The 72,089-nt window shown below is 48.1% G+C and overlaps 1 protein-coding gene across 1 annotated transcript; it reads right to left on the reverse strand.

Annotated features, from left to right (window-relative positions):
- Positions 1 to 4,448: 4,448 nt before the first annotated feature.
- On the reverse strand, positions 4,449 to 41,395 carry LOC122393265. The gene is made up of 3 exons (XM_043389146.1): positions 40,908 to 41,395; positions 11,505 to 11,665; positions 4,449 to 7,878 (listed from the first exon to the last, which is right to left on the reverse strand). Exons 1-3 carry the CDS (start codon positions 41,197 to 41,199, stop codon positions 7,822 to 7,824), a joined length of 510 nt encoding a protein of 169 aa, XP_043245081.1. The 5' UTR covers positions 41,200 to 41,395; the 3' UTR covers positions 4,449 to 7,821.
- Positions 41,396 to 72,089: the final 30,694 nt, after the last annotated feature.

Below are 72,089 nucleotides of genomic sequence, written 5' to 3' on the forward strand. Positions count from 1 at the left end.
AAAAACCCTCTCCATATCTAGCGCCGCCATTTTGACTTTTTCGACCCCTGTGACGTCATCTTTGACCTGACCTGAAAATGACCTTAGTAAAAATTGTAGACCTTGTCCGTGCGTATCCGATGCCGTTTACCGCTTGTCGCTATCTTGCTTCGTTCTCGAGATCTCAGGGGGGGCGGTCATCCGCCCCCCCCCCCGTCGGTACTAAGTTGGCGCAGACCCCCGTCGCACTATGGTTGGAAACGGCCTCACGGATGGCCTTGGGCAATTTCGGAATATATGTACATTTGGGGTGTCATTCTGTTGGAAATTGATGAAATGTTTTGAATTGGGCAGAAAAAAATATTTAGTTGCGCATTTAGTCTTCATTATCGTACGTGTAATCGGGAGTTTCTGATAGTGGCTTTTTTGGTGCGCCGTCAAAGGTTTAAACAACCTCGCTGGTGATAGCATGTGGAGTACCTCAATGACGTTGTAAAACTGGATTATTATATATCAAAATAATCCTTGTTATCTTGGCTATCGAGTGGAGTGACTCTTTTCCCCATGCGTGTTCAAAATCAGGAACGGCATTGCATTCTGTTTGCAGTGTCACTACAGCAACATTTGCAAAATTACGTTTATGTTTCATTGGACATACAAAAAGTTCTCCATCGACCTCCATTGAGCTTTTTGGCAGAATAAATCTCTGTTCAATTCTGCGTAAGGGGAACCTAAAAGCAAACTGCGCACTTCTGCGCAAAATCTTCTGTGAAGCTTCATCTCCCGAGGCGTACCTACCCGTCGCTTCGTTAGCAGCAGGTCGGTTCGTCAGTCGTGCAATGGCTTATCCTAATAAGTGATGGTAAGAATCAGGATTGCGGAGTCGTGGTGGCACCAACTCCGACTCCTACTCCGACTCCGACTCCTGGCTCGTTGACATGACTCCGGGCGACTCCGTATCCGACTCCGGACCCCTGCCAATGTTTCGGAGTCGTGATGGAGCTGTTCCGATTCCTACCGACTCCGACTTCCACTGCGGGCTCCTGACCGACTGTGACTCCGACTCCGACTCCTGGCTCGTTACTTCGACTCTGGGTGACTCTGACTCCGACTCCGACTCTGACTCCGACTCTGACTTCGACTCCGCACCCCTCGTAAGAAGTAACTGCTCGCCCCTGCACCTGGAGTATGGATATCGTGCAAACGTGTATGGATATCCTGGAGTATAGATATGGATATCCACTGACAGAACAGACATACAGACATGCTCTAAAAGCCATTACACTGCCAATACCATGGCAAATCCAATGGCTGTCTATGATTTTTGATCATCGTTCTACATTTTCCAAAATCTTGAACTGAATCTTGGCCATTCCTTATTCACTTCTTCTGACTTCTTCACGACCATGATGCATGCATTTCTGAAATTGATCTTTTTTCAACTAAATACGTACTTGTATGATAAAATGAATGTCACCATCGTGTTCTACGCCCAAAAGTACCCATAAAACATGTGTCGTGGGCTGCGAATAGGTACCAGTTTTAATTTTCGGCGTTATGTGCTTACCTGATTGACCTGACTTTGACCCTGGCCTATGTTTGACTGGCCCCTACATGGATCTGACACTCTCTTAGCACTTATATGAAGGGTTGTGCACAGTTGTGACAGAGTTTATGACGAGAGGCACCGATTGCGAGGTTCTAAAGTCCATGCTACTGAAAGCCTGATTTCAAGTGTTTGACCTGACCTTGACCCGACCGGTGACCTCGAAATTCAACTTTCAAGTATTCATCTGAATCGTCTCGTCGCGTTCTTTCGTTTGCCGCCTCGTGCGTTTCGCTGCGCCTATTGGTTCTCGAGTTATCGGCTGGGGGCGTTGAACGCCCCCCCCGGCAAACAGTGGGTGGGGAAATACCCCAACAACTGCCGGGTTAATCAGACGCATTTTTTTGTCATTTTGATCGTCATTTTATTTCTTACTTTTGCCCAATCTAAAAAAAATCATTAATATTTTTTCTCCAATTTTTTACCCTTTATGACAAATAGTAGGACACTGTGCGTCACTACGTTGAAATTTCTCGCCCTAAAGCATAACAACAATATCCATTCAGTGTAGCAGTATTCAAAACATGTTCAAAATGCCTCGCGATATCGATAACATTACGAAAGACATAGGCGACTTATAACATGCTTGCAATGATGACGTCACACACGCGTCACGTGACGTGACCTCGTCGTTTCTGAGTTACTGCATGATGCACGAAAGACACTGGTATACCTATGCAAAGTTTCATCGCAGTCGGTCTACGCATTAACAAGTTATGGGCAAAACATTTTTTCGCGTTGACCCCCGGCCATCCGTAAAGCCGTTTCCAACCATAGTGCGTCGGTGCGCGGGTTAAAGCCTACCTAACGGCTGGATTTAAATATTTGGCGGTCGTAAACGAGCTCCGGAACCTCGTGCGGCGCCGGAACTGCTTCTCCACTAACGCAACAACGCCGCCAACGGAAGGAAACCGAATGGCCCCGTGAGGTCACGCTGGTCGGTGCTCACTGCTCAGTCTCCAGCTGATTTAACATAGGGGCGTAAATCGTAATATCGGCTGGTGCAATTTAGTTTACCCTTTTAGTTGTATTTTACGTCCAACCGGTTTCATAAAGTAATTTCGGATGTATCCATATGCTTTTATTCATTATGAAGTAGTAGATATAGTAAAACACTGTCCAAAACAAACAAAACTAACTATACAACCGGTGCATAAAACTCCCTCCAATCGTGATAAAGCCACCCATTTCTTGCGTGAGTGGCTGTGGATGGCGTAAAATGCACCTCAGATGTAAAATGCTACCACGCCTTATCAAAATCGATCACTGGATGCACCCAATATGCTTATACGTGGGCCTGTTCAGAGACTCGTCTTTATGCTAACTCGGATTCAATGGCCCTCGGCAGAACGGACTATCCCATCAGTAGCCGGGTTTCCCCTTATTCCCGTTATAACTAATAAATTAACTAAAATTTAGCTTTGGTTGCGGATATCAACCTTCGCCCTGCCACAAGTGCTTGTGAGCAGGGGGACAGGGGAGCACGGCTCCCCTTAGCTCCAGAACACTTATAATATACAACATCAATTATTATCTACAAGTGGATACTCTAAGCTGAGATTTTGCTAGTGAGACGTGAAGTTTTCAAGACGCCCAGCCGTCTTTTATCTCGAATTTGTCCTCTTCGGCGTTTTAGTCGTGCCGTTTGCACACCTTTGACGAAGGACATCACCAGCGTTGCCAATGGGTACCCATGGCGTCTCCACTCACCCCTAAGACATAACCCAGTATAATGTCTATCAGACGACAAGGCGCGCTCAGACATGCTCTAATGTATTTATTATGAGGTACTCAAATGTCCACCCCACTTTTCCACGCGTTCCGGTGAACTTGCGGAAAGAAGAAATAAAACTTTTATGGTCTACCGGGCCTAGCAGGTAATGTATGTCGCATCCGTGTGCATTACTGTCAGCAATTGATCTACACAACTGCACTCGTAAAGAGTTTTAAATAATATACGTTTTACATTATATTGAAAATAGCATTCAAAGTATTATCAAATGTCCAATCTGGCTACCCTTATAAAAATACGTTTACTAGGGATATTGAGAAAGTAAATGCAGCGATGACTTTTTGTAATATGCTACTCTAAAATTGTTATAAAATCATGAACCGTAAATTATTATCGTTAGAGAATAATGTGTGACTGGGTGAACGCGTCGGTGGGTGAGCGAATGAGTGAATGAGTGAATGAATGAGTGAGTGAATGAATGAGTGAGTGAGTGAGAGAGTGAGTGAGTGAGTGAGTGAGTGAGTGAGTGAGTGAGTGGGTGAGTGATTGCGTGCGTGCGCGCGTGCATGCATGCATGCGTGGGTGTGTTCGTGCGTGAGTGCGTGCATTAGTGAACATGTGAGTGTATGCGTCCGTCGTGTTTTGGATTGCTATTCAGGTGGTTGTTATGTTGGTGGTTTAATGGTTGGGTGATGTATAGGGAAGCATAATGGATTATCCAAAACTTATGGGTTATATCTTATCGTGCATCTTCCTGACCGCGTGGATAATAACGCCCTTGAGGTACTGTTGTTTATGGTAGAATATCACCCACACCTCCCCTGGCCGGGACACGCAGGCGCTCGTCACAAATGCAGGTGATATCAAATGTGCGGCACGCCCCCAACCAGTTAACCACCGGCCGCCCACGCCAGCGGCGATCGATGCCGGCCGGCTGTTGAGTCGATGCATGTTCCATGCCGGTCGTCGATTAGTGTTACTGGCGCTCACCATGCGCCGCGCGCGCGAGTCACGAGGACGCGGCCGTCCGTGAGCAGTCGTTACAGGCCATGATGAACCACCGGTGGCCGTACGCCGCGCGTGTGGTCCCCCAACTAGTTGGCACTTTATGGCAAAACAGCACACAAGACAGTCCAGAAAGAAAAATATATTATATATTCATGTGATACGGTTGCACGCCATATTACAGCACAGACAACTCGCTCAAACAGCTCCTTGGTATGCCTCCGACCGGAATGAAAATAGTAGGAAGAGATGAACGCTTTTTTTGACGGCGTCCAGTTCTGACTCCAGCGCTAGGTATTGATCATAGATTCACAGGCGTCGATGAGCCAATGCATTTCTAAATGTGGATAATAGATCCAAACGACTGAGTGTCATTCAGTTTTCAGCAACAACACGTGTATATAAATAAACACGGCACGTGACCAATCTCATAAATCGCCGCCAGCCACGCAGTTGGGCAACGCGGCTCACTTTATAACAGCTAAACATCAGACAACTGCGCTCGGCACCATACTATATAAATATACGTTCACAGGAACAGGTTACAGGCGACAAAGTAGAGCGGGTCGCTGTTGGGGCGCGCTGGCGGGCCCGGCCCCGGCCGCCGGCCGTGCACCTGTCTACCGGAGTAGAGGCGCAGCGCTGCCGGCAGAGCTGCCGTCCACCGACCGGCCAGACGGCTAATCCTCTCATTTGCCCAAGTGGCATCGACAAAGGTACCGCCCGGGGCCGGCCGCTGGGCGCAGTGGTGGCGTGCTTGCGGTCCCAGCTGTGGCGTGCTAGCCGCTCAGCGGTCGGCGGCGAACGGCCGGGGCCGGGGCGCGGGCGCGGGCGGGGGCGGGGGCGGCGCCGCGGGGCGCGCCGCGACGGGGCACAGTCGTCGTGGCGCGGTGTCGTGCCGCCGCCAGCGCCGGCTGCCTGCCGGGCGGGCGCCGCGTGCCGGGCGCCGGGCGGCCCGGGGCGCAGGTCGAGACGACCCCACTGGTCACGTGGGCGCCGTGTCTCGGGCGCCCGCGCTATCCGTTCGTGTCGAGCTGTGCCCTCGTGTGGAGCTGGGCCGGTCGGCGGCAGGCGGCACGAGCCCGCCGGCGTGCGGCGAGCGACCCTCAGTACAGCGGCAGCGAGATCCGAACGGGACCATCGCTAGCGACCACCAGACACTGCGCCAACTTAGGGCTGCCGCGGCGACCGAACGACAGACGTACAGACGGACCGAACAGCAGCAAATGAAGATGAAAGAGAGACAGAGAATTATATACAAAGACGATGTCACAAATGTACACAAATGACGGTACATCAGCCGAGATGAACATCACATTTCAACGTGAACAATCCATGAAATGAGACACAAACTGAGATCGCTGAAACAAACCTCCATGGCGAAGGAGAATTCGATCATTTCATTTTCAACAAACGGAAAATGCGTGCCATAGTCCTTCTAACCTCAAGCTTTAGTGGTTCGCGCAAACTACATGGACCAAAATAGAAACCAAAGGCGATGAATAGCAAGACTTGCAGCAATGCAATTACAATTATTACTGAATGCCTCAGGTACTATTAGCGTGATTTATTTATCCACAATAATATCCTGCCCAAATTGCACACAGAATTAATTCTAAACAGTGAAATCGGCAAACAAATGCGGTATGACGGCCGCAGAGACTCGCGCTGGACAGCACGAGTCATTGCAGAACGCACTCGACCCAGCAGATTCACGCCACTTTCAGAACGATCTCACTGAGAAGCTCACACAAGCACGAGCCGACACCCGACTCAGACTCAGCTCAGACTGTGACTCGGTTCAACTAGATTCAGCCTTCAACACCCGCAACCAGAGGGCGCCAAGCGGCGTTCAACAACAGTTGAAACAGAGTTTTTTTTGGGGGGGGGAATAAGAAATCCTGAGACAGTCGCAGTCGGTCATAATGACAATAATAGCTGATGCTTTGACGGGACAAAGTGTCGCTACCATGAGCTGGAGTATTTCATCGATTTAGCATACTGATACAAGCGTATATAACCCCATTGTTCATATTCAATGTGTTAATTACTTCGTCTACAGTGATATTAGCGAGCAAAGGCCATTTTTAGCACTCGACATAGCATAGCTACAGCAGTGTTTCGTGGTAGCGGTGGCTTTTATAGCGTCATTAACGTAGAATACGTCCTAATGCTGTGTGTCCGATTATATTTTTCTGATGATAGTCCTGAGTGCTAGTTTAAAGTGTACGGACATAGTTAAACATCGTTCAATGAATCTTGTTAGCTCGAAATAGCTTTTTCGCGAAAAACCTATTACACGCAACGTCGTAAAAGCACCTTGTTATCAGCATCAAAGAGGGTGGTGAGTTGAGCGAACAGATGTTGGTGGCATTATTGCACTAATAATGAATAAATTTTCATCGCATACATTAGAGACACGAGCAAAGAAGACGCACATTTGTCTATAGATTATAATCATGTGTGCTCGTTCGATAGAGGTTGTATCTAATTATAGATAATACCTGGCAGTTAAGCATATGAATCGAAAAAGTGCAGTGGAGTAATTTAGGGTACCCAAGCACACATATCTGCCTCCTGTCAGGAGGAATAGGTTTTTGATCAGACTTGGGTTTGGTCACCAGTTATATCTGCAAGCTGTAGATGCAAGTTCATACAGAGCAAACAAGGCTGGATCCACCAGAGCGATCCCTACGTCTCCATATGACCCCTTCTTGCCCGAGTATTGCTTTGTTGAGTCTTGAAACGCTCACATTGAATGAATAACCATTTTTCGAAGGAAACAGTAACAGATATTTCCCAGTTCCCACACAGGTGAACTGGCCGTCTTGGTTATGCCAGTGATCAGACAGGGCCCGCATAGGAGGTGCATCAGACCCGCCCAACGCGCCCCCTTCTCGCGGGAGGAGGTGATAACCTCTTCCCATTACACCTGGCACTGAAGAGAGTGAGAGAATGCCTGCGGGCATGCGTATGCCGATTTGACGCTCCTCTGGCGGCGACCCGGAGAGGCGAGGGCGGCCGACAGACAACAGGCGCGAGAAGGCTGACCCACGGAGCTGAACCGGCGCTGAGCCTCACAGACGCGGCCCAACAGCAGGGCCACCAAGGCAGGCGACATGGTGGCCTCATTGGCTAACAGGTTGTTGATAGAACTACATACATGTAGAGCAGATAAGCGTTGATAGGCTGTTGAAACGCGACCTGATTGGGGACACTCCACGTCCGCTAAGCCAGAACTGCATCCCAGTCAGGCCCATATCGCCCTTGAGGTTGGACCGTTTCGACCTCTAGCGGCTGGACGTTCTGACGAAGAGTATGCTGATCTCGCGACGCCAGTGCTTCCGAGGCCTGACGACCGAGAGCGGCGGCAGCGGCAGCGGCGACGGGTACCAGAAGACGAGACGATTTCGGCGGCGATGCGGAGCTGGCTAACCTAGGTCCGGGGGCTCAGCAGGGAGAAGAGAGACGTTGGTCTTCCTGAGCGCTGCTCCAGGTCTCAGCCTCTGATGACCCGGAGAAGCGCGTCCGCCAGCACATTCAGATGTGACTTGGTCTGCAAAGGAGAGAAAGATCCAGTCAGAGAAACGCAGCGAGACAACTTCTGGGACACGTTTCGCAGAAGCAGCAGGACAGGTTTCGTTTATTGGTAGGTATACTGGGGTGCTGTTATGTGATGGATGAGCAACTGCTGACTGGGGGCCTGAAGCTGGCCGGGACTGCGACTGTTTGACATTTGGCTTCCTACAACCTGGTCCAATTTCTTCACTATTCACCCTGGGGCTGTTGGCTAGTGAAGCTAAACAGACCCATGGTGTGTCAAAAGTGGAAATAGCCGCCCGGCTTTAGTTCGCCAGCCTTGTCAATAGATGGCAGTACTACAATATGGGCAGCGGATCGTGCAATTGACGTCAAATTTTCGTTACCTGCTAAGAATTGAATGGCGGATCTTTTCATGCAAGATTCAAGTAAATCGGTCCACAACTTTTCTAGCAACAGAGATATAAAGTCAAACACCCTGCCAGAGCGGCGGCGCGGCGGCCGGCGGCGCCGCGCCGCCGCCGGCCGCCGAATGGCGGCGCTGAACGGTTCCGAATTGGCACTGCACTAAAACCTGTTAACTGCTGGGAATAGTTATTACAGCAAAATTTTCATTCAAGTCAGGAATAACCAAGGGCAGGAAGTATGTGTGCTTGTGTGCGTACTGTGTAAGCCAAGAAACTGCATTAGCAGATACTCGCTAATATTAGATCCAGCCAAGTCCAAACGCATTCCAGGGGATGTGTTTCTAATGGGCCAACAATATTTATCGTTCGAGGGCGGATACAGTTTTAAAAATACAAAAAATATTTTTGCACAGCTCTATTCCTTGAACAATTCTCTTCAACGCCTCATTCCTAGTTAAGCAAATTAGCCCACCCTGGTTGAATAAATAAGGCGATTTCGCCACAAGGTCGCGGAAAACCGACCGAAAACGGCCGCGCTCAACGTTAATTTGGGCATGCAGACTCTTAAAAACTCGCATTGGGCGGATAGGGTTCCCCAGGTATTGGCTCCAAAACACCGCATTCGGCTCCCGAATACGTCCAAGTGACCCGCCTCGTTCCTAGTTAACCCTCGCCCGCACATGGGGGGGGTGGTTGCCACCCCCCCCAGGCAGTCTTTCTGCTCTGCATTCAACATTTTTAGAGCTAGAAAGCTGATTTTTCGTATAGCTGCTCGTCTATCCTTTCTCGATGTCCACTGAAAATTTCAAGTTTCTGTGATTTTTGGTTTCGGAGATATGACCTTGTTTTTCAGGTCATGTCATGACCCAAATGGCCAATTCTCAACATCTTGCGTTTGCCATGGGCCTTGTGAGCTTTTGACACCCTGATTTCGGCCTTTTTTGCCAGTCTTACCTCCCACCTATCATGGAACATGTTGTTCGACGATGTACAGGGGTCAAGGTCAGGGTCAAGGTCAACCTAGGTCATCTAAGATAATTGCGTTTTAGGCAAGCTGAATTTACTTTTTGTGAAGTTTTTTGACTGCATTTTTGGTAAAAGCTTCTCAGATCATGATTTCATGTGATATGGACCCAAAAACAATCGGTGCACACATCAGTATACACACAGACACACACAGACATACAAACACATATAATTGACCTTGACCTAACTTGACCTGAAATGACCTCAGCAGCAAAATTCTGGTCGGATAGTGTGACAAAGAGGTTCTAGCTGGCTTGGCACCAGAAAACAGCATCGTCATCGGTATTTGATAAGCAGCGCACTTGATATCCAACGGTGACCCAAAACAGCAACATTTTTTAGTTTGACCTGACCTGGAAGGTCAATGACTGACCTGAGAAGGTAAAACTGGGTATCATTGGATTCGTCTCTTCCCAAAGAATCTTTTTGGTCTTTACTGCTAAGCTCTATCTCCAACAGGAACGAAATGGCGCGGGGGGGGGGTGGCAACCACCCCCCCCATGTGCGTTCTAGGATGGCAAAATGGCATGTGCGGGCGAGGGTTAAGCTCTAATTAGATCAAGTGACTCATAAGGAGCGAAAAAGCGACAAAAAGCATGAATTTCCCTATGGCGGCGGGCTGCCGGGTTGCCAGACGGCGCACCGGCTATTTCCACTTTTGACACACCATGCAAATAATTCAATTGCTTGTGTAAAAGTGTGTTGCAATTGAAACGGTAGACTGTAGGTATATAAGTACACACCTACTTAGTGCATCAACAGCGTATGCTATTCAAAAAACAGGGAAGGTATTGCACCACAGCTCATGCAATAACTACGCACTTACCTAGTGACCAACTGCTAATTGCTATCTACGTATGGCAATTTTCTATGCACTTAGAGCATGCATAAAAGCTCCGTATAATTTACCTAATCGTGGAATATTTTATGACCGTTTAGGGCCGCACGCCTGTCCAGCGATTATCATATGCCGCTTATAAAGACGGCACCGTATGCGGGCCACATATGGGAAACGGACTAGCCTAGCGGCGAGCATATTGCTGGGCGAATTTCTGGTCTGGAGATACCGCATTCCCTCCGGACTCCCCGGTGCCCGCGGCAGCTGGGATACGGACAGCCGCCTCCCAGTGGACGCGGAGAAGGCGAGGACCAATGCCGCAGGGTGTCACGGACTGACGAAAACTCCCCCGAGGGCATGACAGCGGAGGATAGCACCGCTTACGGATTCTCTCCGCATACGGATTTACGGACGGGCCCGTCCAATGTCCTCGGGCTGTCCCTCTAAATCGCGCCTGCCCACTCTGATAAATGTGCGTTTGTGTGGGTGTGTTTTTGCAGCTGCGTCCAGAAATGCCACTTCATCATTGATGGCCGCCAAAGGAATCCTGAGTGCCAGGTCGCTCCTCGGAGTCCACCATTTTCGCCTGTTCTGCTTTTTGTTCGACGGACGAACTACGCGGGAATGAAAACAGACACCGAAATGGAGCCACACTAGGGACAGTCATTACATTAGTTCAGCTGGGAGGGTCTGGAAAAGTTGCGAGCCTCGAAAAAAGCGTGACTCTGAGTGAGTCCCAGTCAACATCGCTCCTTTTTCTGAGCGTTGTCGAGGTGACCAGGTGCCGCGAAACGACGGGCTGCCTACTTCCACAGGAAGGGGGACCAGTGGCGTTGGTAGATGTGTGTGTGTGGGGGGGGGGGCTGGACCGTCACTCGACCCAGGCTATAGGTCGGCGCTATTGATCGGACAATCTTGTGCGTGTGCGTCCAATCATGTGAAATGACTGAAAGACACTGTCCACCGGCTATAAACACACGCCACAGTTTGCCTACAAACACGTCGTCCTGGCCACAGAGTGCGGTGTTTGTACCGACGGTGTCGTCTTTAGTGTGGGTGCCGGTGTCAGTGTTAGTTTCTGCTTCTGCGTCTGCGTCAGTGTCAGTGTCAAAGTCGGTGTCGGTATCACTAGCAGTGCCTGTATCCCAGTCTGCTCTAGAAACTTGAAAATGCGTCTGTGTTTTTCTCTCTAGTTCCCGTGTCGGGATCTGTGTCTCAATGTCAGTGTCAGTGTCAGACTCGGTGTCAGTGTTGGCGTCGGAATTACTGTTTGTGCCGCTGTCAGTATCAGTTTCAGTGTCAGTGTCGGGGTCATTATCATTTCGGTATCGGTGTCAGTGTCTCCCCCGCTGATACAGTTCAAACACTCACCGTTTTATAGAAGAGGCAGTTGCGACGATCCTCGTCCTCGCCCCCCGGACACGAGTTATAACCGTCGCAGAGTAAGTGATCGTCTATACAGAGATAGCGATCGTATATGTTGGGCGTTGGACACGCGAACCGGTCCATCCCCTCCTCCGTCGGGGGACACTCTGAAACAGACACAAAAAAGGAGCTCAGTGAACAGTGAACATAACTTAGGTTGCAGAAGAGGATCAGTCTTACCCGGTCGAGCTGTGATACTGAAAATAAACACGGAAGGGGATGAGATACGAACAACGGTATCAGTGCTTGGTGGCGACATTTTGTGTTGTTCAGTGTCAAGATACAACATCTGCTTTATCTGTAACGTGCGATGTTTCTTTTTCTTACATTATCTACAAATGTTTGTTGGTAAGCGGTAAACTTTAACAACAGAGACATGCTCTTTACGCTGGCGCTTTTCTTTCAAAGTCCTATCCGTTGCTGATAAGGCACTCATCAGCCGAACTCCGATCCTGTATCCACCTAAGTATACAAATGCATAATTTGCTATTTTTCGGTCTGAGCTAAGTCAGCACAAACTACTTAAGCAGCTCGGAGCCGGGCAGAAGCAACCAATCAAAGACGCCCAAAGTTGGCCACGGCCGGCACAATGGCAGACAGCGCTAACTTCGGTCGGCCAATCGAGCCGCCGGCCGGTGACTGAACGTGGTGCAACAGCGCCGCTCCTACGTATGTAGTCGATGGTAGGGCTACGCCGGTCGCGTGAGCACGGGCCTCTTCACTGGGCGGCACGGCGGTAGCTGAGAGCGATTCAGCATCCACGTCCGTGGTTCCAGCAACCACGTTCGTGGCTTCAGCAACCACGTGGCTTCACGTCCGTTCTACGTAGAAAAGTACGACCAGTCTCAAAAGCGGGCGGGACGACGTCCAATGGCATCCTATTGATGTGCGTACATCTTATCGTAATATAATCCGTCCCAGTGGTATACACTATACAGCCAATGCACAAAGGCAAACGGCCTATCCTAGTAGAGGAGGACCTGTCTTAGCAGCGTTCGGTCCGTCGTGGTAGGTTATGATCCGTTCCTGTGGCGTACGGCCCGGGCCAGTTACCGAGCATGAGCCTTCGATCGATGGCGTCCCGTGAGCCGGAAGACGCGCTTAGCGGGAGCCAGCTACTACTGATGGGACCGGGCACACAAGGTCCAAGTACAATCGCAGTATATTGACCATTGTAGGGACTGGATTTTCCCACATATGGCTTCAGCTATTGTATATAATATTAGAATGTATAGTGACTTACAATACACTCATGAACACGGAGATGAGCTTTTCTCTTTCGATGTCGTATCTGTTTCTTTATTTCCACATTTGGTGTACATAAGTAAACCATTCTATTTATCATTTCCATCTTTCCTTTCCTTATTTTTCTCTCCCAGCCAGCAGGGTGACTGCGCAGTTGCACCAGGGCTGCTACCGGCACCATTCGAGTTTGTTCGAATCAACTTTAATGCCAATGAATCAAATTGCCCTTTCGTGTCTTCTGATTTGTTAAAACTCCATCTCATTTGCTCAGCAACTCACTCGATTTAGCTCGCGCTGCCGGTAGCGGGGTCGCTATCTTTAAAATCTGGCGCCACCAGACGAGGCCGTCGGGCGATCAGCCGCCCACAGGCTGGCCAGATGAGCCAGTTCATGTTCCTGACACGAAGCGCTGGCCTGGATGGCAGCCGCGGGCAGGAGGAGCAGACGGCTGCCGCAGGGCCGACGTCACAGCGCCGCATGATGAAACACTGTGCTCGCAAACTGCTGTATCTCCTAGGCAAAAGGTCAAAGAAACAACAAACACCGTCTAATAAAAACAACAGAGTCTGAAGTAATGTAATGTTAAAATGCAGTACTGAGGATCATGACTTATAAAACTGCAAAGCCAATTATTACGACTCATTCTATAGCCACCTCTGCTTATACTGCAGAATCCGTTTATTTGGCCACGTTCCCGAGGCGGTAGCCATCTCGCTCTGCTCTCAGCTCTCGCGAACCCAAACTGACAGTGGCAGGGCACAGGGTACTGTCAGGGCACATCAGGGCACATTCAGCCCCACTCAGCGACCGATTTCAGGCAGGGGTTCTTCTGCATTGCAATATATGGAGGACAATGGTTACCAGTCGGACATGGCCCGGCTCACCGAGTCAAGTGTGGGCGTTTGTTTCAGGGTCATTGCTCCGGTGATAAAATTAACCCGCGCCGTGCTGGTGGCCTGAACTTTCCGCCGAGTGCTGGGGGGGGGGGGGCGTTTTCACGCCCCCCCCCCCCGTCTAACTCGGCTCCTGGGCCACGTAGCGACACGCGGTAAGCGGCAATCGAAAGAGCGTCAAAAATAAGGACGACAACACTTCGGTCATTTTTTGGGTCAGGTCAAAGGTCAGGTCACCAGAGGTCACCAAAGGTAAAATGTTGACTATTTCAACATTTTGGAAACTGCCAACGGCTATCTCGGGAACCGATAGAGCTACAGCGCCGCGGAAAAGCGCATTCGATAGCCCTTTTACAGACCTTTCTGAGTAATGTTCTCAGATTTGACCTCAGGTCAACGGTTTAGCCTCCAGAGGGCAAAAACTCCAAAAATAGCCGTTTTTACGAAAAACGTTTTTTCGTCAATAACTTTTGACTCATAAGAGCCATGACATTACTTTTGCCAGCATCGTGTTCCTCTCGTCGAGACGCGTCGAATGAACTATTCGTTGACCTTGAAAGGTCATTTTGAAAATTTGACCTCAGGTCAAGGTCATGACCTGACCGAAAAGGGTCATGTTGCATATCAGTCGATCCGTATCGTCGAGCTGAACACATCTGACGTGTTTTCACCGCTCTAACACGTCTCTATCAAAAGTTATAGCCAAAAAACTGCTGGCGACCGTTCATGACCTGAGATGACCTCAGGGGCACACAGAGGGGTCACAGGTGCATTTTTCCTATTCAGTGTGTCATGTTTACCTATGAACCGATGTTTGAGAGCGTTTTGAACGATATTCGTCCAAAAGAGGCGCATTTCAATTTTCTCCCATTGACTTATAATGGAGAGGTCGCAAAATTGACCTGACCTTAGGTCACAGATATCAAAAATCCGAGATATACATTTTATACATACTGTTACTCATATCAATCGCTGAAAGTTTCAAAGTGATCGTTCAGTCGGTGTAGCTATAGCGAGCCTTTGAACTTTTTCTGAGGTAAGGTCACTTGACGTGACCTGGTGACCTGACCTTGAACGGCCTAGGTCTGAAATTTTCACAACATGTGCGGAAATGATGTAGGAACACGTGTACCAAAAACGGCGGCGCTGCGCGCCGCCGTTTTTGAGATATTCGCGAAAAACCTGAGGGGGGGGGCGTAAAAACGCCCCCCCCCCAGCACGGCGCGGGTTAACCCGCGCCCTGATTGGGGGCCATTTTGCCCCCACCCCCCTGTGGTTTTTCTTGAATAGCGAAAAAACAACGGTGTGCAGCGACGCTAACTTTTCAGTACCTTTTGAGACATTAACCCTCGCCCTGGCAGGGGGGGGGGGGTCGATGCGACCCCCCCCCCTAAGGTTTTTCGAAGATCGCTAAATTTGGCACAGCCTATGGGGCAACCTTTTTACATATGACCTGAAAATTTCAGGTCCGGGTGACCTTGGGTCAGGTCACCAGGTCAGAAAAAAACGGTACAAGGTCATGGTCAAATTTCAATTTTCTTTTTGCACCTGTCCAACTCACAGTTTTGGACTGATTTCCTTCAAACTTTCAGGATGTGCTAAATTCACCGAGTTGTATAACATATAGCTCGTTTTTTTTAGGTCACGGACCTGAGGTCAGTTAGAGGTCATTACGTCGTAATGTTAAGCCTATGGGAAAATACTAAATTCCGAAAATACTGGAGATATCTACTTCTTTCTATCACTTTTGTGCTTTGAATCCATAGTAATTAACAGCAGGTCACTTGGTGCTTCGTTGTTTGGTGTACTTATCCATGGGTCAGGTCAAATGAGGTCAACTGAGGTCAAATGACGTTTTTGCCAATAACTTGGCACATAATGACGCTAGAGCTTAAAAAGTGGTATCATTGTGTTCCTGGTGATCAGCCGAATCGAATGATATGCGATATGATGCAATTTGATTAACTTGAACTTAATTTATAATTTTAAAGGGAGATTATGACCTTTTCCCACAAAATCTGAGTTAGGACCATTTTCTGACAAAACACAACAAGTTATAATGTAAATTAAAACCATTTTGCTCAATTCGGTACCTTGCCGCAAATATCTCAACTTGAAGTCACGTTAGCGGGGAGCGCTGAAAATGACCGTTGAATAAGTACTTACATCACTTTTTGGTACTTGCATGTAATTTTGTAAAATGAGCGTATTCATTACATTTGATCTTCATCACATCTAGTTAGTTAATGGTCGTCTATAGTGCCTTCAAAAGATATTCATGGTTTGGGGGTGGTTTATATCTAAATTTACGCAACTATTTTTCCTGTTCATCATCTGTCGCCATATGCTGCTATTTTAGTAGCAACGACTCAATTTTGAATCGGTCCCGCCGACTGCACAATAAAAGAAGATAGATACAACACTTTTGCGGCATCACTGAAAAACTTATGCAGTACTGTTATCGAAATTCTCATAACACCGTTCGACAAACCTGAAGTCTTTTTGAAATAAATATGCTTGTATTTTTCGCTTCAGGCTCTGAGGCCAAAATAATGAATTTCGTAGTCGCAATCGCAAGATTTGGCTGCGTTTCTGGCGCTTGCCGTTCATTTGTGGCGCAAAATAATACTTGGAAACAAAGAAGAGTAGGCACTATGTACCCCCGAATTAGAATCTAATTAATTCTAAACCGAATTAACTCTAATTCAAATTAGAATCCTTACAACCAAGCAACGACAAGGCGATAACATAAACAAAAACCCAAGCGTCGCTGTTTGAAACAAAAGCGCCATATACTGCGACTTTTTTATAGAGAAGGACAACGCATTTCGGTGGGTGTTACAAGTACTGCAAGTACTGCTTCTTTTTTGCAAAAATAAAACCTTTTTCACATACGAAAATGTGCTAGGAAATTTTCATATTTTATAGAAACTACAGTAGAAATAGTATAGATGTCGAGTAATTTTTATTTAAGAAAAAAGAAAGCTCATTATCTCCCTTTAAGTTTACTTAAAATTTAAGAAAAACTTTAGGTACACTTAAGCAAGATCAAAAGTATATCATTCGACGCGCCTTGACGTGCTGAGTTCACTGGTGCTATTTTTGCTCTATCTTAATTAGATCAAAAGTTATAAGCGAGAAACTTTTGACCTGTTTTTAGCGAAATTTTTACATTTATACCCCCCAAACCCCCCTAAATATTGACCTAGAGCAACCAAATTTGCACAGGGGCGAGAACTCCAGGGGGCCCACCTACCTACCAAATTTGGTGTTTCTAGGTGTCATAGGAGCCAATCGCGAGGGGGGGTCGCATCAACCCCCCCCCCCTGCCAGGCCGTGTAATGAAAAATGCCCTGCCAGGGCGAGGGTTAACCCTCGCCGGTAAACGGTGTTTTGCCACCTTCGCCCATGCAGGGGGGGGGGTTGGTGCGACCCGGCCCCCGCCGAAGTTAGTTGGTAGCACTGCTGCTCCACGGCGTACATTTCCTACCAGCCCATAGGGTTTACATGTTAACCCGCGCCCGGCTGGGGGTCCTGGATTTCCACGCCCTGCTGGGGGGGGGGTGTTTGAACACCCCCCCTTTTAACTCGGCTCCTGGGCCACGTAGCGATACGCGGAAGGCGGCGTTCGAAAGAGCGTCAAAAATAATGAGGAAATCACTTCGGTCAATTTTTTGGTCAGGTCAAAGGTCAGGTCACCAGAGGTCATTGAAGGCAAAATTTCGCCGATTTCCAGGTCGAATGTCAACAATTTCCAAGAAGCCAACGCATAACTCGGGAACCAATAGAGCTACAGCGCCGCGGAAAAGCGCATTCGATAGCCCTATTAACGCCATTTCTGAGTAATTCTCTCGGATTTGACCTAACGTCAACGGTTTTGCCTGCAGGGGGCAAAAACTGCTAAAATAGCCGATTTTTTCGAAAACAGTTTTTCTGCAATAACTTTTGACCCAAGCATTGTACGAGCTTACTTTTACCGGCATCGTGTTCCTCTCGTCAAGACGCATCGAATAAACTAAGACTTGACCTTGAAAGGTCAACTTGAAAATTTGACCTCAGGTCAAGGTCATGACCTGACCGGAAAGGGTCATGTTGCATATCAGTCGATCCGTATCGTCGAGCTGAACACATCTAAGGCGTTTTCATCGCTCTAGCATGCCTCTATCAAAAGTTATTTGCGAAAAACTGTTAGATACCATTCGTGACCTAAGATGACCTCAGGGCATAAACAAGGGTCACGGACACCATTTTCAAGTTCAGTGTGTCTAAACCACTTGTAATTCGGTGTTTGGGAGTGTTTATAATGTCTTTCATCCAAAAGAGGCGCATTTCAATTTTCTCCCATTGACTTATAATGGGGAGGTCGCAAAATTGACCTGACCTTAGGTCATCGATATCAAAATTCTGAGATATACATTTTGTACATGCTATTGCTCTTAGCAATCGCTGAAAGTTTCAAAGCGATCGGTCACTCGGTGTAGCTATGACAGACATTGAAACTTTTTATGAGGTGAGGTCACTTCAAGTGACCTGGTGACCTGACCTTGAATGACCTTGGTCTGAAATTTTCACAACATGTGTAGAATCGATGTATGATAAGGTGTACCAAAAACGGCGGCGCTCCGCGCCGCCGTTTTTGAGATATTCGCGAAAAACCACAAGGGGGGGTGTTCAAACACCCCCCCCCCCCCCAGCAGGGCGCGGGTTAAATGGCCTGTTTTCGGGGAGCGATATCTCGGTCAACTTTTGAGGGAATCAATGGCTCTTAGTCTCAAATGATAGATCGATGAATTTTCTTTCGACAATTCCTCTACCATTTTTCACGAAACCCAGCTGATCTTCTACGGCGTACAGGGTAAAGATTTCTCTGCACGCCAGCACCCGCGATCCGCCTCTCCGATCGTCGGCACGTGGTCCTGGTAGCGCAGTCGGTAGCGTATCGGGCTACGGATCCGAGGCTCGTGAGTTCGAATCCTGGGAGCGCTGCGTGATTTTGGCTAGAATTGAATGATGTAGATGCTTGAATGTTTGCATAATCAATTATTAATAGCTAATTGAACATATCTGCCCACTGATCGGCCCCTAAAACCTGTTATTTAAGAAATTTAAGAAATGAATGTCACGTGCGCGTCACGACTGCCAACCATAAGCGCTACCATATTTTAGTTTGAACTAACTTTTTGCTAATCCCGACCACATATAGTAGGTTTTCTAGTAGTTATACTAGAAATTCCTACCAAAGTTCGTCCTACCCTTCACTCATAGGTGTAGGAACAGGGGGGGGGGACGGGGGGGCCGTTGGCCCCCACTTTTCATATTGGGGGGGCCAGTAATGTTAACTGCCCCCCCCCCCACTTTTTGCCGAACTTTTAAATGTATTTGTATGTATCACCCTGAAGAACAAACCTGACGGTTCTCCGGCCTGCCCTTCCATGAAGATTTCCATTTGTGCTTCATCGTTATTGAGTGCAATTTTCCTCCACCCAATGAAAGGCAACTATGTCAGAAGCAATAAGTGGCAGCTTAGGGACAGCGCGCGCTGCAAAGAGAGACAATACTGGTGCAGCAGAATGCGTAAACGGCGTAAACTAGCAATTTATGTTAGGCGGCCTTGCATTATTTGATCGGTTACTGGCATAGGCGTAGGAACAGGGGGAAGGGGCAAGGCAATGGTCCCACACTTTCGAATGGGGGCCAGCAATTGTAACTGCCCCCCCCCCCACACACACACACCTTTTTCTGACTTTTCACTTCTCACGTTTCACGCTCGCTCGTAATAAAAATGTTTTTGGATGCTTCTGGAATTTGCATGGATGCCAACCAGTGGCGGATCCAAGGTGGGGTCACATGGGTCATGCCCCCTTGGGGCCCGGGGGCACCATAGGCCTACCAGGGGCACCACCGACCTATCAGGGGCACCACAGACCTGACAGGGGCACCACCGACCTGTCAGGAGCACCATCGGCCTAGCAAGAGCACCACTGGTCTGTCAGGGGCACCACAGACCTGTTAGGGGCACCACAGGTCTTCCAGGGGCACCAAAGGCCTTCCAGGGGCACCACCGACCTCGCAGGGGCACCTTGGGCCTGTCAAGGGCACCACGGACCTGTCAGGGGCACCTCAGGCTTGTCAGGGCCCAGGGGCACCACAGTCCTTTCAGGAGCACCACAGGCCTGTCAGGGGCACCACAGGTCTGCCAGTGACACCACAGACCTTCCAGGGGCACCGCAGGCTTGCCAGGGGCACCCACTGGCCTCGCAGGGGCACCTTGGGACTGTCAGGGGCATCACGTGCCTGTCGGGGACACTTCAGGCTTGTCAGGAGCACCACAGTCCTGTCAGGGCCCAGGGGCACCAGCTGCCTAGCAGGGGCACCACGGCCTCGCAGGGGCACCACCGGCCTCGCAGGCACCATGGGCCTGTCGCTGGCACTTCAGGCTCGTAAGGAGCACCACAGTCCTTCCAGGGGCACCACAAACCTGCCATGGGCACCTGCGGCCTAGCAAGAGCACCACAGGCCCGCCAGGGGCACCACAGGCCTGCCAGGGCAAAAACAAATAAATAAAAAATGAAAATAGGGCAACACCAAAATTAAGTGGCCGAAATCAGTTGAGGTTTTAATTTTGGGTATAGGTAGGGGCACTACTTCGATTCATGACCCTCCCCTTGGAGTTTTCCTGGATCCGCTCCTGGTGCCAACGCGGCTGCGGAGGTCAGGGGCAGGGCTGCGGAGTCGATGGATTTTCGGTGACTCCGACTCCGACTCCGGCTTTCAAAAACCAGCTCCGACTCCGACTCTGACTCCAGGCAGAACTGTCGACTTCGAACGACTCCAACTCCCGACTCCGACTCCGCAGACCTAGCAGGGCTGCGGAGTCGACAGATTTTCGGTGACTCCGACTCCGACTCCGACTCCGACTCCGGTTGCAACTGTCGACTCCGACCGACTCCGACTCCGACTCCGACTCCGACTCCGCAGCCCTGGTCAGGGGGACGCGTCCATTAGATTTAATTTCTGGACAGGAGTCTCCCCGAGATTTTGGTCGATTTTTTTTCTTGTCACGTTTTTTTTACCAATTTGAGCATGCTTGCGAAAATAAAGTGGCCGAAATCCGAGGAGAAAATGGATTTTGGGGGTAGGTGAGGTTTTGTGCCTCTGGGAGCCTGCCCCCCCCCCCCCCCCACTTTTGAAAACGTTCCTACAACTATGCCTTCACTTGATAACCTGGGTGCGACCCCCTGGCGTTTGAAAACGGAGCGTCGTAGAGCTTAGCGGAAAAGACCAACGGATTGCTCTCAACGAGATCTCGCGATTGGTGGTATATTTTTGGTCATAGGTCAACATTTGACCTACTTATGACCGGTCAAAGGTCAAATTTTCGGAAAATCTAACTTTTTCAGATTTCCGCGCCGATTGCGGCAAAACGGTAAGAGATATCGACTTGAAACCTTCACCATCATGATCCTTGATCAATTCTCTATCGTTTGGTGTGTATTTCGATGTCATAACTCTAAAAATGATGCGTTGGGAGCATCGGAAGTCTGCAAGGTCATTTGTGCATTGGGTCACGTCAGGCGTGTGACGTCACTGACCTGACCCGGACCAAAAATGAACTACAAGGAACAACCGACGATGCCTGAAATGGATAGCAAATTCGAATTCAGGGCATCAAAATACCCCGAAAAGGCATACAAGTGCAAGAAGTCATTACAGGTCAACCGAGGTCACTGACCTTACCTTGACCTTTAGTAACCTTCAAAGTGCCAACGGACATTGTGCCGATGTCAAATCAGCCAGTTGTGATTCTAAAACAATCCATCAGTGTGTCAGGTCAGTCGGCATTTATACCAATGTGAAGCAATCTCCAATTTAGCGTAAATCTGGCCGGAGGTTGTTCCCTTTATGACGTCATAACTCCGTGACCTGACATGACATTGACAAAAAAAACAAAAGTTGCGCAAAGGATGCCCCATAGGGTACTGAAAATTTGAGCAGGCTATCTGAAACGGTTCGGCGTGTAGCTAAGAAAAACCTCAAGGGGGGGGTTGCGCCAACCCCCCCCCCCCCCCTACATGGGCGAGGGTTAACCCTCGCGGGGCCGGGGGGAGCGTTTTTCGCCCCCCCCCCTGGCGAATATTTGCGATGGCTCCCGAACGCTTAGGGATAGGAATGCGAAACTTTCAGTACCTTTTCTCCCATCAATTTGACATCTTCTGAAGTAAAACATTTGGACCTAGCCCTAATGATGATGTCACAGGACCGATCTTCCTAGACCCCTGCACGGCAGCTTCGGCGTCACAGACGTGAACTTCAAATAGCTGCTAAAAATAGAGCTTTAGAGATAAAGACAAATTACGAGCACGGTTATGTAGCGTATGACCGAGAGAAAAAAGAAAAATAGTTTTGGTGACCTGAGGTTAAAGGTCAGGTCAACGACCACGAGCTGTGGTTTTAGTTTTTCGCAAATAGCTTCGACAAAAATGGTCCTAGAGCTACGGCAGTGGTACCATCGCATTCGCCTTGTCAAGCCGCGTCGAATGATATATATTTTGTTTGGAAAAGGTCAAGTTTTATGTTGACCTCATGTGACCTCGAATGACCTTTGGTTGACTTTGACACATGAAAGGTCGTTTATGATGGATTCGTACCCGCTGATCACGAATCTGGCATCTATTTTCCTCTTAGCCTTCATTTAGATCCTCAGGATGGCAAACTTGTCTTATTTATTATTACCAACTTCAATCAGTGAAATAGCCTCTAGCAAGGACACCGTTCTGTGACCTTGACCTTTGAGCAGCCTTGTATCGTAAGATGAACCACAAATAATGACCGGATAAGCCTCAAAACATTTCCAAACATCATGGAAGTTAGCACGCAATATGTACGAAAAAGTGCAAAGTTTGAGGTCAATTTTTAGCCTGACCTTAACCTTGACCTTTGATGTTGAGCACATTTTCGGAATCCTCAGATTCTCTTCTTTCATTTGACACCCAACTTTGCCGGTTTTATGCATCCTGCCGTCCTCTAGAACGCTTACTTTTAGATCACTGCACATGTGCCGGTTTTTGTCTTTGACCTTGACCTATGACCTTGAAAATTGACCCGAGGTCAAAAATTTTGGGTGCTTTAGACTCGTATCGTGAGGACCTTTCGTTTGGTATCGCTTTTGTTTGCGTAGCTTCCTTATTTACGGAGTTAGACAGGGGGGCCGAAAAAACGTCCCCCGGGCTGCGGTGGTTGGGATTACCCCCCGGGCCCGGCCAGGTTAGTTTGACACCTTCATAAAAATATTCAAGTCATAGGTCATCTTAGGTCAGGGGTTATTGAGGTCAAACTGAGGTCATATTCAAGCAAAAATGAGCAAAAAAAAATGAAATCTTAAAACGCTGACAAAAGCTACGGTTAACGAGCACTTTCAAAGTTCTATATATGGTCGTGTAGAGAAAAGACGGCGCTACAAAATCGTTATCTCGTATTTTCAAAATTTTGTGATTTTGACCTCCAAAATCTTTTTTTATAAAATGCAAAAAATCCCAAAAGTATTTCGAAGTTCGAAAAACCGGATAATATATCATATTTCCTACCCTCCTCTATCTACATACCAAATTTTAGGTTGATAGCTCTTTTTTGGCCAAGTTATAGTGAAAAAAAGTGTTCAAAACTGATGACTTCAAATTTTTTAATTCAATTTTTAGCAATTCTAGACCACGTAGCGCAAAACAAAGACCACCATTAGACTCCCCGTGACGAGTTGCATCGAATCAATGCCCATTGTATACAAAATTATCAATTTTGAAATTTGACCTTTTTTGGCTTGACCTTGACCTGACCTCCTCCAGAAAGTGACCCAAGCCGTACCTGATGGTCTTATAACCAACACCACTGAGTTGGAAATGGAAAATTGGTCATAAACATGCATCGAACAACCCTAGTAAAGTTGTGTTCATGAGCCCACCCTTGGTGACCTGACCTGTGACCTGACCTGGTATCAGTGACCTCTTACAGCAACATATGTACTAGGCAACTGACGTCCTGTCGCTGATTTTCGACAAAATGCGTTTTACTCGATGTTATAGCGCATTCCCAAGAAGACCCGTGAACTATGAAACATTTTATCATTGACCTGACCTCTGACGTCATCGGTGACCCCGAGGTCAATAAAATTTGGCTTCCTTTAGCAAATTTGACGAGGCTATCGAACGCCGTTTGAATTTTACGGATCCGTCCAGTAATTTCGGAGTTACCGGGGGGGGGAGTAAAAAAATGTCCCCCACCCCCACCCCAACCCCACCGCGCGGAAGGTGGCCGAGGGGCCCACCACCTGCCGGGTTAATACATTTGAAAGAAGCTCCTTATGGTCCCGTTTGTTGTATGTGCATTTTGAGGAAAAGATGCTCCTGAACATTTTTTTTTTGTGTGTGTGTGTGTGTGTGTAAGTAATAAGTATTATACAGGGTGTCCAGAAAAAAAAGATACTACGGAAATTAAGTCGCATTCATTAACGCACGTGCCGATTTTGTTCCAACTTCATGTGCTTATAGTGCAAGATTTGGCAAAACTCATGAGCACTGTAATGCGTCGTTGGGAAGTTGTCTGTCTGCCCTCCGAGATGGTCAACATGACCATCAGTCACCTGCAGACCGCGCTAGTGCTGGAGCTGATCCGCCGGAAGGCCGCTCACATTGAGTATCTGCTTCGAGGAGCTGCCGTGACTAACCGAAGGGTTTATATGCCATGTGGCACCTGCTGTCTGTTTTGCCATATTTTTACGAATGCAAGTGTTGAAACTCGGCGTTCCCGTTCTAGACTGACTGTATTGGCGGCCGCAGACACGACACAGGCAAGGCCAGGGGTGGCCTGCGGCGATATGGCACCGGCCCGGTGCACCCGGGCGGTCGCCCGGCCGGTGCGGGTGCACCAGCATGGTGCACCCCAGCAGCACATACGGTCACTTTACTACATTCCTCCACCCCGGTTACAAACGCCATCCTTGATAGCAGGACCATCACCGCAACAAACACAAACAAAACGATCCCCTTGCTCACGAACATCCGCGAGGTACAAATGTAGGAACTTAATTGTATCGCGCACATTAACATGTCAGTATCGATCGGGTGGTCGCAGGCTCGCACGGTTCCGGAGGTTATATCTAGGAGAGTCCGGCGGGTCGGGGACGGGAGCCGCCGCTCCAGCAGAATCGGCCGCCGGCCGCTCCACGGGCTCCGGGGCCGGAGGGGACCGGCGCCGCGGAGATGACGGCTCGGCTGCCGCCGGAACAGCAGGCACCGGGGCCACAGCCGGCACCGGGACGGGCGGCACGGGCACCGGAACACACGGCGGCATCACAGGCGCGGGGCGGCTGAAAGGGATTCCAGAGTTAGGAATTCCCGGCACCGGTTCAGCACCCAACCGCTCTCGGACCTGGTCGGCATGCCGCACAATAATGCGACCGTCACTTAACTCAATCGTGAACTTCACACCGCTACGGCTTAACACACGTCCAGGCACCCACCGATATGATTCCAGCCCACGTAGCCGATCAACAGCTGACACATACACCCTGTCCCCCTCTGACAGTTCACGATCGCGTGCTCGCCTATCACAGTACTCTTTTTGCGCGCATTGCCTACCTTGCACAGTTTGCTCTATATCGGGAACCAGCGCGTCTAAATGAATGCGAGGCTGTCTTCCTAAGAACAGCTCTGCTGGTGTGCGCATTGTTGTGCTTTGGGGTGTTGTGCGGTAAGAAAACGAAAATCGGGCCACCTTCGTCTCGACAGACCCTACTTTTTGTTTCAAAATGCCCTTTTTAAAAGTTTGGACTGCCCGTTCCGCCAGACCGTTCGACTTTGGGGACAGACACGGTGTGGTGAGATGGCGAACACCATTTATCTTGCAAAAATTTTCGAACCGTTGCGACACAAAACACTGGGCGTTGTCGGTGACCAAAACTTTTGGCATACCCCAGGTTGAAAATGACAGTCGTATTTTGTCAATGGTGACCTCAGAATCCGATAGCCTAGAAGGGTACACATCCATCCATTTTGAATGAGCGTCGATTAAGATCAAATACATCCGACCCTCTGCCTCACAATAATCCAAATGGACGCGCTCCCATGGCCGTGAGGGCCACTGCCACGGATGTAGGGGCTCCGGGGAAGCTTTGCTCCTCAGCTGTTGACATCGATCACAGCTTCTGACCTTCTCGCTAATATCGTCGTCTAACTTTGGCCACCAAACATACATGCGTGCTAGCATCTTAGTACGGCTCTCTCCCGGGTGTCCTTCATGCAACAGTTTTAACACGGCAGCTCTACCCTGCGGCGGGATGACCACACGTGACCCCCAGAGCACACAACCTTCCTGTATACTGAGCTCGCCAACACGGCACTTGTAAGGCTGAAAATCGGGACCTAGCTCCTGTTCTACTTCCCAGCCTCCGTCGCGCACACACCGGTACACGGCTGATAAGACCGGGTCTCGAGAGGTCCACAGTCGGATCTGCGCTACGGTCACAGGTGACGCATCCATAAACTCCAGCAAATGGACCATCTCGGCCGGCACGGGAACACGGGCTGGCGCCGCACCGGCCGGTGGCAGCCTGCTGAGAGCGTCACAATGTCCCTGCTTAGACCCGGGTCTATATTCGAGCCGGTAGTCGTATGCACCTAAAAGCAGTGCCCACCGGACCATGCGAGGCGACGTCATCGTCGACAACGGCTTCTGCTCACCAATGAGCCCCAGGAGGGGCTTGTGGTCTGTTTGGATTGTAAACGTGCGTCCGGCCAGAAAATAATGAAATTTTTTAACTCCCGTCACAACAGCCAGGGCCTCTCGATCTGTCTGAGAGTACCGGGTCTCAGTATCGCTCAGTGAACGGGAATAGAAAGCGATAGGTCGCTCTCCGTCGCGAGTCACCTGGCTCAGCACGCAACCGAGGCCCGCCGGTCCGGCGTCACACGCCAGCACCACCGGCAAGGCAGGGTCAAAGTGAGCCAGCACCGGCGGCTCCACCAGCATCACCTTGACAGCCCTGAAGCGTCATTTTCTGCCGTGCCCCACTGCCACTTTTGGCCACGTCGCAGCAGCCGGTAAAGCGGCGCCAGGGTACTAGCCAGGCCTCGGAGGAACTTGGCGTAGTAGTTAACTAGCCCGAGCCAATGACGCAACTCACTGACATTGCTGGGCGCACGAGCAGCCTGGATCGCTGCAGTTTTCTCATCTGTGACCTCCACCCCGTTACGGCTAATCTTTAGCCCCAGGTAGGTCATGCTGTCAACCCCAAATTTACACTTTTTCACATTTACGCGCAGACCGGCCTCTGCCAAGCGTCCCAACACGGTCCGGAGGGCGGAATTATGACTCTCCTCGTCGGAGCCAGCCACAACCAAATCGTCCAAGAACACTCCCACTCCCGGGATACCACCCAGCAGAGTCTCTATCGTGCGTTGAAATAGTGACACGGCCGACGCGTAGCCAAAACTCAGACGCCGTGGCCTCAGTAACCCCCTGGGGGTATTTACTGTCAGATACTCTCGCGATCTCTCGTCTAACACAAGCTGGTTGTACGCGCTCTTTAGGTCCAACTTTGAAAACACAGTGCAGCCACACAGCTTTGAAAACAACTCCTCGACCCGCGGTAGGGGATATTGTTCTACTTTCGCTGCGCGATTTACTGTGAGCCGATAGTCCCCACAAATTCGGATCCCCCCTTCCGCTTTGGGGACCACCACCAGCGGAGCAGCCCACTTACTGTGACGTACCGGCTCCCACAGTCCAAGTTGAACCTGCTTCTCCAGCTCCTTGTCGACAGCTTCCCGGTAAGCCAGCGGGACCGTGCGCGGCTTAAAGAAGCGCGGCTGCACGTCCGGGTCGACATCGATGGTGACCTCACCGCCCCGGTAGCACCCCAGCTCGTCCCGGAACACCTCCGGGAACTCCTCCAGTATGGGCTGCACCGAACACGGCGGCGCCACGCGACACACTGAGGGCCAGTCAAGCCGGATGTGACTGAGCCAGTTACGGCCAAACAGGCATGGCCCGCTCCCCTTCACCACTATCAGTGGCAGGCGTGTCGTATTCCCGCCGTACTCCACGTTCACCATCGCCTGCCCCCGCACGGACAGCAACTCACCGCTGTAAGTCTTAAGCGACACACCGCACGGCTCCAGGGCTGGTCCTCCGTCGGGCCACAGGTGTCGAAACACCGCGTCGGAGCACACGGAGAGCGCGGCTCCCGTGTCCAGCTCCATATCCACCGCGCGGCCGTCTAGGCCCACTCTCACCATCAGCGGCGGCCGCCGCTCGCACACACCTGGCCGCACACTGAACAAGGCATATGCCTCATCGCACATCTCACTACTCTCGGGGGCCGGCACCTCCCGGCGCGGCCGTGGTAGCACGTCACTCGAGTCCTCCTCCGTCGGTGCCGCCGCAGCTGACGTCTCCCCATCGGCTGACAACCGGCGCAGATGCTGCTGGCTCCATCTCCCGCAAGCAGCTCTGATGTGGCCCCGCCTTCCGCAGGCAAAGCAGAACTTCCCGCGAAACGGGCATGATGCAGCAGAGTGGCGCTTCAGGCAGCGGCTGCACTCCTCCCGCGCTGGAAACCCCGATGCTGATGCAGCAGGCGGCGGCCGTGGCGGCCGGGCACCGCCGCCAGGGCCACCAGCGCGCCCTTGCAGCCGGTGCACCGCCGGCTCAGAAGAGACGCCACCCGAGGCCTGACCGCTGAGCTCCGCAGCGCTGGCAGCCGCCGACTCATGTGCCTGAGCAAGTTCCAGTGCTTTGTTGAGCGTCAACTTGCTCTCGCTGAGAAGACGTGACTGCAACCGTTCGTGGTTAATACCACACACGAGTCGGTCGCGCAGCATTTCCTCCAAAACGTTCGCTGCAAACTCGCATGGCTTGGCCAGCTTGCGTAGCCGGGCCAAAAATGTGCTCACACTCTCCTGATCGGACCTCTGACACGTGTGAAAACGATAACGGGCCACAATCACTGATGCTTGCGGCTCATAATGAGTTACCAGCGTTTTCACTAGATCTTCGTAAGTGCACTCACTCACATTTGCTGGTGCAATCAAGTCTTCAAGAAGACCGAAAGTTCTGGCTCCCACCACGCTCAGAAACACGGCACGCCTCTTGTCTTCCTGAGCTGCACCGGTGATACCGTTGGCTATAAAATATTGCTCTAGCCGTCTTGAATAGGCTCCGAAAGACTCCAAATTCGAGTCAAACTCGGGTGCCTTGCCCACACACGCCATGACCGCGCGTGGCTCGCACGTCCCTCGTCGCCAATGTTGAAACTCGGCGTTCCCGTTCTAGACTGACTGTATTGGCGGCCGCAGACACGACACAGGCAAGGCCAGGGGTGGCCTGCGGCGATATGGCACCGGCCCGGTGCACCCGGGCGGTCGCCCGGCCGGTGCGGGTGCACCAGCATGGTGCACCCCAGCAGCACATACGGTCACTTTACTACAGCAAGCATGTGCCATTTTAAAATGTGCGGTGTTTATTTTCGGAATTACAGCAAATAATAATAGTATCCGTTTTTTCTGGACACCCTGTATAACGCATTTGGTCATATTGCATGTGTTACTCTACCATCTAATACCCCAAAGTGGAGAAAAGTATCTTGGGCAATGAACATACATGCCAGATTCTCCCTGAGGCGTTGTCGTGAACAGCTTTCCGCAGATGTTGCTAGGCTGGCGCCAATACCGCTGGCTGCGGTTCTCGGAGGCCACAGCGCGAGGTTGCGTTTTCCCTAGACGTTCTCTCACTACCAATAATCGTTCCATCTAACACATTTGTGCCACCCGGCCGAAATAGGACGTCGAATGTCGATTCCCAGACGGAGGCTCTTTATTGACCGAAATTCATTCATGGCTGTCAGTCTGTCGTAACACGCTTATTTTAGAGCGTGTGATCGATGAGAAATGGCGGCGTTGAGCGGGTGACGGACGCACCATATTGGTTCAGTTCGTGTCAGTACCTACGTGGACTAGAACCACAGTCCTGTGAGTCGGGCTACCCTTTGGGCAGTCGGGTGCTGTCCAAAGGCCTATGAGTCTTCATACAAATTTTTAAACTTATTTAGATTTAGTTCTAAAATCATAACTGTATTCATTCTAGCTGAAAGTGACATCCTAGTTCCTTAGCAACAATATCCTTTTTACGACGGAACCTTTGGCATCTATTTGAATAAAAAGACGCGAAGCAATCGACATTTCATCCGAAAGGTGGAAGCCCTATTGGCAAGCAACTATGTACTAAAATTTATTAATTAACAAACGAATCAGATAGGCACCCCATGTTCCGTGGTGAAAAGAGTTCATGCTCTAATAGTTGCAGGGAGCGTTTTGTGAGCCGTGCGTTGATATCCGTTTTACCGCTTACCAGTGCTTTGTTGTTACTTTTTTTAGATAAACAACTGATCTAATGCTAAGAGGAATTTAAATGAGGAGTGCAAATAATTTGAAGGATTCAAAATCGTCCTGAATCCAAGCACTTTTTACTTATCATGAGAAATGCCCAGAAGCCTCCCCTTACATAACGCCAACAGCTCTTGGATGATAACATTCACAGCTGTAATAACATTCCTCTCGATACCTACTCTGTTTTGTGCATATTAATAAAAAATGTAAAACGTTCCTATTTAGCCACCAGGCTTTGTTCTCGTGTCCAATACCCATATCTCATCTGCGTCCATTCTGATTCCATCGACGTGCCATCGTTAACGAGCGGCTCGTCGCCGACGGCGACCTGAGGCGACGGCGACTGTCGCCGCGGTGCCCCATTCATGGGAGTCAGTCATGAATGGATCTGCACCCGCTCACCCCTGCGCCCCCCCCCCCTCCCCCCGGCTCGGCCCCAGGCTATCTGGCACCGAGCCAGCGGCGGGGCACGCCCGCTCAGCGTCACTAGCGATGTCAATATCTCGCTCAGAGCTGCTCCCGAACGGACCGGACCGGCCCAGACATGGCTCGTCGAGACGAGCGGGAGTTGGGCCCATAACTGACGCCATTTCATTTAATTACGTAAACCATAGATGAGATAACACACCATAAAAACGTAAGAACATGATTTATGCAAATTAACCCTCGCCGGCCGAGGGGGGGGCGGGTGCCGCCCCCCCCCCCATAGGGTTTTTTTCGCGATAGCTCCGAACACGCTGGCGATAGAGAGCTGAAACTTGGCATACCTGACCTTTGATCCAAGCCGCATCTTTTGACACCAACCGCATTTTTGGGTCAGGTCAGGTCACTGACCTATGACGTCATAAGTGAACCTCTGCACGGTCTTCAGATGTCGCAACTTCGCAACGCCCTCACTGCCAGAGGAGATGTCACAGGGAAATGAAACTTGCAGGATCTAGTATCCATTATGAGTCTCACAACTTGTATATCTCGGATTTTTCCTAAAGGTCATATGAGGTCAGGTCATTTTCGTGACCTCACCATTATAAGTCAATGGGGAAAAATTCAAACTGCTATTCTGGCGCCGGGAACGATCTCCAACTATCTCAAGCACACAGAATCGTGATTTGATGCACTCCTTGCAAGGTTAGATGCGTCACTTTTGCAATGTTGACCTTCCGTGACGTCATTTATGACGTCATCAAGGTCATATTAGTTTTTCGTCAATAACTCCCGATCAAATTGAGCTAGCGAGTCGGGAAAGCCACCAATGGACTCAGGAAGACCTGCCGAATCGAATGATATGCGACATGACCTCTTTCGACCAACTTCGTGACCTGGGGGTGCTGACCTGACCTTGACCTGAGGTCAACACCCCAAGTTGACCTGACCCGGACAAAAAGTATATCATTCGACGCGCCTGATCAAGGCGAACACGATGCTGCCAAAATCGCGGCTCTGCGGCCGTTTTTTGCGAAGTTATTCACCAAAAACTGAACCGTACCCTGGGGCACTTGACCTGACCTCAGAGGTCACCGGTTGACCTAGGACCTTAAAATCGGGTACCAATCTCTGCGTCTCGTAACGGCGCACACGCTCGTTTTTTCCGCGACGCGCTAGCTCCACCAGGGGCGAAACGGCGAGGGGGGGGTCGTACCCGCCCCCCCGCCCCCCTCGGCCGGCGCATATGTAGAAAACCAATAGGTCCGGCGAGGGTTAATTGCAAATGTATCAATAGGTAGTCAGTTATGTGGATGCTACGTGTTTTTATCCGCTCAGAAGAGTCCGTTCAGACAATTTTTTAGCCTGCGCGTAACTGGGGTATATTCCATAACACGAGTAACGGGGGGGGGCTCTACAGAGCCCCCTTTCTATCTCCAAAAATACTGGTGCTGCATTGCCAAATTCAAACGCCATTGGATAGCCCTAGAAAAACGGTAACAAGAAACGTAATCCTATTGTCAAGGTCACCGATGGCGTAACAGGTAAGGTAAAATGAGATCAACATTTAGGCCTGGTCACACTTCGGGCTCTGGCTGCCACCATACAAGTCACATCAAGTTTATATTTGGTTTACACTCATAATATAACTATGTTCAACCAGCGCCCTGCCGGGGAATGTTTGAACACTCCATGTTTTTTCCTCAAATATTTCAAACACGGCGGAGCTCCGCGCCACCGTATTATGCACACTTCATTATCCCTGCTGGGGGGGGGGTGTTTGAACACCCCCCTTGTGGTTTTTCGCGAATATCTCAAAAACGGCGGCGCGGAGCGCCGCCGTTTTTGGTACACCTTATCATACATCAATTCTACACATGTTGTGAAAATTTCAGACCAAGGTCATTCAAGGTCAGGTCACCAGGTCACTTGAAGTGACCTCACCTCATAAAAAGTTTCAATGTCTGTCATAGCTACACCGAGTGACCGATCGCTTTGAAACTTTCAGCGATTGCTAAGAGCAATAGCATGTACAAAATGTATATCTCAGAATTTTGATATCGATGACCTAAGGTCAGGTCAATTTTGCGACCTCCCCATTATAAGTCAATGGGAGAATATTGAAATGCGCCTCTTTTGGACGAAAGACATTATAAACACTCCCAAACACTGAATTACAAGTGGTTTAGACACACTGAACATGAAAATGGTGTCCGTGACCCCTGTTTATGCCCTGAGGTCATCTTAGGTCACGAATGGTATCTAACAGTTTTTCGCAAATAACTTTTGATAGAGGCATGCTAGAGCGATGAAAATGCCTTAGATGTGTTCAGCTCGACGATACGGATCGACTGATATGCAACATGACCCTTTCCGGTCAGGTCATGACCTTGACCTGAGGTCAAATTTTCAAGTTGACCTTTCAAGGTCAAGTTATAGTTCATTCGATGCGTCTTGACGAGAGGAACACGATGCCGGTAAAAGTAAGCTCGTACAAGGCTTGGGTCAAAAGTTATTGCAGAAAAACTGTTTCCGAAAAAATCGGCTATTTTTGCAGTTTTTGCCCCCTGCAGGCAAAACCGTTGAAGCTAGGTCAAATCTGAGAAAATTACTCAGAAAGGGCGTTAATAGGGCTATCGAATGCGCTTTTCCGCGGCGCTGTAGCTCTATTGGTTCCCGAGTTATGCGTTGGCTTCTTGGAAATTGTCGACATTCGACCTGGAAATCGGCGAAATTTTGCCTTCAATGACCTCTGGTGACCTGACCTTTGACCTGACCAAAAAATTGACCGAAGTGATTTCCTCATTATTTTTGACGCTCTTTCGAACGCCGCCTTCCGCGTATCGCTACGTGGCCCAGGAGCCGAGTTAGAAGGGGGGGGTGTTCAAACACCCCCCCCCCCCAGCAGGGCGTGGAAATCCAGGACCCCCAGCCGGGCGCGGGTTATACATCTTTCCTGCACATGTTGTGAAGATCTCAGACCAAGATCACTTAAGTTCAGGTCACCAGGTCACTTCAAGTGACCTCACCTCATAAAAAGTTTCAATGTCTGCCATAGCTACACCGAGTAACCAATCGCTTTGAACCTTTCAGAGACTGATGAGAGCAACAGTATGTGCAACAATTTTATCGCGGAATTTTGTTATCGGTGACCAAAGGTCAGGTCAATTTTGTGACCCCCCCCCCCATAAAAAGTCTATGGGAGAAAATTGAAAGGAGCCTCTTTTGGACGAAAGTCATTCTAAACACTCTGAAACACTGAATTACAAGTAACTATGACACGCTGAACTTGAAAATGGCATCTGGGACCTTGTTGGCTGGTTATGCTCCTGAGGTCATCTCAGGTCACGAATGGTACTACCTATCTAACACATTTTTCGCGATTTTTTTTTTTATAGAAGCATGCTAGAGCGATGGAAACGCATAGATGTGTTCCAGCTCAACGAGACGGATTGTCAGATATGCAACATGACCTTTTTCGGTCAGTTCATGACCTTGACCTGATGTCAAATTTTCAAGTTCACCTTTCAAGGTTAAAGTATAGTGAATTCGATGCGTCTTGGCGTGAGGAAAACGATGTCGGTAAAAATAAGGTCGTGCAAGGTTTGAGTCAAAAGCAATTGCAGAAAATCTTTCCTCAAAAATCGTCTATATTGGCAATTTGTACCTCCTGCAGGCAAAACCGTTGACCTTGGTGAAATTTGAGAAAATTAGTCAGAAAAATGTTAAAAGGGCTATCAAATGCGCTTTTCCAGGGCGCTGTAGCCCTAAAGGTTTCCGAGTTATGCGCCGGTTTATTGAATATTGTCGACATTTGACCTGAAAATCGGAGAAATTTGGCCTTCAATGACCTTTGGTGACATAACCTTTGACCTGACCAAAAAGTGACCAAAGTACTTTTGTCATCATTTTTGACGCTTTTTCAAACGCCACATTCCGCGTATCGCTACGTGGCCCACCAGGAGCCGAGGTAGAAGGGGGAATGTTCAACCCCCTCCCCCCGCCTACAGCAGGGCGCGGAAATCCAGGACCCCAGCGGGTTAAGATACCCCGTGGGTACCGAGCCTGCACTCGGTATGTTTCAGGTCAAAGTTAGGTCAGCCTAGGTCATAAATGGTCAAGGAAATGTTATATGTGAACTATATGTGAACTTGCGTCGTGACCTGCAGCTAGTCGAAAGATCCACCGAGACCATACTGACCCAAAATACAGGCACACATACCATTTGGATTCATGCATAACGCACATGTCTGCAACGCAAGTGTTATGTTATATTTCAGAATATCCAGATATCATAGCAGTTTTGAAACTCGTAAAATGTGTTGCACCTAAGGGAGCACGTTTAGAACAACAAGTTTGACTAATTTTACTTTGCGTGTGAATCATGCGATATAGATATCAACAGCAGCTCTCGGAGCCCATCGATACGCATGCATTGGCTCCAACGATGCGGCATTGACAGTGACACTAATGGGGGCTGTTATAGCAGGCTCGAACTACACCAATAGATGATAAGTGAGCGTTTTTTCTACAAATAGCTGATGAAAGTACCACCAGCTGGGTGGTGGCAGAACACAATTAGTTGAGGCATAAGCTGCAACTCATTACTTGATGTTATCCATGAAGCCCGCATTCTGGAATAGCGCACCCTTATCGATTATTACGTGGCATGAAAAATAATGACATGGTTGAGTAGGGAGCAATTATACGAAGCAGTAACTGGAATAGACCATTGAATGGTCATCAACCAAGACTGGGACAAATTAGTTTAGATTGCGCCGACGAGAAGTGGTGGAGAATGCCAATCACTTCCCAATAGCAGAAGCTGTTGCACTGGTGTCGCTCGAATCCCGTCCCAGCCGCTCAGTCCATAATCATGCTAGAGCTTTACAAAAAAGCGAGCGTGTTGCGCCCGTGGCAAAAGGAAACCGATGAAACCTTATTTTAACGTCCTAGGTCATTGGTTGACCTTCCAGGTTATGTCAATTTCCCAAATGTCGGACAAATTGGTAATTGCTAGAACGTATTGATCCGATAGTTTTATTTTCGTCGGGGATTTGATGTGAAATGTCGCATTTCTTTGATCCATAATGATGCCTTCATGTATTTCGGACAGGTCGGGTCAGGTCAGGTCAGGTCAGCCATAAGGAGTCCAGCTGGCTATCCATAGTATGTAGGTGTTTATCACTAGTGACTGACCGCTCCGCAAAATGTTGTACTTACTTACTTATAAGCCCCAAAACCAGTTCCCAAATGTTCGAACGGGTGTTTGATTCGCAATCAACTCCAGAATTGCCCTGAAAAGCTGTAAAACAAAAAAAAATCGAGCAAGGTCATCTAAGCCGCCAATAACCTTGGCCTGACTTTCACATGCACTCGACACCGACCACATAATGCATAGGACAAACAGCAATTCACATGCTGGCACGTTTCTCTTCACAGCCAAAGTCGGGTATTGCAAAAGCACGGGTATTGGCATGCGCTGATTCGCCGAATCGCCATGCTAGCCTGACATGGTCTCAAGAAACAGGTCACAGCTTAAACGTCAGTTGAAGCAGGTTCATGGTACTTATAGGGGCTAGCTGTAGAATTGATTCATCCCAGGGTACTAAAAGTTTGGTGGCGATTCGGTGCTTTTTACAACAGGTTTTCGCGAAAAACCGAGATGTCTTAACGACCCCCACCCCACCCTATCAGTTCGAGGGTCAAATAACCTGCACTGCATCTCGTATTGCCTCTGATGCATTATGCACGGACATAATATGTGAAAGGAGTTGGGACCTACCATGTTGCAAATGTCATTGTGGTTCTGAATTAAATTCTATGCTTTTCGCAACCTTAGCATTTCCTTCTCGTTACATTCTTTAAATCAGCGGTCTATGGGAGGTCTACCTTTGTTGCTCCCTCCCCTCCCCCCCCCCCGTAAAAGCAATCAATAGATACGTCTACCTTCTATCTACGCTGCGTGGGTTTTTGTATGATCAACGATTGCCTGGAGAGCAAAAAACCTTCAGCTGTCGTGGGCAGGGCTCTGAGTGGCAGGATTGACTGCCCGATCCGACTATACCGACCGCCCGGGGGTAGGGACCGGGGCCCCAGGGCCGGAGGGGATGCACGGACGATCAGTGCTGAGACGAATGTCTTTTTTAGACGAGTCTCTGCGTCTATTCTGGGATCACCCACACAGCAGAGGGTCGGGCCGATCACGGGGGAGTTTCCGCGACGGCTCTTCTTGATCAGCGCAGTCGTCATAAGACCGCCGCGAGCAGAAGGCAGATGTGGGCGAGATATCAGGTATGCATAGGTATGTGCAAAGCTTTGGTCATGTGCTTCGTCTGACATACTGGTCTGACCTCCCCTCCCCACCAGACTGCCTTCGCGACCAACAACAGACGGAAGACAAGAGCTACGATGTTTTTCGTACTTCATCTTACCATCCTACAGACGTCCAACATTTATAAGTATCTTCTTTCATTTCTAACATCATATATTGAAATACGAAAACTGTGGATGATTCAGGCGCAATATGTCAGAAGCGGGGCGGTAAGTTTCCTGTTCAGGGGAGCGTAAACCGACCCACACCCATGGACAGGTCTGTGAACCAGTCAGACGGTTTGGGAAATCCGCCGAGGCGCCGCTTCGCTGCTCGCTGAGCGGGCTCCAATCGGCTAAGTAGTCACATATAGCATGAGCCCAGTTCCCAAAACCCGCATAGCATTCAGCCCCTATACATTCCGCAGGGCAGGCAAACGCCATGGATATTAAAAAACCAGACTCACAGCTTCCGGAAGGCATCCGCCATTTTAAACTTATTTAGGAATCTGATTTATCTGGAGATTAAATGTTTTTAGTTGGTTACGGGAAATTAAAATAAATTGTAAATACCACCAAAGCGTCGTTACTCAAATGCAGTTGCAGTGTTTCCTTAGCTACACAGCTAGAGGTGGATGCCGGACAGGGAAATGAACTTAACGTGAAAATATGACTGCCTTTATAAACCTAACTTTTAGGCGCAGGTTACAAAAACTTCTCGAAACGATGAATCGTGCTGGGCGTAGCAAGGCACTTAGATCAAGTTGCATTCATCAAGTGTAACAGTAAAACTTTCAAAACTTTGAAATTCATTTGCTAGTGATGACTAAAATTACACACTTGAGAACTCGGCCCTGCTAAAAATGAACGCTTAAACCACTTGGTATCCATTTAATGCATTTGAGTTTGTCGCTCGTTTCAGCATTGAGCAGCCTGTGTCAGTTGATACGACTCTTGAACACAATAAGCCGTTTGCCGGCGCGGGTTTGGCGACTCGGCCAGCGGCGTTACTGCCCGTCTCGTACGGCCTGTGAAATTGATGACGTAATTGGTCTGAAGCGACACAGCCAAAGTTTCAGAGCTATGAACGTTGTGCAGCCTTACTATAGCGGAGAGCTTTTTGCCGCGCCGGCCTCTCAGCGGTGACGCAAGCGGTGCCTCATTTGACGTCACCTGCTACCCGGCGTCAGCAAATTAGAACACGCAAGCCGGCATTGTGGGATGACTAATGTGGGGGCCCTCGGGCGGGGTAATCGGCCGCGGACCACGTGACGCAGTGTATCTACATGCGATCGTATACTTTGCACCCGCACTCACATGGGTGACAGCAAACGAGCCCATAAACCAGACCGTTTAGTCGACGACGCGTTTTATGGCGCATTCGACCAAGATGCCGCTTATGACGTATTGGCTCGAGGGGCACTGTATGCAGGCAGAGTATACATCATTCATTTACTTTGTGTTCATTAAACACATAAAATAACGCAACATTTTATGCAGTATTAGGATATTGATGTCAGCAGCCCCCAAAGCTGTTTGTGAATTGATGTTAGTAAGCCTCATTTCATCTTTTTATGGCATGTATTTTCAAAGTATCTTTTATAATAACTGTGGTAATTAATTTGATTTGATAAAGCAAAGTCTTTTAACCTTTTCAACAACAGCATGTATTAGGTGTGCTAAGCATAAACAATAGAGTACATACACTTTGAGCAGGTTATTACGACACTAGTTGTTGCCCTACCGAGGCCAGCCGGGTTGGAAAATATCGTCGACAGCGGCTTCATGAATCGGCACTGCGAGCCCACTTCAGGTGGTGAGGACAGGTCCGTATTTTGCGCTCTTTCCCGGCGAACGGCCACCTGTCACCACCGGTACCTGACCTTTGGACGGTTTCAGATCAGCTCTGACTGACGCCGCTGGTCGACGGATAAATTTTTTTTTAAACCGGCCCGACCGCTACATTCTCAGCGGACACTCTTTTAAAAATATGTTTAATGTTGAGACTTTAGACCGTTTGTCCAGTGCCCTAGTATCTGTTCCGGCGTCAGACATTGGGCGTTGTGCTTTGCAATTATACGAAGCATCAGGAAACTTGCCCCACTTTCGGGAGCAGGAAAATAGGAATTGTGCTCGCGTAGACTGCAAGTTTGGTGTCGATGATATTCCCAATGCAATTATTTATTGATTCATTCATCTGTTGTGACAACCGTAAGGCTGGTTGCTCAGTCATCATGATTTGACATTTCCACCAGCCTTGATGCGTCTTTGAGTCGGTTGAATTTTACGCTACACGGAAGCAAGATGAGTACCTATGCTCATTGGCAGAATAAACAATATTAAGGTATGGCTAGTTCAGGCTAGTCGTTCAAAGAATAGGCAACATTTTGTTCCATTTTGGCAATCAGACTCGACATAATTAGTCATATTATTTATTTATTTTGCTAAAATAAATATGAAACCAATGTGTTCGAAAGAGCAACAGCTGCCACCTGAGGGCGCCACTCCAATCGACGGTCATCCACTAGATTCCAGGTGATGCCTGTCATATAGCGTGCTTCGGCCGAAAATGACCCATAACCCTGTCCAAAAGGGGCTCGGCGCGACACTGTAAACCCAACAGCCAACTTTAATGGCCTTGTTCGGACACTCGGTAGGAAGTTTGTGAGCTGAATTATGCCTACCTATCTGTCTCACACAGCCTCCCACACACATCGCCGCCCAAATTGGCATCGCGTGACAAACCTATGTCCTATTCTGAGTTACGTCGGTGCGAAAAGTACATATTTCAGCGCTGACCAGCAGTGTACGCACTGCCAGGCAAACGAGTCGGCCAGAAAGTATCAATTATTCTGAAACAACAGCGCCCGTACCAATTCTATTTAATGTCAAGGGAACATATGCGCGGTCAAGGCCTGGCGGTTATTACCAGACCTATACTTAGTAATAGAGGTTTTAAACATTGAATGATCGTGAGCCGGTGCAGCGTAAACATCTCATCATCATAAAATTGTGACAATAGGATACACACGATTACGTAATTCACCATTTTCGGGCGAGGAGGAGTAATTTCATCGGACCAAATTAGTGCCTTATATAAAATGAGTATTTCATAGTTAGTCTAGTGGTACTAAGAAGTAAGACCCTAGTGTTGAAAGTCAACTTTAGCCACTCGCTACCGACTGCAAGTGCTTCGGCCAAGGGCTGCCACATTTTACTATTTGGCTGTCATATTTGGCTTCATCTTTGATAATTTATTTTATAGTCTTTAAGTCTGCACCCATAAACAAAAACATCTCCACTGACTGCGACTCTATGACTGATGACGTCTACAAACGATCTCGTGTTCTATTTGGAGAATGATCCGGTTTCTGTTTACGGTTTGAGGCGTACATAATGCGCAATGACGTGACCACAATTCAGGCATGAGCTTTTCATAACATTTTTCATTTAAGTGAATGAAGTCATCCGTTCTTTAAATGTTCTTTTACACCCATTTTAATAACCTTGAAAACCATTAGTCACCGATGCCACGGCATTATTAAGCCAGTGGTTTTTATCATTATTTGTCGCAGCTCATGGCATATTTTTTCATCGTTTGCACGGTGCTATGTGTGTCTTGTAATACTTAAAAATTCCCACTGACGTTAGATACACTTATTGATCGATTTTTTTATGCTTCGTTCATCCAAGTCAAGGCAAAAAATAAATGGCATGCGTATAGTTTCATGATGAAATATGTTATCTCTAAGACGAACTGTGGCCGCCTTGTCAGTGCGCTTCCACGCTGGAAATAAATCAGTCGATCAGGATACGGTTCGGACTACTAATAAAATTTTAACGCGAGGCCGTCGGCGCCGGCTATTTTCGACAGCCATCACGAGAGCGATGGCCAGCTGCCGAGCAGATTCTAGTTTGAGTGAGCAGAATGTTATCGACTGAACGACGGCTAGAATGCACGCACTCGGAGCGTGGCCATGTGGCAAGATACATCAGGAGCGAGGACAGGGGGAGGGCTGGCCCGCGGTTGAAATACTCACCAATGATGGGGACGTCATACTCCTGCGGCCGGCTGCTGGCTCGACTGGTGCGCACAAAGGCCTGCTGGCTGGCGGGCACGGCGCCGGCAGCCGGCGGCGGCCGCTGTCGCCACGTCTGGTGAGCGGGCGCCGCCAACCGCCTCTCGAACGAGCGCTTCTCTGAGCTATGCCGGCCGGCCGTGAGCAGCTGGAGCAGCGACGTCCGGCGCCGCGGCTGCTGGGCGGCCACAGCCGCCAGCCAGCAGAGCAGCAGACACAGGCCAGCGGCGGCCAGCGCCCGGCGCGACAGCATGGTCTGCGGAACGGCCGGCGGCGGGACGGGCGGCGCTCGCGGGCGGTCACTAGCGCCGGCCGGACGCTGCGCTCTGACGCATGGCCGGGGCGAGAACTGGCGAGCCGACGGGCGCCGCCGCCGCCGACCTCCACCAGAGAGGGCCGGCCCGCCACCCACGCGGCGGCGGCGGCGCGCGCGCGCGCCCCACAGCCAGTCGATAGTGGTGGTCGCCACTTACACACTTGTTACCGGACGCGACAGCCGGGCGGGCGGCCGGCGCCGGCCCCGCAGCCGTCCTCACCACACAAAATCGAGTCCGAGGCTCAAACGGCGCTATTGAAGACCTCAAGGGTTCCTAGATGAGCTGAGCATAGTCGAAAAGGCATATTTGCAGCGTATTAAACGCAGCAAAGTCATCTGAGCAGCACGATGTCAACAATATTTCGGAAAGATTGATGTAGCAGTCAGCCAAACACGGAACCACTTGCAACTTTGAAATGAGTTAGGTACAACGATACCGTATGCGAAATAAAGCGTATCGTTTTTACTTCACTTCATGTCATTATAGGGCGATGATAATCTTGCCGTAAACATTCGAACCACTTCTCGTGGTAGTATATCACAAAAAGAGATTTTTGTTCTTCTTCCATCATCGCCGGACGTTCCGCACATATTCTGAACTGCGAACGGCAATCAGATTTAATAAAACACGATAATCTCATAAACATAAGAAGTGCATGCCATACATACGCTTATTTTTCAAAAAAAAAAATATTTCAATATATTATATGTAGTCATATTTGGGAGGTGACGAGCCATTTGGTCATAACATAGTAGGTATTGGTTAAAGTTTTGAATTTCAGGGCATGCATTGTCCAAGCTCGCCTGTTAGATTGTTGCTGCGTATTGATGCAAAAGTTTTGATCGATTTATATCGTACTAAGCTGGCTCATGAAAAACAGCGGTTAATGTAATTATGCAAAACAAGGCAATTACATGTATGCCATGAGTAGAACGATAGCAGGTGGAGAGCCCTCTAAGTGCGCTATCTGGCGGACATGCGAGCCTACGAAGTGCGCTGTCTGGCCCGAAGGAGACCACGGCGTTTCCCTGATGTAACAGTCTTCCTGGACATCAATCTTGTGACCTCTGCCGGAAGCTCCCAGAGAACTCGGCCTTTGGGGCTCGATCTCGCCGAAGTACTCCCGTGCGAGTGGCACTGGTAGGCAATTTTCCTGACCTGGGTTGTGCCATTTCTGATGAAGTTCAGCCTCGAGGCTTAAGTCGTGGTCTTCCCAGACGAACCACCAGGCTTGATCGCAAATAAGGTGATTAGATGTATCTTTCTGGAAAACGTTTTGAAGCATCAAACTGAAACAAATTTAATGGCACAAGCTAGAACTATATGTAGTCTTTGTCTTCACGATTCAGGACTGTGGGTTTCGTCAGACATGTGCCGTGGCTAGGTAAATGATTTCAAAAATAAAAAGTATTTTCGGTAACGCGCTTTGAATGGAAAATACTATGCGTACCAAGTGCTTAACATCCATAGACCGCAGTTTCACATAACCCGTTTCTAAATGGTTTCTCAGACTTCCAGACCGATGGACATTGGGAAAGAGCATGACCACTACTTATCGAGCAAAGACCGTACCCCCATTTGTAATGCACATTTACCTTGCTTATGTAACGGGGGTAATTGTCAGTAATGGTCTGGACTAAACGCTTTACTCACCGATCGATGATTCATTACAAATTCCTTCAACGATAGGATCAGTGAGCATTAGACTTGCCATCTGTTGAGTTTGTCATTCACTTACACGACTGGTGCTAGGATCCTTTTAGCATATAGATGATAAGTGAGTGACCAGCAAGGTTTGGTGCGATGTCTTATGCTGGGTATTTTTTTTTTATAAATTTAGCTCGAATGTTTGAATGGACGGATTGACAGAGCCGGAGTACACGCTAAGCAGAGCTTGTTGCGTAGACCCCGACCCCTACCGTCCGATCGCGCAATTCCGGGTAACGGGAGAATTTAGATGCCAAAGTTTAACGTGCCCTTCAAAGCCGGACACGGCCTGTCCCACTCAACTGACTTCAACTGGCTGCGGCTGCTCCCACCAACCGTAGACCATCCCCGTCAGGAGTCTCATATATCGAGCGCCGGAGCGTCTCGAACCCGGGCTCTCACTACCGGGAGTCCGATGCTCTACCAACTGAGCTACGGGACAGGCATTGTTGGTAAGATGTTGTGTATTGCTAAGCTTGATGCTGTTTAAATCCCAGGCTTAGTAAAGCTTAAGAACCCCGATATAGACTTGTGTGGCGTTGAAGTTTGTGTGGAATGCTGTGCCGCATCGCCTCCGAGCGTTGCGGGACAGCCTATGCTGCCAGTGTACCGATGCCTGCCGGCCCGCAAGACGTAGCGAGTTGTGCGTTCAAGGTCATGGATTTCACTCATTTCAATTACCGTTTTCATGGACACTTACCCATTATCTATTAACTACAGAAACTTTTCTATAAATGATTGAACTAATGAGTTCTATGGCGGCATTTTACGCAAACAACGCTCAAAGACCGCAAAATTATCAGTGGGGCAACTGACTAATGTTGCGCATTCAAGTGATCGTAAGTAAACCCTTTGCAAGAATGATCAGGAATTTTTCAAACCAATGGTAAATCCTCAAAAGGTTTTAAACATTTTCGTACAGTTTTTACAATTTTGGGCAAAACGTGTCGTACTTGAGCCGAATGTGAACGAAATGTGAAGAGGATTAATTCCTCATTCGAACGCAGGTGGCTCATGATGCCCAGTTAATAGATTTCGAGGTCATTGAAATATGCTGCTATATTTAGGTTATTTATTAGGGCGTTTAGCTTGTCTGGTTATTAACGTCGCGGTCAAGCGCCATATATTTCGACCCTCCCCTCCCCCTGTTTCGGCCTCGCCGGCGCGCAGAGGCACGCTGGCCGTTGGCTCTTAGCGTCCTCTCTAGCCGGACTCCGCCAAGGTTTGGTAGTAACCAGAGAAAGTGGATCGGCCCATCCCCACCCAACCGATAACCATAACAATCATTTCCGACCGTCCCAGCAGTCACTTGGTGACACTGGCATTGTATTTACCCCGCAGTGTGCACCGTTCCGTCCTATTGCATTGGCCACTGAATAGATGCTCATTCAAATCAACCGGTTCTTCACTCGTGACTCTCTCAATGACGTTTACCCGTGACATTTCAGAGGGCGTTTAAGACGCATTTACACATGTTTCTTCCCGCTAGATCCCCAAAATGGTCGCAGACGCACCAAACTTTAGAACCATGCTACGTGTTCAATGCATATCTATGATAATTTTGACAACGGTGCATGAAAATGAAACGTATTTTTAAGCAATGCTTGTGAGAAACAACATAAAACAGCCCAAAAAGCATACTTTTTTGGAAAGGCATGCTATCAGAATTGATTTATGGTGGAGAGAAGCTAGTGACACTTTGGTGTCAATACTGTTAGCGGTTAAAGGGCTGTCAGACAGATCAGCTGCGTGGGTGGCGGTGGAGCACACTTTGATCTGACAAATGAGCAATAACTTTGCAAATGACAATGGTACTTTTCCGCTGGCTTAGCTTATCCTTGGCTAAGTGCGCTGCTCCATGCCTTTCTTTTTCTTTTCGGTTCCATTCCGGTCCGTAACATTCCGTTCCGTTCCGTTCCGTTGCATTCCGTTCCGTGATATCCCATTCCGTGTGGCGCCGTCGTCTGAGCTGCGCAGCGCCGTGACGCAAAGCGCTGACACCGAGCCGCGGTGAGCTACGATCTGTCGTGACTGCGCTGCGCCAGAAATGTGCCCGCGGCGTCAGCTCACGTCGACACCTGCAGCGATGCTCCGCGGCCGAAACAACAGCGGTGACTCGGCGCGGAAAATTCGAACGAGAACGGAGAAACAAAAGCTGTTGTACTAAACCTGAGATGAATTGGTGCGCTCAAATATCGCCGCGAAACGTCAACGTCCAGCGATGGGCGACTGAAAACGACTACATATGGCTTTGGCTGCTTTGTTTCTGTGTAATTCTGTCCTCATTTACTGGGAATAAACGTGTTTTCGACGAATTTTTCGTGACGTCTCCAATTCATAGAGACCAATCGCGACCTCCAATCGTGTCGTCTTCTCTTTTTGAAACGTATCTCTTGTTCCATTAGCTCGTTTGGCCAGGTTCCGCATAGTTTTGATTGTTGGAATGACTTCCGGTAAAGCTTGAAGAGTAAGAACTTTTGGAAAACATTAAAGCTCCTGCATGTTTCTAGAAACTTAATATCCAGTTTACATTTCTCTCTCTCTCTCTCTCTCTCTCTCTCTCTCTCTCTCTCTCTCTCTCTCTCTCTCTCTCTCTCTCTCTCCTCTCTCTCTCTCTCTCTCTCTCTCTCTCTCTCTTCCTCTCTCTTCTCTCTCTTCTTCTTCTTCTTCTTTCCTTCTTCTTCGTCTTCTTCTCTTCTTTCTTCGTTCTGTCTGTTCTGTTCTTGTTCTTGTTCTTGTCTTAGTTCTGTTCTTAGGTTCTTGTATTCTTTCTGTTCTTGTTCTTGTTCTGTATGTTCTTGTCTTGTTCTGTGTTCCTTGTTTCTTGTTCTTGTTCTTGTTCTTGGTCTTGTTCTTGGTTCTTGTCTTGTTCTTGTTCTTGTTACTACTTGTTCTTGCGTTCTTGTTACTTGTTTCTTGTCCTTGTTCCTTGTTCTGTGTGTGCTTGTTCTTGTTCTTGTTCTTGTCTTGTTTCTTGTTCTTGTTCTTGTTCTTGTTCTTGTTCTTGTTTCTTGTTCTTGTTCTTGTTCTTGTTCTTGTTCTTGTTCTTGTCTGGTCTTGTTCTTGTTCTTGTTCTTGTTCTTGTCTTGTTCTTGTTCTGTTCTTGGTTCTTGTTCTTGGTTCTTGTTCTTGTTCTTGTTCTTGTTCTTGTTCTTGTTCTTGTTCTTGTTTCTTGTTCTTGTTCTTGTTCTTGTTCTTGTTCTTGTTCTTGTTCTTGTTCTTGTTCTTGTTCTTGTTCTTGTTCTTGTTCTTGTTCTTGTTCTTGTTCTTGTTCTTGTTCTTGTTCTTGTTCTTGTTCTTGTTCTTGTTCTTGTTCTTGTTCTTGTTCTTGTTCTTGTTCTTGTTCTTGTTCTTGTTCTTGTTCTTGTTCTTGTTCTTGTTCTTGTTCTTGTTCTTGTTCTTGTCTTGTTCTTGTTATTGTTCTTGTTCTGTTCTTGTTCTTGTTCTTGTTCTTGTTCTTGTTCTTGTTCTTGTTCTTGTTCTTGTTCTTGTTCTTGTTCTTGTTCTTGTTCTTGTTCTTGTTCTTGTTCTTGTTCTTGTTCTTGTTCTTGTTCTTGTTCTTGTTCTTGTTCTTGTTCTTGTTCTTGTTCTTGTTCTTGGTTCTTGTTCTTGTTCTTGTTCTTGTTCTTGTCTTGTTCTTGGTTCGTGTTCTTGTTCTTGTTCTTGTTCTCTGTTCTTGGTTCTTGTTCTGTTCTTGGTCTGTTCTTGTTCTTGTTCTTGTTCTTGTTCTTGTTCTTGGTCTTGTTCTTGTTCTTGTTCTTGTTCTTGTTCTTGTTCTTGTTCTTGTTCTTGTTCTTGTTCTTGTTCTTGTTCTTGTTCTTGTCTTGTTCTGGTACTTGTTCTTGTTCTTGTTCTTGTTCTTGTTCTTGTTCTTGTTCTTGTTCTTGTTCTTGTTCTTGTCTTGTTCTTGTTATTGTTCTTGTTCTTGTTCTTGTTCTTGTCTTGTTCTTGTTCTTGTTTCTTTGTTCTTGTTCTTGTTCTTGTTCTTGTTCTGTTCTTGTTCTTGTTCTTGTTCTTGTTCTTGTTCTTGTTCTTGTTCTTGTTCTTGTTCTTGTTCTTGTTCTTGTTCTTGTTCTTGTTCTTGTTCTTGTTCTTGTTCTGTTCTTGTTCTTGTTTCTTGTTCTTGTTCTTGTTCTTGTTCTTGTTCTTGTTCTTGTTCTTGTTCTTGTTCTTGTTCTTGTTCTTGTTCTTGTTCTGTTCTTGTTCTTGTTCTTGTTCTTGTTCTTGTTCTTGTTCTTGTTCTTGTTCTTGTTCTTGTTATTGTTCTTGTTCTTGTTTCTGTTCTTGTTCTTGTTCTTGTCTTGTTCTTGTTCTTGTTCTTGTTCTTGTTCTTGTTCTTGTTCTTGTTCTTGTTCTGTTCTTGTTCTTGTTCTTGTTCTTGTCTTGTTCTTGTTCTTGTTCTTGTTCTTGTTCTGTTCTTGTTCTTGTTCTTGTTCTTGTTCTTGTTCTTGTTCTTGTTCTTGTTCGTGTTCTTGTTCTGTTCTTGTTCTTGTTCTTGTTCTTGTTCTTGTTCTTGTTCTGTTCTTGTTCTTGTTCTTGTTCTTGTTCTTGTTCTTGTTCTTGTTCTTGTTCTTGTTCTTGTTTCTTGTTCTTGTCTTGTTCTTGTTCTTGTTCTTGTTCTGTTCTTGTTCTTGTTCTTGTTCTTGTTCTTGTTCTTGTTCTTGTTCTTGTTCTTGTTCTTGTCTTGTTTCTTGTTCTTGTTCTTGTTCTTGTTCTTGTTCTTGTTCTTGTTCTTGTTCTTCTTCTTGTTCTTCTTCTTCTTCTTCTTCTTCTTCTTCTTCTTCTCCGCTAGCAAGCGTAGGTAGATAGCATTGGGTCGTGTCTGAAAAATGTTTACACTCTGATAGCGGAGAAGGGGAGAGAGAGAGAGAGACGAGAGAGAGAGAGAGAGAGAGAGAGAGAGAGAGGAGAGAGAGAGAGAGAGAGAGAGAGAGAGAGAGAGAGAATGTAAACTGGATATCAATTTTCTAGAAATACGCATGACTTTTAATGTTTTCCAGAAGTTCTTACGCTTTAAGCTTTACCGGAAGTCACTCTAACGGAACTTTCAGCTTTCAGCTTTACCGGAAGTCACTCAAAACTACAGTGTGTCCCGAAAAAAGTGTATCCAAAGAATCATTATGAAATTTGCAATTTTTACCCATTTTGTTTGAAATTTGTACGGTACATTAGCAATGCAATGGGAAGTATGTGGACAAAGCTTTATGTGAATCAGTTGTACTTAGCAGGAATGGCGGCACGTAAAAAAATCGACGATTTAAGCGCCAGCGTGCATTCCGAAAAAGTTCCCACACGAAAATTTCAGTACAGACTCTGGCAAAACAAGCTACTGAAACAAGAGATAAATTTCAAGAAGTGAAGACTGTGAATTGGAGACGTCACGAAAAGCTCAGGCAAGTCCTCTTTTCGGTACTGTGTCGCTGTTCCAATACTATTGGCTAACCACTGAGGTCAAAAAAGAAATATCTGCCTTTAGCAAAAGTCATGCAATCAATGAAAGCACTCGCGCACGGAAACTTCGTCGTTTAACCCGGCGGCCGCTGGGCCTCCGCGCCACCCGCCGGCCGCTGGGGGGGGGGGGCATATAGTTGCCCCCCTTTACTTCTGCGACGATATCGTCGCAACGCGAAAAGATAGAGAAGCAAAACTTTGCACACATCTTCCTGAATACCTAGCCGAGGTTGTGTCCAAATTTGGTGTCGATCCCATTTGAAGTGACGTCACAGTGACGTCAGAAGTGAAATTATAGATTTGCGACTCTCATATTCCTCACGATACATCAGATTTATGGGACCGAATATAAACGGTCAATTATTGGTCAGAAACTAGATGGAAGTGTAGTTAGATGTTTTAGGATGACAGCAGGTGCTGTCTAGTTCATTTACAGTTGAGTTTCATGCTCAGCGTCATCAGAAACGGTCCATATCGGAAAACGGCAAAACTTTATGACGTCACTGTGACGTCATCTTAGGTGCTACAACCACCAAACTTTCCTCAAACATTGCCTAGGTATTCATTTGAAGCTATGCCAAGTTTCACGTTCGTAGCTCATCAGGTTTCGGAGATATTTCACAAAACGTAAAGGGGGGCAACTTTATGCCCCCCCCAGCGGCTCGTGGGTTAACCCGCGCGGGGCTGGGGTCTCCAGCCGAACGCGCGGGGCTGGGGGGGGGGGTAAATTTTACCCCCCCCCCCCCTGTTATCTCCCGAACTAATGGTCCGATTTGGAAAATTCAAACGGCAATCGAAAGATCTCATCACGAACAACTAAAAACATGTACTTAATTTTAAGTTTGAGGTCAAGATCAAGGTCAGGTCAAGGGTACAAATTGCAAGTTCCTACAGTATCGGCCTTGCACCGTAGTTGCCGAAGAATGGAGTCATGGACTGAGACTGATCGCCCAAAACGTGTTCTTAGGCTACCAAGACAATATTCGTTGCATACAATATCATTCAGGGGTCAAGGTCAAGGTCAGGTCAGGTCAGGTCAGGTCACCAAAAACAAAATATAGAAAAGGGCATGTGCGACACATGTTTTATGGGTCATTTTACTCATAGAATTCAATAGGCACACTCAATAAGTGATATGGACCACCTCTGGATGAATTTCAGGTCGAGGTCAGGTCAAGGTCAGGTCAAGTGAGGTCAAATTTTGAAGTTGGTTGTTAAGGCCTAAAAAGGTGTCTATCTGATGCAGTTTTTCACGGCGAATCGAATGGTGCTATTTGTGTTTCCGTACGAGGTCTAGAACTTCCAAAAAAGTCATTTTTCAAAAATTTTGTGTGTCGTGACGTCATACAATTTTGAATATCTCCCACATTTTTGAACTGATTCTTCTAAAACTTTGTATGTAGGTGCACATTGACCACTTCTCTGACATATATTCCGGTTTTTTCGATACACTCAAAATTTTGGATTTTAAATTATTTTCCCAAAAAAGTCAGTTTTTTGAAAAAAATTTGGGCCAAAATCCAAAATTTTCAAAAAACCGAGATAGCCATTTGATAGACAAAGTAAATTTACGTATATCCTTTTTTGTTACGTCTTGATTCCTATAACCCGCGCCCTGCTGGGGGGGGGTGTTTGAACACCCCCCCTTGTGGTTTTTCGCGAATATCTCAAAAACGGCGGCGCGGAGCGCCGCCGTTTTTGGTACACCTTATCATGCATCAATTCTACACATGTTGTGAAAATTTCAGACCAAGGTCATTCAAGGTCAGGTCACCAGGTCACTTGAAGTGACCTCACCTCATAAAAAGTTTCAATGTCTGTCATAGCTACACCGAGTGACCGATCGCTTTGAAACTTTCAGCGATTGCTAAGAGCAATAGCATGTACAAAATGTATATCTCAGAATTTTGATATCGATGACCTAAGGTCAGGTCAATTTTGCGACCTCCCCATTATAAGTCAATGGGAGAAAATTGAAATGCGTCTCTTTTGGACGAAAGACATTATAAACACTCCCAAACACTGAATTACAAGTGGTTTAGACACACTGAACATGAAAATGGTGTCCGTGACCCCTGTTTATGCCCTGAGGTCATCTTAGGTCACGAATGGTATCTAACAGCTTTTCGCAAATAACTTTTGATAGAGGCATGCTAGAGCGATGAAAACACCTTAGATGTGTTCAGCTCGACGATACGGATCGACTGATATGCAACATGACCCTTTCCGGTCAGGTCATGACCTTGACCTGAGGTCAAATTTTCAAATTGACCTTTCAAGGTCAAGTTATAGTTCATTCGATGCGTCTTGACGAGAGGAACACGATGCCGGTAAAAGTAAGCTCGTACAAGGCTTGGGTCAAAAGTTATTGCAGAAAAACTGTTTCCAAAAAAATCGCCTATTTTTGCAGTTTTTGCCCCCTGCAGGCAAAACCGTTGACGTTAGGTCAAATCTGAGAGGATTACTCAGAAAGGGCGTTAATAGGGCTATCGAATGCGCTTTTCCGCGGCGCTGTAGCTCTATTGGTTCCCGAGTTATGCGTTGGCTTCTTGGAAATTTTCGACATTCGACCTGGAAATCGGCGAAATTTTGCCTTCAATGACCTCTGGTGACCTGACCTTTGACCTGACCAAAAAATTGACCGAAGTGATTTCGTCATTATTTTTGACGCTCTTTCGAACGCCGCCTTCCGCGTATCGCTACGTGGCCCAGGAGCCGAGTTAGAAGGGGGGGTGTTCAAACACCCCCCCCCCCAGCAGGGCGTGGAAATCCAGGACCCCCAGCCGGGCGCGGGTTAAAAATGAAGATGTTAGCGGCGTTTGAACTTTTGCCGTTTTTGAGGCGAAAATGGCGAACATGACGTCACTAAAACGTCAATTTCTCAAAAATTTCCCGACGGATTTCGCTCAAATTTTCAGGGAACGTGTCAAATTGATGTAAGAAAAGGTACTGAAAGTTTGGCGGCGCTGCGCGCCGCCGTTTTTGAGATATTGCAAATATTCGCGAGGGCGGTTAAATTTACCCCCCCAGCCCCGCGCGGGTTAAGCTTCACCTATGCTAAGGAAAAGATTCTTGAGTTATGTAAGCGCTGATAACTTTCAAAAAATATTTTTGACGTCATTGAATTGTTTCTTTTTTACGTATATTTGACTGTCGGGAATAGTAACTTTATTGGGGTTTTCAATAAGTAATGACTGAATGCTCCTGAGAAACACGCATGTAACATGTCTTACCGATGATGTTGTGCGCACTGCCGGCCTTGGACTTCATTGCCCTACCAGGACGCCTGACAAGCCCCCGGTCTCGGCCGCAGCTTCGCTTGTGACGCCGTTGAAAGCCGTTGACCTCTGAAAGCCAACAGAGCCCGGTGACGCCCTGTCCTGCGCCCTGTCTGCCTTTACCGACTGCGGCTGACTCTGTAAAACCATTGTGTGCCAGCGGCTCTGATATTAAACGGGGGTTACTGAAATGTTGACAGTGGGACCGACCGCCACGTGTTATTGCCAACGGTGAAGGTGGAACAAGGCAAATGTCTGACCTTCAGCTATTGGCAACAAGTCTCTCTTTTTGGGCAGTTTAGTAATTGAAACACAAATATGAGCTCAATATGAAGAACCATAAGTAGCGATGTTGTGTTAAAATTTCATTTTATATTACATGTGCCGACATATTTAGTACATGTGCCTGTGCCGTTACATATTATTTAATGCTCATATTTCAATTCGTCAGTTTCCTGATCACGAGTCTATCCGTGTAAATTTTACATTAGACACATAAACAGCCACAAGATATCAACAGAACAATAATAATGTTTTCATAATTGCAAGTTAAACACATACTAAGCTACAAAGGCCATGCTAAGCTACGAGAGCATTACCGCGAAGATGAGAGAGAGAGAGAGAGAGAGAGAGAGAGAGAGAGAGAGAGAGAGAGCGCGCACGTCATTCGGGGCAGCATACGGACGACGCCCACTCCCTGGGGTGTCGTTCGGTGCAATCAGCTAGCCGCCACGGCCCGGAGTTGACTGTCAACAGCAGCGAGCTCTCGGCAGGCCCATCGCACAGTCAACAGCGAGCACATTCGGGCTGGCAATTTGCGTGCAATTAAAGCACTCAGTTGTGTAGATTTGTTCTAATGGTTTGTGTCACTGTTGAAACGTCTAATTTACATGTTTACAAAATTGAGGTGTCAAGGTAATTATCAACAATGTATGTAAATGTTTTGCTAAATGGTATAGATAAAAAGCCAAAATATGCTCAGCTGCGTGCATGGAGGTGATTCCAGGGTGTTTGGCAGTGCACACTTCACTATTTAAAGGGACCCTCCCACCTTCAAAAAAGTTAATGAATTGGCATAAAAGTGATGAAGCGTGAATCACAAAGAGCGAAAATGAACATCTACCAAATTTTACCGGAAAATATTCACCCGTTTTCGAGATATAAGACTTTTATTTTTGTTTACTTTTTGGGAACTCCGCTGCTTCTATGACGTCACATAAAGGTTTTCTTTACGTCGGCATTTGGAAGCAATAGTTTGGTATCAAAGTGCGACAAATATTGCGCGAATGATGCGTTTATCTTATCAAGGTCAATATATTAAAGGATTCCAGGACAATTCTTCTTATGGCATTTCTTCGTATCGCAATTCTTCGTCTGCAAATCTTCGTCAGGGCATTTATTCGTATCGCATTACTTTGTCTCGCATCAGGGTATATGAAAATCGGCTCGCATTTCTTCTTCAACGCAAATATATGCAAGAGTAAGCATTGAGGGACAAATAAATGCACTGACGAAGATTTGTAGACGAAGAAATGCGGACGAAAAATTGTGCTACGAAGAAATGTCATGCGGGGATTCGTTCGGGTACCATGACATTTATGTGATTTCAAAGTCAAGGTTCACAGCTGATCTGCTAAATCAAGCCAAGAATCCAAACTATCAAAAAACTATAAATATTTGTTTGTCTGTCACAGAGGTCTCAGACTCTCAAGCAATATAAGGTTGACATATGTTGAATCAAAACTCTACTGCCACAACTCACATCTCCTGCCTTAGTTTATCATTGTTGTTTTAACTTGCTTTCAAGAGAAACAGAAGCCAGTATCTGATATCACTTCAGATGATTGTTTCAAGATCTGAGTTAAAATGGAAATAAAAGCAAGATCAAGATGAAACAGGGATTATTGCTGTTAAAGTAGTTTTGCCATGATACAACAAGCACATAAATCATTAGCCAAATCAAATACTGGTTGGTTTGTCAAGATGTTTGTTGTCTGTCGTCTCTCGAGCTGCTATGAACACTGAACGCTCTCACTCTTACTTTAAAGAGAGTAGTTTAAGTTGAATGGTAGTGAGCTGTAATTAGACAAAGCAGCTATTCAGTGCTCACATCAAGCCAGGCTAGGAAATGGCATCAACTGTGGTGGGAGGAAGCAGGTTCGGCAGCCCTGTGTTGTAAACTTCTGTTGTGTCTTGTGGTTGTGTTGATCAACTGTGTTTATGTTGTGTTTGATCAACTGGTGTTTTCTGCTCTGTTTTGTGCAGTGATAGTAGCAGGTAACTGCATGCTTGTCAAATTATGTGAATAAACGAATTCATAACATTGCATTTTTCTCTCCATGCAAGGAACAAGTAAGATGTTGTAGAAAATGTAATAGAGGGCTGCATTGCTGATTTTGCACTTTATCAGAGCTTTATTTAGAATTGCTTTCCTGAAAGCTACACACAGGCCACAGCACTGAAATTCACAATGTCATAGCTTTTGGCAGAAAAAAGAAAAGACTTACCTAGGTAAAATTGGCTGAAAGTATGGCAGAGCAGGTCTTGATGCGTATACCCATTCGTGTGCTTGCCGAAGCCGAACTGACTGCAACACATTAACTCTGACCCACCATGGTGACTGGCATATCCTGAACTTTCACCACTCTAAACAAGACAACTTTCAGCCATCAGCATTGTATTAAAACACTGTACAGTGTACATGACACTCAAAATTTGTTTCAGTGCCATCCACGGACAACATCAGTCGCCATTCACCAGGCCAGTAAAAACAGAATAGATAACAGCTTCAAACCCATGTAGTCAGAGTTACTAGGTCTGCACCTCAAAACAAAATCCAGGCGACATTCACCACGCCAGTAAAAAACAGGTACTTAGGTAATGTAACAGCTTCAAATCTGGTAACATGTTGGTCCGACTTTACACTACCATATTTACATGGAATAATATGATACCAAACAATAGTGCAACCATTCTGGACAACAAAAGTGTATGATAAAATTAATTTAGAATACTTTGGCAGCATGATTTACGAGCACAGGCAGGTGTTACCTACCAGCCTTCTCAATGCGCGTAAAACCAACATTGTAGTTTTGATTTTACCTTACATAATAACACACTTGGCTGCAATGGCACATTTAATTTAATACTGTGAAAAGACCAGTTATAACCACTTCACAAGCACAATTGCACCTCATGCCGACATCCTTTTCCAAAGACAGTCAGCAGCGTCTTTCGTCAAAACTGGAAGATCAATCCCCTTTCAACTGTTAACATCAAAAATATTTCTTCATGGTGTGATCTCCATATGGAAACCTTGCAGGAAAAGAATTAATGTCAATTGTCAGCTCTTCAAATTTCTTTGGACTTTAACTTGCAGTACCATATCCAGTTTGCTTTGATATTTTGTTTTTTATTCCATAATGAAGTTGAACACCAAGCTCCAGATATAGCAGGCAGCTTGATCATCTTCGGCCTTGGTATAATATCAGTCCAAGTTCCAGTGGTGGGTATCTTCTAATATTCAAATTAATATGAAAAGCAATAGGCTTTCTCAGCGCCGACGACGGATTTCTCACGTTGATAAAAAAGGGAGCTCAAGGTCAGCAAAACTCGGGTTCAAGGAATGGCGAGCGTTGAAATGACTGCTGACGTCATCAAAAAACCGCTAATGGTTAAGAGATAGGGACTAAGCTGGTCCCACCCTGCAAGTAAAGGGAAGAAATTTCTTGAACACCATAAAGCTGCGGGGGTTGCGACCAGGATAAATGGTGGTTTCTGAGCCTGGCCGCAAACTTGGCTATCTCAACTCAAAACTAATGTTAAGGTGGGATGGTCCCTTTAATAAATCGAGCTGCTTTTTATCGCAGTTAGAAATACCTAATGTCAACAAAAAAAAATATTGGACTAAAAAACAAACAGACGAAATTTTTAACATTAACCCGCGCCGGGCCGGGGTGTTTGAACACCCCCCCCCCCTGCGGTTTTTCGCAGCTATCTCAAAAACGGCGGGGTCCCGCCGGCGTTTTTGGCACACCTGTTGATGCATTATTTCCGCACATGTTGTAAAAATTTCAGACCCAGGGTTCTCAAGGTCAGGTCACCAGGTCACGTCAAGTGACCTCACCTCAGAAAAAGTTTAAATCCTTGTCATAGTAACACCGACTGAACGATCGCATTGAAACTTTTAGCGATTTGTAAGAGTAACAGTATGTACAAAATGTTTATCTCGGAATTTCGATATCGGTGACTTAGGGCCAGGTCAATTTTGCGGACTCTCCACTATAAGTCAATGGGAGAAAACTGAAATGCACCTCTTTTGGACGAATGGTGCTCAAAACCCTCTCAAATATCGGTTCATGGGCAAAGATGACAAACTGAATCGGAAAAATGCACTTGAGACCTCTCCGTGTGCCGCCCGAGGTCACTTTAGGTCATGAACGGTCACCAGCAGTTTTTAGGCTATAACTTTTGATAGAGATGTGCTAGAGCGACGAAAACACGTCAGATGTATTCAGCTAGACGATACAGATCGACTGATATGCAACATGACCCTTTTTGGTCAGGTCATGACCTTGACCTGAGGTCAAATTTTCCAGATACCTTTCAAAGTCAACGAATAGTTTCATTCCACGCATCACGACGAGATGAACACGATGCTGGCAAAATTAACCTTCCAGGCGGTAGGGGGGGGGGGCATTTCCCCCCTTTAGTTTTTTCAATATATCTCGAGAACCCCTGCGCCGATCGTCACCAAACTTTCAGTACCCTCCCGGGAGTAGCTAACGCACATGGTGACCAGGCTATGATAGGTTGGCCGCTAATGACGTAGGAGTGACGTCATTTTTGCCATTTTCGACAAAAAAGGTTTCGCGGGAAGAGCTGTTAGGCCTACAGCTTTAGAGATACAGAAAAATGTTTCAGACATAAAAGGTGTGGAATCAAAAAGGCTACAAAACTGCTATTTCGGTTTTTCGAATTTTTTTGGGATTTTGACCCCTAAAAATGAAAAAAATAAATGTTTTGAATATAGTAGCCAAAAAATTCAAAAAGTTTTTAGAATTTCGAAAACAAACGGAATACATGTGATAGTCCCCACCGCCTTCTATCCACATACCAAATTTGAGATCGATACCTCTTTTTTTGGCCAAGTTATAGCGAAAAAAACTGTTCAAAATTGATAACGTCAAATTTTCAAACTCAATTTTTAGCAATTCCAGACCTCGTAGCGCAAAACAAAGACCACCATTAGACTCCCCGTGACGAGCTGCATCGAATCGATACCCATTTTATGCAAAAATATCAACTTTGAAATTTGACTTTTTGACCTGACCTTGACCTGACCTCCACCAGAAAGTGACCTAAACCGTACCTGATGGTCTTATAACCAACACCATTGAGGTGGAAATGAAAAACTGGCCATAAAACATGCATTGCATAACCTTAGTAAAGTTAGTGTCATGTGTTGACCTTTGGTGACCTTTGGTGACCTGACCTGGTATGACCAGTGACCTCTAATAGCAACATATGTACTAGACAGCTGACGCCTTATCGCTGATTTTCGACAAAATGCGTTTTACTCGGTGTTATCCCTAGAAGCCCCGTGAACGGTTTAACATTTATCTTTGACCTGACCTGTGACGTCATCGGTGACCCCGAGGTCAATAAAATTTGGTTTCCTTCAACAAATTTGGCAGGGCTATCTAACGTCGTTTGAATTTTCCGGATCCGTCCAGTAGTTTCGGAGATACGGGGGGGCAAAAAATGCCCCCCCCACCGCGCGGAAGGTGGCTGGTAGGCCCACCGCCTGCCGGGTTAATGTTGTAGCCTGCTTGAATCAAGAGCTATTACCGAAAAACCTTTTACGTGAAACGCTATATTAGAGTTTTTGCCTTCTGGAGGCTAAACCATTGACTTGAAGTCAAATCTGAGAACATATCCGAAGGTTGGGACTTTTCAATTAAGAACAATCACTATTCTTTAGAATTGTGATTTTCTATTGAAAATCCCAACCTGAGCTACCTCTCTAGGGGGGTGTTTAGCGTTTCTGCCGCGATTTAGGACATTTTGATTGGGGCAAAAACGGATAGTTAGATTTTCTTGCCATTTTCACCGTTTGGTCCCGTGTGGGGGAGCTACCGGCTGGCAAAGTTACAAAAAATATAATTGACACGTTTTGGGGTAATCGGCACGTGCATTTTCCCATAGGGTTAACATGGGGAAAAATTAAAAATGCGATTTACGGAAAATCTGTTCAGTAATATTTGCTCACATTTTTAGGGTCGGCTCTCGGGCTGGCACCCCACCCGTCGGTGGTAACCGTTTGAAATATAATTAGAGAACTTTCGGGTAATCGTCACAAACAGTTACCCCATGTTGAGCCTATGGCGAATTCGAAAAATTATTTTCAAATCGATTTTGCAAAAAATTTCCACGTTAGATTTTGAAAATGTTCCAATATGTTGTGCCCCGGGGTGTCGGCTACCACATGGTATGGGTCAGATATGGGGCGATTGAAAAGCACGTGCCACGTGCAAACGTGTTTGATGGGGTAACCTCCGGGAAAATCCGACATTGGCCAACTGGGGGTCCTATGGCGTGGAAACCACTCCACCTAGCGACACCAAATCAGTGCAGCCGGTGAGCAGATGAGTCCAGCTTGTTGCACCAGTGGTCCCGTGGCGCACGTGCTATTGCACGTGCCGTGGCACGGGGTCAATTTTGGTGCTTAAATATACTAGCATTGTGAAATGCAAGGAATGGGGGAAATGGCCGTCAGGCTGTCAGTTTTTATGATAGGGTCGATCTGAAAACGGGTATAGGCACAAAATGAAAGGGGCTAAAAAACTGCTATCTCGGATTTTTTGTAAAATGAAAAATTTAAAATTCTGGAGAAATTATATATTCGAAAGGTGAAATTTCCTTAAATTTTCCCGTTTTTCGAGTTTAGCCGTCCACTCTTCAGGGACGGTGACACCGGCCGGGATCATCTTTTACATGCTGATGGCTACGTCGATGGGTCATTACGTGGCGTGAACGGTGAAGCTGTCACAGGTCCGGCACGTGCCACGTGGCCACGTGTTTGAGTCGCGTACCTCCCAGATTATCGTGTGTTTGCAGATTGGTGGCCTTATAGCACAAAAACAGCACAAGCCAGGAACACTGAAATGGTGCAATCAGTGAGGGGACAAGTCCTGCTTGCACCACCGGTGGTCACGTGGCACACGTGCAAATCTGGGCACCTCCGTTGCGGAGATATTTTATAGTGAAATATTCAAATGTACATAACTTTGTCAGTTTAAGTCCGATTGGGCTAGAATTTGGTTGGCGGATAAATTGTTAAGCGACAGGAACGAATGCGCCATGTTTGTTGCAGTGCGCCACGTTTGTCTCAAAGCGCCATTTTTGCCGCAAAGCGCAGAATGTGCTTAACTTTGTCGAACATTGGACGATTAGGATGCGCTGTAATTAAGGGATGGCTGCTTACACGGCAGATATGAATACACCACATTTGCCGCAGGGCGCAATATTTGTCTTAATGCGTCAGTGTTAGCGTTTTGCCTACGGCGGGCGTTTTTTGCGGCGGCGTTTGCGTTTTTTTCGGGGTTTGCGTTTGACGGCGGGCGGCCGTTTTTGCGTTTTTGGCGGTGTTTGCGTTTGGCGGCGGGCGGCCGTTTTTTGCGGCGTTTTGCGGTTGGCGGCGGGTGTGCGTGCGTTGCGGGCGTTTTTTTTGCGGCGGTGTTTGCGTTTTTTTGCGGTTTTTGTGTTTGGCGGCGGGCGGGCGGGCGATGCGGGTGTTTTTGCTGTTTGCGTTTGGCGGCGGGCGGCCGTTTTTTTGCGGAGTTTTGCGGTTTGCGGCGGGCGGCCGTTTTTTGCGGCGTTTTGTGGTTTGCGGCGGGCGGCCGTTTTTGGCGGCGTTTTGTGGTTTGCGGCGGGCGGCCGTTTTTTACGGCGTTTTGCGGTTGCCGGCGGCCGGCCGTTATTTGCGGTTAGCGGCGGGCGGCGGGCGGTCGTTTTTTTGCGGTGTTTTCCGGTTTGCGGCGGACGGCCGTTTTTGCGGCGTTTTGCGGTTCGCGGCGTGCGGCCGTTTTTGCGGCGTGTCGCGGTTGGCGGGGGGCGATGCGGGCGTTTTTTTGCGGCGGCGGTGTTTGCGTTTTTTGTGGTGTTTGTGTTTTGCGGCGGACGCGCGTTTTTTTTTTGCGGCATTTTGTGCGTTTTTTTCTGCGATTTTCGGCGGGCGTGCGATTGTTTTTTTCGCGAAGTTTGCGTTGGCGTTTTGGGCGTGCGTTTTGCGCGTTTTGCGGTTTTGCGTTTGGCGGCGGGCGGGCGGTTTTTCACAATTACAGTCCCAACCTTCGGATCCGCAGTGCTGTTCGACAAGCGCTGCCCGGGCCTATCCGAAGGTTGGGACTTTTCAATTAAGAACAATCACTATTCTTTAGAATTGTGATTTTCTATTGAAAATCCCAACCTGAGCTACCTCTCTAGGGGGGTGTTTAGCGTTTCTGCCGCGATTTAGGACATTTTGATTGGGGCAAAAACGGATAGTTAGATTTTCTTGCCATTTTCACCGTTTGGTCCCGTGTGGGGGAGCTACCGGCTGGCAAAGTTACAAAAAATATAATTGACACGTTTTGGGGTAATCGGCACGTGCATTTTCCCATAGGGTTAACATGGGGAAAAATTAAAAATGCGATTTACGGAAAATCTGTTCAGTAATATTTGCTCACATTTTTAGGGTCGGCTCTCGGGCTGGCACCCCACCCGTCGGTGGTAACCGTTTGAAATATAATTAGAGAACTTTCGGGTAATCGTCACAAACAGTTACCCCATGTTGAGCCTATGGCGAATTCGAAAAATTATTTTCAAATCGATTTTGCAAAAAATTTCCACGTTAGATTTTGAAAATGTTCCAATATGTTGTGCCCCGGGGTGTCGGCTACCACATGGTATGGGTCAGATATGGGGCGATTGAAAAGCACGTGCCACGTGCAAACGTGTTTGATGGGGTAACCTCCGGGAAAATCCGACATTGGCCAACTGGGGGTCCTATGGCGTGGAAACCACTCCACCTAGCGACACCAAATCAGTGCAGCCGGTGAGCAGATGAGTCCAGCTTGTTGCACCAGTGGTCCCGTGGCGCACGTGCTATTGCACGTGCCGTGGCACGGGGTCAATTTTGGTGCTTAAATATACTAGCATTGTGAAATGCAAGGAATGGGGGAAATGGCCGTCAGGCTGTCAGTTTTTATGATAGGGTCGATCTGAAAACGGGTATAGGCACAAAATGAAAGGGGCTAAAAAACTGCTATCTCGGATTTTTTGTAAAATGAAAAATTTAAAATTCTGGAGAAATTATATATTCGAAAGGTGAAATTTCCTTAAATTTTCCCGTTTTTCGAGTTTAGCCGTCCACTCTTCAGGGACGGTGACACCGGCCGGGATCATCTTTTACATGCTGATGGCTACGTCGATGGGTCATTACGTGGCGTGAACGGTGAAGCTGTCACAGGTCCGGCACGTGCCACGTGGCCACGTGTTTGAGTCGCGTACCTCCCAGATTATCGTGTGTTTGCAGATTGGTGGCCTTATAGCACAAAAACAGCACAAGCCAGGAACACTGAAATGGTGCAATCAGTGAGGGGACAAGTCCTGCTTGCACCACCGGTGGTCACGTGGCACACGTGCAAATCTGGGCACCTCCGTTGCGGAGATATTTTATAGTGAAATATTCAAATGTACATAACTTTGTCAGTTTAAGTCCGATTGGGCTAGAATTTGGTTGGCGGATAAATTGTTAAGCGACAGGAACGAATGCGCCATGTTTGTTGCAGTGCGCCACGTTTGTCTCAAAGCGCCATTTTTGCCGCAAAGCGCAGAATGTGCTTAACTTTGTCGAACATTGGACGATTAGGATGCGCTGTAATTAAGGGATGGCTGCTTACACGGCAGATATGAATACACCACATTTGCCGCAGGGCGCAATATTTGTCTTAATGCGTCAGTGTTAGCGTTTTGCCTACGGCGGGCGTTTTTTGCGGCGGCGTTTGCGTTTTTTTCGGGGTTTGCGTTTGACGGCGGGCGGCCGTTTTTGCGTTTTTGGCGGTGTTTGCGTTTGGCGGCGGGCGGCCGTTTTTTGCGGCGTTTTGCGGTTGGCGGCGGGTGTGCGTGCGTTGCGGGCGTTTTTTTTGCGGCGGTGTTTGCGTTTTTTGCGGTTTTTGTGTTTGGCGGCGGGCGGGCGGGCGATGCGGGTGTTTTTGCTGTTTGCGTTTGGCGGCGGGCGGCCGTTTTTTTGCGGAGTTTTGCGGTTTGCGGCGGGCGGCCGTTTTTTGCGGCGTTTTGTGGTTTGCGGCGGGCGGCCGTTTTTGGCGGCGTTTTGTGGTTTGCGGCGGGCGGCCGTTTTTTACGGCGTTTTGCGGTTGCCGGCGGCCGGCCGTTATTTGCGGTTAGCGGCGGGCGGCGGGCGGTCGTTTTTTTGCGGTGTTTTCCGGTTTGCGGCGGACGGCCGTTTTTGCGGCGTTTTGCGGTTCGCGGCGTGCGGCCGTTTTTGCGGCGTGTCGCGGTTGGCGGGGGGCGATGCGGGCGTTTTTTTGCGGCGGCGGTGTTTGCGTTTTTTGTGGTGTTTGTGTTTTGCGGCGGACGCGCGTTTTTTTTTTGCGGCATTTTGTGCGTTTTTTTCTGCGATTTTCGGCGGGCGTGCGATTGTTTTTTTCGCGAAGTTTGCGTTGGCGTTTTGGGCGTGCGTTTTGCGCGTTTTGCGGTTTTGCGTTTGGCGGCGGGCGGGCGGTTTTTCACAATTACAGTCCCAACCTTCGGATCCGCAGTGCTGTTCGACAAGCGCTGCCCGGGCCTATCCGAAGGTTGGGACTTTTCAATAGAGACAATCACTATTCTTTAGAATTGTGATTTTCTATTGAAAATCCCAACCTGAGCTACCTCTCTAGGGGGGTGTTTAGCGTTTCGGCCGCGATTTAGGACATTTTGATTCCGAGAAAAACGGCACGGTAGAATTTCTTGCCATTTTCAGCGTTTGGTCCCGTATCGGGGAGCTACCGGCTGGCATCGGTCGCTTGAAATATAATTAACCCGTTTTGGGGTAATCGGCACGTGCATTTTCCCATAGGGTTAACATGGGGGAAAATTGGAAATTCGATTTGCGAAAAATTTCGTCAATTATATTTGCTGATATTTTTAGGGTCGGATCTCGGGCTGGCACCCCAACTGACGGTGGTAATTATTTAAAATATAATTGACAAAATTTCGGGTAATCGTCACAAACAGTTACCCCATGTTGAGCCTATGGCGAATTCGAAAAATTATTTTCAAATCGATTTTGCAAAAAATTTCCACGTTAGATTTTGAAAATGTTCCAATATGTTGTGCCCCGGGGTGTCGGCTACCACATGGTATGGGTCAGATATGGGGCGATTGAAAAGCACGTGCCACGTGCAAACGTGTTTGATGGGGTAACCTCCGGGAAAATCCGACATTGGCCTATTTGGGGTTCTATGGCGCGGAAACGACTTCAGCTAGCGACACCAAATCAGTGCAGCTGGTGAGCAGATGAGTCCAGCTTGTCGCACTAGTGGTCACGTGGCGCACGTGCTATTGCACGTGCCGTGGCACGGGGTCAATTTTGGTGCTTAAATATACTAGCATTGTGAAATGCAAGGAATGGGGGAAATACCCGTCAGGCCGTCAGTTTTTATGATAGGGTCAATCTGAAAACGGTTATAGGCACAGAATGAAGGGGGCTAGAAAACTGCTATCTCGGATTTTTTGTAAAATGAAAAAGTTAAAATTCTGGGGAAATTATATATTCGAAAGGTGAAATTTCCCTAAATATTCCCGTTTTTCGAGTTTAGCCGTCCACTGTTCAGAGACGGTGACACCGGCCGGGGTCATCTTTTACATGCTGATGGCCACGTCGATGGGTCATCACGTGGCGTGAGCGGTGAAGCTATCAGAGGTCCGGCACGTGCCACGTGGCCACGTGTTTGAGTCGCGTACCTCCCAGATTATCGTGTGTTTGCCGATTTGTGGCGTTATAGCACGAAAACAGCACCAGTCAGGAAGCCTGAAATGGTGCAACCGGCGAGGGGACAAGTCCTGCCTACACCACCAGTGGTTACGTGGCACACTTGCGAAGATGGGCACCTCCGTTGCGGAGATATTTTATAGTGAAATATTCAAATGTACATAACTTTTTCAGTTTAAGTCCGATTGGGCTAGAATTTGGTGGGTGGATGAATTGTTAAGCGACATGAACGAATGCGCCATGTTTGTTGCAGTGCGCCACGTTTGTCTCAAAGCGCCATTTTTGCCGCAAAGCGCAGAATGTACGTAACTTTGTCGAACATTGGACGATTAGGATGCGCTGTAATTAAGAGATGGCTGCTTAAACGGCAGATATGAATGCACCACATTTGCCGCAGGGCGCCATATTTGTCTTAATGCGTCAGTGTTTGCGTTTTGCCTACGGCGGGCGTTTTTTGCGGCGGTGTTTGCGTTTTTTTTTTTCGGTGTTTGCGTTTGACGGCGGGCGGCCGTTTTTGCGTTTTTGGCGGTGTTTGCGTTTGGCGGCGGGCGGCCGTTTTTTGCAGCGGTTTGCGGTTGGCGGCGGGCGTGCGTGCGTTGCGGGCGTTTTTTGCGGCGGTGTTTGCGTTTTTTGCGGTTTTTGTGTTTGGCGGCGGGCGGGCGGGCGATGCGGGTGTTTTTTCTGTTTGCGTTTGGCGGCGTGCGGCCGTTTTGGCGGCGGTTTGCGGCGGGCGGCCGTTTTTTTTGCGGCGTTTTGCGGTTTACGGCGGGCGGCCGTTTTTTGCGGCGTTTTGTGGTTTGCGGCGGGCGGCCGTTATTTGCGGTTAGCGGCGGGCGGCGGGCGGTCGTTTTTTGCGGCGTTTAGCGGTTTGCGGCGGGCGGCCGTTTTAGCGGCGGTTTGCAGCGGGCGTCCGTTTTTTGCGGCGTTTTTTGTGGTTTGCGGCGGGCGGCCGTTTTTTTGCGGCGTTTGCGGTTGACGGCGGCCGGGCGTTATTTGCATTGTTGCGGTTTGCGGCGGGCGGGCGTTTTTTTGCGGCGTTTTTTGCGTTTTTTTCTGCGGTTTTCGGCGGGCGGGCGATTGTTTTTTTTGCGAAGTTTGCGTTTGCGTTTTGGACGTGCGTTTTGCGGTGTTTGCGTTTGGCGGCGGGCGGGCGGTTTTTCACAATTAAAGTCCCAACCTTCGGATCCGCAGAGCTGTTCGACAAGCGCTGCCCGGGCCTATCCGAAGGTTGGGACTTTTCAATTAAGAACAATCACTATTCTTTAGAATTGTGATTTTCTATTGAAAATCCCAACCTGAGCTACCTCTCTAGGGGGGTGTTTAGCGTTTCTGCCGCGATTTAGGACATTTTGATTGGGGCAAAAACGGATAGTTAGATTTTCTTGCCATTTTCACCGTTTGGTCCCGTGTGGGGGAGCTACCGGCTGGCAAAGTTACAAAAAATATAATTGACACGTTTTGGGGTAATCGGCACGTGCATTTTCCCATAGGGTTAACATGGGGAAAAATTAAAAATGCGATTTACGGAAAATCTGTTCAGTAATATTTGCTCACATTTTTAGGGTCGGCTCTCGGGCTGGCACCCCACCCGTCGGTGGTAACCGTTTGAAATATAATTAGAGAACTTTCGGGTAATCGTCACAAACAGTTACCCCATGTTGAGCCTATGGCGAATTCGAAAAATTATTTTCAAATCGATTTTGCAAAAAATTTCCACGTTAGATTTTGAAAATGTTCCAATATGTTGTGCCCCGGGGTGTCGGCTACCACATGGTATGGGTCAGATATGGGGCGATTGAAAAGCACGTGCCACGTGCAAACGTGTTTGATGGGGTAACCTCCGGGAAAATCCGACATTGGCCAACTGGGGGTCCTATGGCGTGGAAACCACTCCACCTAGCGACACCAAATCAGTGCAGCCGGTGAGCAGATGAGTCCAGCTTGTTGCACCAGTGGTCCCGTGGCGCACGTGCTATTGCACGTGCCGTGGCACGGGGTCAATTTTGGTGCTTAAATATACTAGCATTGTGAAATGCAAGGAATGGGGGAAATGGCCGTCAGGCTGTCAGTTTTTATGATAGGGTCGATCTGAAAACGGGTATAGGCACAAAATGAAAGGGGCTAAAAAACTGCTATCTCGGATTTTTTGTAAAATGAAAAATTTAAAATTCTGGAGAAATTATATATTCGAAAGGTGAAATTTCCTTAAATTTTCCCGTTTTTCGAGTTTAGCCGTCCACTCTTCAGGGACGGTGACACCGGCCGGGATCATCTTTTACATGCTGATGGCTACGTCGATGGGTCATTACGTGGCGTGAACGGTGAAGCTGTCACAGGTCCGGCACGTGCCACGTGGCCACGTGTTTGAGTCGCGTACCTCCCAGATTATCGTGTGTTTGCAGATTGGTGGCCTTATAGCACAAAAACAGCACAAGCCAGGAACACTGAAATGGTGCAATCAGTGAGGGGACAAGTCCTGCTTGCACCACCGGTGGTCACGTGGCACACGTGCAAATCTGGGCACCTCCGTTGCGGAGATATTTTATAGTGAAATATTCAAATGTACATAACTTTGTCAGTTTAAGTCCGATTGGGCTAGAATTTGGTTGGCGGATAAATTGTTAAGCGACAGGAACGAATGCGCCATGTTTGTTGCAGTGCGCCACGTTTGTCTCAAAGCGCCATTTTTGCCGCAAAGCGCAGAATGTGCTTAACTTTGTCGAACATTGGACGATTAGGATGCGCTGTAATTAAGGGATGGCTGCTTACACGGCAGATATGAATACACCACATTTGCCGCAGGGCGCAATATTTGTCTTAATGCGTCAGTGTTAGCGTTTTGCCTACGGCGGGCGTTTTTTGCGGCGGCGTTTGCGTTTTTTTCGGGGTTTGCGTTTGACGGCGGGCGGCCGTTTTTGCGTTTTTGGCGGTGTTTGCGTTTGGCGGCGGGCGGCCGTTTTTTGCGGCGTTTTGCGGTTGGCGGCGGGTGTGCGTGCGTTGCGGGCGTTTTTTTTGCGGCGGTGTTTGCGTTTTTTGCGGTTTTTGTGTTTGGCGGCGGGCGGGCGGGCGATGCGGGTGTTTTTGCTGTTTGCGTTTGGCGGCGGGCGGCCGTTTTTTTGCGGAGTTTTGCGGTTTGCGGCGGGCGGCCGTTTTTTGCGGCGTTTTGTGGTTTGCGGCGGGCGGCCGTTTTTGGCGGCGTTTTGTGGTTTGCGGCGGGCGGCCGTTTTTTACGGCGTTTTGCGGTTGCCGGCGGCCGGCCGTTATTTGCGGTTAGCGGCGGGCGGCGGGCGGTCGTTTTTTTGCGGTGTTTTCCGGTTTGCGGCGGACGGCCGTTTTTGCGGCGTTTTGCGGTTCGCGGCGTGCGGCCGTTTTTGCGGCGTGTCGCGGTTGGCGGGGGGCGATGCGGGCGTTTTTTTGCGGCGGCGGTGTTTGCGTTTTTTGTGGTGTTTGTGTTTTGCGGCGGACGCGCGTTTTTTTTTTGCGGCATTTTGTGCGTTTTTTTCTGCGATTTTCGGCGGGCGTGCGATTGTTTTTTTCGCGAAGTTTGCGTTGGCGTTTTGGGCGTGCGTTTTGCGCGTTTTGCGGTTTTGCGTTTGGCGGCGGGCGGGCGGTTTTTCACAATTACAGTCCCAACCTTCGGATCCGCAGTGCTGTTCGACAAGCGCTGCCCGGGCCTTATCCGAAGGTTGGGACTTTTCAATTAAGAACAATCACTATTCTTTAGAATTGTGATTTTCTATTGAAAATCCCAACCTGAGCTACCTCTCTAGGGGGGTGTTTAGCGTTTCTGCCGCGATTTGGGTCATCTTGATACCCTCAAAAACGGCTCGTTAGATTTTCTTGCCATTTTCAGCGTTTGGTCCCGTGTGGGGGAGCTACCGGCTGGCAAAGTTACAAAAAATATAATTGACACGTTTTGGGGTAATCGGCACGTGCATTTTCCCATAGGGTTAACATGGGGGAAAATCGAAAATTCGATTTGCGAAAAATTTCGTCAATTATATTTGCTGATATTTTTAGGATCAGATCTCGGCCTGGCACCTCACCTTTTGATGTTAGTTATTTAAAAATCATAGGGTACAATTTCGGGTAATCGTGACGGACAGTTACCCCATGTTGAGCCTATGGCGAATTCGAAAAATTATTTTCAAATCGTTTTTGCCAAAAATTTCCACGTTAGATTTTGAAAATGTTCCAATATGTTGTGCCCCGCAGTGTCGGCTACCACATTGTATGGGTCAGATATGGGGCGATTGAAAAGCACGTGCCACGTGCAAACGTGTTTGATGGGGTAACCTCCGGGAAAATCCGACATTGGCCTATTTGGGGTTCTATGGCGCGGAAACGACTTCAGCTAGCGACACCAAATCAGTGCAGCCGGTGAGCAGATGAGTCCAGCTTATTGCACCAGTGGTCACGTGGCGCACGTGCTATTGCATGTGCCGTGGCACGTGGTCAATTTTGGTGCTTAAATATACTAGCATTGTGAAATGCAAGGAATGGGGGAAATAGCCGTCAGGCCGTCAGTTTTTATGATAGGGTCGATCTGAAAACGGGTATAGGCACAGAATGAAAGGGGCTAAAAAACTGCTATCTCGGATTTTTTGTAAAATGAAAAATTCAAAATTCTGGGGAAATTATATATTCGAAAGGTGAAATTTCCCTAAATTTTCCCGTTTTTCGAGTTAAGCTGTCCACTGTTCAGAGACGGTGACACCGGCCGGGGTCATCTTTTACATGCTGATGGCCACGTCGATGGGTCATCACGTGGCCTGAGCGATGAAGCTATCAGAGGTCCGGTACGTGCCACGTGGCCACGTGTTTGAGTCGCGTACCTCCCAGATTATCGTGTGTTTGCCGATTTGTGGCGCTATAGCACGAAAACAGCACCAGTCAGGAAGCCTGAAATGGTGCAACCGGTGAGGGGACAAGTCCTGCTTACACCACCAGTGGTTACGTGGCACACGTGCGAAGGTGGGCACCTTCGTGGCGGAGATACTTCATAGCGAAATATTAAATATGCATAACTTTGTCAAATATGGTCCGATTGGACTAGATTTTGGTGGGTGGATGAATTGTTAAGCGACGTGAACGAATGCGCCATGTTTGTTGCAGTGCGCCACGTTTGTCTCAAAGCGCCATTTTTGCCGCAAAGCGCAGAATGTGCGTAACTTTGTCGAACATTGGACGATTAGGATGCGCTGTAATACTGGGATGGCTGCTTAAACGGCAGATATGAATGCACCACATTTGCCGCAGGGCGCCATATTTGTCTTAATGCGTCAGTGTTTGCGTTTTGCCTACGGCGGGCGTTTTTTTTTGCGGCGGTGTTTGCGTTTTTTCGGTGTTTGCGTTTGACGGCGGGCGGCCGTTTTTGCGTTTTTGGCGGTGTTTGCGTTTGGCGGCGGGCGGCCGTTCTTTTGCGGCGTTTTGCGGTTGGCGGCGGGCGTGCGTGCGTTGCGGGCGTTTTTTTGCGGCGGTGTTTGCGTTTTTTGCGGTTTTTGTGTTTGGCGGCGGGCGGGCGGGCGATGCGGGTGTTTTTGCTGTTTGCATTTGGCGGCGGGCGGCCGTTTTAGCGGCGGTTTGCGGCGAGCGGCCGTTTTTTGCGGCGTTTTGCGGTTAGCGGCGGGCGGCCGTTTTTTGCGGCGTTTTGTGGTTTGCGGCGGGCGGCCGTTTTTTACGGCGTTTTACGGTTGCCGGCGGCCGGCCGTTATTTGCGGTTAGCGGCGGGCGGCGGGCGGTCGTTTTTTTGCGGCGTTTAGCGGTTTGCAGCGGGCGGCCGTTTTTGCGGCGTTTTGCGGTTCCCGGCGTGCGGCCGTTTTTTGCGGCGTTTCGCGGTTGGCGGCGGGCGATGCGGGCGTTTTTTTGCGGCGGCGTGGTTTGCGTTTTTTGCGGTGTTTGCGTTTTGCGGCGGACGGGCGGTGTTTGGCGGCGTTTTTTTGCGTTTTTTTTCTGCGGTTTTCGGCGCGCGGGCGATTGTTTTTTTTGCGAAGTTTGCGTTGGCGTTTTGGGCGTGCGTTTTGCGCGTTTTGCGGTTTTGCGTTTTGCGGCGGGCGGGCGGTTTTTCACAATTAAAGTCCCAACCTTCGGATCCGCAGTGCTGTTCGACAAGCGCTGCCCGGGCCTATCCGAAAGGTCTGTAAAAGGGCTATCGTATGTGCTTTTCCACGCCGCTGTAGCTCTATTGGTTCCCGAGTTAGTCGTTGGCAGATTCCAAAATTGTTTAAATGACTAATGTGACCTTTGGTGACTTCTGGCGATCTTATCTTTGACCTGACTCCAAAAAATAACCACGGTGTTTCCGTCTTTATTTCTGCCGCTCTTTCGAATGTCACTTACTGCGTGTCGCTACGTGGCCCAGGAGCCGAGTTAGACGGGGGGTGTTCAGACACCCCCCCCCCCCACCGGCACGGCGCGGAAGTCGCGGAGCACCGGCCCGGCGTGAGCTAAGAAAATGTCTAAAACAACGGTTATTTCCATATCCTATGGTATGTAAATTTTGCAATAATCTACAAGTATATTTGTCTAGTTATGTTAGGCATGTGGAAGTACTGTACATACCTTGAATTAAAAACCGTCGTCATTACTGGCGAGTCCCACGGTGTCTATTTACCTTGGCAACTTCTATCTGCATGCAGCTCAGAATAAGCTCTGTCTTGGGGCAAATCGACGATAAGTTCATCAAAATTTCGCAAAAGATGAACTGATTTCTTAATTATGCGCAAAAAGTAACACGCTTTGAATATGGATGCAAAGTAGCCAGACAGATCAGATTCTGTAAGGATGTACCGGAACTTTTCGCTTCCTGATAGCGGGAAATTGGCTGAGGAGCCATAGAGCATATACTTGACGTCAATGTTTCTGCTTTTTTATTTTGATAGTTAACGACCTGCCAGGCATATATTTTTCTTCTATATGTAGTTATGTAGGCATCCGCGCCGCATGTGCAGATGTACGCGTTCTAGGCGTGGGCGAGTCCATCGACAGTTGTTGGCAGTTGGCACTTGGCACAATTGACAGAGTTTGGCAATTTTACGTGATTCAGCTCTTGTGATATAGAACATCGATTTAAGCCATCGAGAAACTGAAATAAGTCAATGTTTAAAAGAAATAACCTATTTGTCCCCGATAAATTATTCAATGACACACCCACGTCAATTCGTCTGCAAACTCAGAGTGGATGTCAACACCAGCACTCAGCAGTCTGGACTATGTGACGTCACATGCGTGGGGGATGACGTCACATGGCTAAATGACGAGCTGACGTCAGTGGGGCTGAAACATTAGTCTGCTGCGGCCGCGCCGGCTGAGTGATGCGCTCCAGGCCAGTCGTCTGCCACAGAAAAGCCGGTCGGCCAATTGACGAGTGTGGCCGTCACCAATCTGAGAAGTTAGTGCCCCGGCCAGCTCGGGCGGAGGCGGCAAAATGGTGACGGTGGCTGATTTCCAGCCACGGAGACAAAGGTCGCCGTCGACCGGTCTGCACGTCCGAATCAATGCGTGCTCTGTTTGTCTGGTGCGTCTGTGGTAGTGTCTGTCTGTCTGTCTGTCTGTCTGTCTGTCTGTCTGTCTGTCTGTCTGTCTGTCTGTCTGTCTGTCTGTCTGTCTGTCTGTCTGTCTGTCTGTCTGTCTGTCTGTCTGTCTCCCTGTCCGCTGTGTCAGCTGCTATGAGGGAAGCTACCATCTGATAGCTTCACGCTGCGCCCCCACTCCCCGCTCCCTCCCATCCAGTCCCGACGGCGGCGTGGGAGGCTCCCTTCCGGCCAGACACGGGGGCTGGTCGGGGGGAGGGGGCGTCGGGCGGACGCCCTCTTGGATGACGTCTATCGGAGCTGTCAGCCTGTCAGACGAACCAGATAGGCGCGATGTAGTGGCCGCCCGACGAGGGCTGGGGCTGGCTGCCGGCGGCTAGCGGCACTGATGCATCCAGCTGTACTTACAGACACAGACTGACGGCCACTGCACAGACGGACACTGACATAAATCGCAGCACAGTGGAGTAAATACAATTACATAAACACAGCAGCACAATCAGAAACAGCGGCAAAAGAAGCGCTTACTGACATACATGTACATAAAATTAAAAGCGCGGATTACAGTAGCGCAAACAGCAGCAGAGTATATGTTTATGCCTTATATGCAGTATGTATGCCTTAGAGCATACGTGTACTGCCATTATCAATAGTGAAACAAAATACACAGAAGCCAGTGCCGTTGGGCGCAGTAACTAAAAATCATCTCAGTGGAACAAGATCACACAAACAACACTCACTCTGGATCACAGTGACGGAAATAGCAATAAAGTTTAGAAATTGATATAGATACCAGCCAAGTAATGACGGAACCGCTATCT

Source organism: Amphibalanus amphitrite, unplaced genomic scaffold, assembly GCF_019059575.1.
Source record: "Amphibalanus amphitrite isolate SeventyFive unplaced genomic scaffold, NRLGWU_Aamphi_draft 000526F_arrow, whole genome shotgun sequence".
Taxonomy (NCBI): Eukaryota; Metazoa; Arthropoda; class Thecostraca; order Balanomorpha; family Balanidae; genus Amphibalanus; species Amphibalanus amphitrite.

Excerpts from the sequence above, each read along its gene's own strand:
- LOC122393265 (XM_043389146.1), bottom strand. The coding sequence starts at position 41,199 with ATGCTGTCGCGCCGGGCGCTGGCCGCCGCTGGCCTGTGTCTGCTGCTC. Across the intron at positions 11,666-40,907 it reads GTATGACGTCCCCATCATTG|AGTGTCCCCCGACGGAGGAG; the intron begins GTGAGTATTTCA and ends TGTCTGTTTCAG. Across the intron at positions 7,879-11,504 it reads ACTGCCTCTTCTATAAAACG|ACCAAGTCACATCTGAATGT; the intron begins GTGAGTGTTTGA and ends TCTCCTTTGCAG.